The following is a 72089-nucleotide window of genomic DNA, read 5'->3' as shown; positions in this document are numbered from 1 at the left end:
TGACACAGTGCTATGTTGCACTGGAGCACCACAGGGGACCGATAGGCCCCAATATGTGTGACTGCAGGGCTAAATATCTGACACAGTGCTATGTTGCACTGGAGCACCGCAGGGGACCGATAGGCCCCAATATGTGTGACTGCAGGGCTGCATTTCTGACACAGTGCTATGTTGCACTGGAGCACCGCAGAGGACAGTTTTATTGCCTTTCCTTTTCACTCTGTATACCACAGACTTCAGCTATAACACTGAGTGCTGCCACCTGCAGAAATTCTCGGATGACTCGGTGATAGTAGGATGTATCAGGCATGGAGATGAGAAAGATTACAGGAGGGTGGCGGATAGATTTGTGAGCTGATGTGAGATTAATCAGTTGCAGCTGAACATCAGTAAAATGAAGAAGCTGGTAGTAGATCCAGGGAAATCATGATCTCATCCCCCAGTGACCCCGCTGTCAATTATGGGGGTAGAAGTAGAGATTGTTCAGACTACATGTATTTGGAGGTGCACTCAGACAGTAAGCTGGACTGGTCCAAAAACTCACAGGTGGCATATAAAAAGGGTTAAAGTAGGCTGCGCTTACTACAAAGAGTCAGATTTTTTGTAGTCGGCAACACTATGCTGCGCATGTTCTATGAGACTGTAGTGGCCAGTGCTATCTTCTTCACAGTGATGTACTGGGGTAGTAGCACAAACACTATACTGTGGTTGTTCTATGAGACTGTAGTGGCCAGTGCTATCTTCTTCACAGTGATGTGTTGGGGTAGTAGCACAACTCTATGCTGTGGTTGTTCTATGAGACTGTAGTGGTCAGCACTATCTTCTTCACAGTGATGTGCTGGGGTAGTAGCACAACACTATACTGCGGTTGTTCTATGAGACTGTAGTGGCCAGCGCTATCTTCTAAGCAGTGATGTGCTGGGGTAGTAGCACAACACTGTGCTGCGGATGTTCTATGAGACTGTAGTGGCCAGCGCTATCTTCATCACAGTGTCATGCTGGGGTAGTAGCACAACACTATGCTACGGTTGTCCTATGAGACTGTAGTGGCCAGTGCTATCTTCTTTGCAGTGACATGCTGGGGTAGTAGCACAAGTCTATGCTGCGGTTGTTCTATGAGACTATAGTGGCCAGCGTTATCTTCTTCACAGTGATGTGCTGGGGTAGTAGCACAACACTATGCTGTGGTTGTCCTATGAGACTGTAGTGGCCAGCGCTATCTTCTTCACAGTGACATGCTGGGGTAGTAGCACAACACTATGCTGCGGTTGTTCTATGAGACTGTAGTGGCCAGTGCTATCTTCTTCACAGTGATGTGCTGGGGTAGTAGCACAACACTATGCTGCGGTTGTTCTATGAAACTGTAGTGACCAGCGCTATATTCTTCACAGTGACATGCCGGGGTAGTAACACAACTCTATGGTGCGGTTGTTCTATGAGACTGTAGTGGCCAGGGCTATCTTCTTCACAGTGACGTGCTGAGGAAGTAGCACAACACTATGATGCAGTTGTTCTATGAGTCTGCAGTGGGCAGCACTATCTTCTTCACAGTGACTTGCTGGGGAAGTAACATAAAGAAGGGTGAGGCAAAAAGACTCAATAAAGCAGTAAGGAAGGCTAGCTCAGTAACTGGAGAAGAAATGGACACCTTTGAAACATTGCTAAGCGAACACTGTTAGCATGTCTAAAGTCCATCATGGAAAATATTGACCACTGGCATAACAGAGTGGTGCATGGACAGAGAAGTTCCTTTAGCAGAAGACTGAAGAGCATAAAGTGCTCCACTGAACGTCACAGGAAATCCTTCCTGCCCACAGCCATCAGACTCTATAATGCCTCCTACAGTCTTAGCACCACCCTCACTACTGAAGGAGAGCAGATAGTGCAATTTTAAGCTCTTACCCATGTTTTTCCCCCATCCTTTTTATCTCTCTTTTGTCTCTCTTTTTTCAGTGCAAAATTAATCAGCAATGCAATTATCCTTTGTGCAATATGCTCTGCCTTAGTTAAAGTATTGTAATGTGCAACACCCCATATCTTAGTGTGAGTGGTAATTAACATGAAAGGCTCCCCCTTTCATGTCATGTTGTGGTATCAAACTCATCTAATACATTGGTTATGGTCAACAGTGTACCTGTGTCAGGCATTGCTGTTATATATGTGGGGTAACATACGTGAGCATAGTATCTATCATATCTAATTATGTAACATATGTGTTTGGTCTACTTTGTGTCTATGTTTATCTAGGCAGTTGTAATATAAGCAATTTCCTGTGGAATCAATAAAGTATTTCTGATTCTGATTGTGTCTACCAGGGTAGTACACTGATCACAACAGACTATTTCCTGGCACAGCCTGGGTGAAATAATTCACAAAAAATATATATATAAATTCACAAAAGGTAGATAATCCCATAGACAATTGATATAATATGAATATACTGTTAACAGAGTAGGAAAACAAATATGAATTAATTTTAGTGGTAAATATAACAGGGAAGCAGCAGGTGAGAAGAGAGGGCCACAGTAGGAGTGATGCAGGTGAGGAAGGAGTTAAGGTTTGTGTTCAATGGGAAAGACCTTACAGTCAGATATTTGATGGAGGGGTCTTTTGAGCTGAGCTCTGAATGTAGGCAAAGAGGAGGACTTATTTTAGGTGAAGAAGAAGGGATTGCCAGAGCTTGAGTGCAAGAATGGAAAATAAATGCTTTTTACAGTGCAGTCTGGTTTGGGGTGTATTGACTGAGGGAGTTAATTGGGAGATGTTGTGGAAGTTGTAGGGGGTGTTTTCATTATGGAGTTCGATTGGAAGTGGTGAGAAGGTATCAGGTTGAAGTAGTTTGAAAAGAATAGACCCTAGGTGTAGCTCATCTCTGTAGGAGCCTGGCAGGTATTTGGCCTTGGAGAAGGTGATGCAGTGGCATTCCTGATGGGGGACCTGGAAATGAATCGGCAGATTTTGTTTTCAACAGACTGCAGAGTGGATGAGTTTTTTTAGAGAATGTGGATATGATAGGGAGCCCATATTCTACTTGAGCAAGATGACTCTTTTTCCTATTGCAGCTCAGGCTGATCTTGAGAGAAAGAGAGATATTTTCCAGGACCAGAATAAAACAGAACTGATCCTTCTCCTGATATTTTCAATATGGCTTTGGAAAGTTAAGTGACTGGTATAGTTTATAAAGCTAAATATTTAAAGGTTGTAGTTGTTTCTTTTGGAGAACCATCGAGATCTACAATGTTGTCATTGTTAGGATTTTTTGCATCTTTTTATGAAGTCCTAAATATCATACGTTTTGTTTTAGAGGGGTTTAGGAGTAGCTTATGGTTGTTTAGCTAGAAAGTAAGGAGTGGAGGTCAAACTGAAGCTAAGTTTGGATAGTTAAATAATAATCAATGCTTTTAATAACCAGATCAGCACTGATTCTGCAATTTCAATTTCATCAGCTTAGTCAGGCACATTTTGTAGTTTGGTTACTGGTATACAGAAGGTGCTATTCTATCCAGCAAGGTTTACCTCAGTATAAGAATACTTACCCTTTCCCAAAAATATAACCATGTCTTTTTAATATCTGTGGAATAATTCTCTAAGGTTGTCTCATAGACGGAATAGGGTAGCCTGTACGTTTTTACTTGGAATAGTCTAAGGAGGTCCTGCTTGTTGAGTATGCAACAAGGTATGATGGAATTGTCAAACATACAAGCAAGTGATCTGATATTTTCAGTCCCTTTTTCATCACTTCACTGTGCTGCCAAACTGTTGTGTATGTTGTATCTTAGTCTTGTGGTTTTAGACATTACTTAATGCATCTTACACAGGGAACTGCTTTTGGTGGTGTGGTGATTATGCATGTTTTTTTTTTTTTAAGATTTTGTTGCAGCCTTCTTGTAAAGCATTAGTCAAATCAAGACTAAAAATATGCATTTACCATACTATCCGAAGTGGTAAACCCAGCTGCTACTGTTAACAGGGGGAATTTAGCTTCCCTAGCCCCCACCAGAAAATCTACCCCTGTAAATGGAGTATATAGAGAGGAAAACCTGAGAAACCTACACAGAGAATGTGAGTGCAGGCAGACTTCACACAGTGGACATAAGTCAAGACTGAACCTTGACCCTGGGAGCTGTGAGACAGTTATCTTAGTACTGAACTGTCATCTCTTCCAAACAGTTTCAGGGTCTTGAGATTAACACTTACCTCTATTCACTGTCTCTGTGGAGTTGACATATTCCTTAGATATCTGTGTGTTTTCTCAAGCACTTTGATGTCTTCCCAGAAATATGCTGGTTAATTGGCTAAATAAAACTGTCCATATATATTACACTGACCATTGCTTTTGTGGCTCTGGTTGAGGCTGGAAAGTGTCTAGGAAGGACCAGCTCACTTACATAGCTAACACATAAATAAATAAATTAATTAAAATTACCCAGATACTTTACAAAGTGATGGAGCATTTTATCAGTGACTATGTTGAAAATATCCTTAATCCTTTTTTTAACCTTTTTGAGGTATCTCTAGAATTTTTATCCTCACTACATACTGACTACATACTGACCATCAACTCTTGTGCAATCATTCACTTCATTCAGTCTACCAGGGGATCAGATTCAGTCAAGGTAGTCCATCATTCAGGCAGACACCATGGTTTTCAAGCAATGGCTTGCATCCCCACCTTGAGGCAGCTGACATGTATTCTTGTGTGAGACCCTATTTTGCCTTCTTCTCCATGAAAATGTGTATGTCCCCTAGAAAGCTACTGCTGTTCTCAGTTTGGCAGAGATAAGTACACATTGCTATTCCACATGATGTACTTCTATTTTACCACAGGTCTGAGGAATTCAGCAGATCAAACCACCACCCTCCCTCAGGATGGGTGATTCAGCATCAGCCGCTCACTCTCACCTTCTGAGATTGGCTCCCCCAGCATCTGGGCCACTAATCAAACCAGGATTTTATGGTTCAAATCAGAGTCTCATCCTTTTCTGCAACAGAGGTAATCATGAGATGTCAGTAATTTTGTCCCTGAGCAGGCATGATTTGATCACAGGCTTCTTACAAGTTCCATTACATGTTGATAAGGTCAACAGACTCATCAATGACTAGGATATGTTCGACACTGCCACTTGTTGATAAGGTCAACAGACTCATCAATGACTAGGATATGTTTGACACTGCCACTTGTTGATAAGTTCAACAGACTCATCAATGACTAGGATATGTTCGACACTGCCACGTGTTGATAAGGTCAACACACTCATCAATGACTAGGATATGTTCGACACTGCCACTTGTTGATAAGGTCAACACACTCATCAATGACTAGGATATGTTTGACACTGCCACATGTTGATAAGGTCAACACACTCATCAGTGACTAGGATATGTTTGACACTGCCACATGTTGATAAGGTCAACAGACTCATCAATGACTGGGATATGTTCAACACTGCCACATGTTGATAAGGTCAACACACTCATCAATGACTAGGATATGTTCGACACTGCGACTTGTTGATAAGGTCAACAGACTCATCAATGACTAGGATATGTTTGACGCTGCCACGTGTTGATAAGGTCAACACACTCATCAATGACTAGGATATGTTTGTCACTGCCACTTGATAAGGTCAACAGACTCATCAATGACTAGGATATGTTCGACACTGCCACGTGTTGATAAGGTCAACAGACTCATCAATGACTAGGATATGTTTGACACTGCCACGTGTTGATAAGGTCAACACACTCATCAATGACTAGGATATGTTCGACACTGCCACTTGTTGATATGGTCAACAGACTCATCAATGACTAGGATATGTTTGACACTGCCACGTGCTGATAAGGTCAACACACTCATCAATGACTAGGATATGTTTGACACTGCCACGTGTTGATAAGGTCAACACACTCATCAATGACTAGGATATGTTTGACACTGCCACGTGTTGATAAGGTCAACACACTCATCAATGACTAGGATATGTTTGACACTGCCACGTGTTGATAAGGTCAACAGACTCATCAATGACGAGGATATTTTCGACACTGCCACTTGTTGATAAGGTCAACAGACTCATCAATGACTAGGATATGTTCGACACTGCCACTTGTTGATAAGGTCAACAGACTCATCAATGACTAGGATATGTTCGACACTGCCACGTGTTGATAAGGTCAACAGACTCATCAATGACTAGGATATGTTCGACACTGCCACTTGTTGATAAGGTCAGCAGACTCATCAATGACTAGGATATGTTCAACACTGCCACGTGTTGATAAGGTCAACAGACTCATCAATGACTAGGATATGCTTGACACTGCCACGTGTTGATAAGGTCAACAGTCTCATCAATGACTAGGATATGTTCGACACTGCCACGTGTTGATAAGGTCAACAGACTCATCAATGACTAGGATATGTTCGACACTGCCAGTTGACCTTCCTGCCTTATAGGTTTTTCAGTTTGTCTTGGTTCTGTTTTAATCTCAGCAATTTTGCTATTATGGACCCTCCCTGCTACCATGGTATGATGAGTATGTATGTGTGATTTACTGTGGTCTTTGAGTGGTCGTGTAAAGTGTCACATGAATGAGGTTGGCATAAAGTGTTACATGAATGAGGTCACTGTAAAGTGTTACATGAATGAGGTCAGTATAAAGCGTTACATGAATGAGGTCACTGTAAGTGTTACATGAATGAGGTCAGTATAAAGCGTTACATGAATGAGGTCACTGTAAAGTGTTACATGAATGAGGTCGGTATAAAGCGTTACATGAATGAGATCACTGTAAAGTGTTACATGAATGAGGTCGGTATAAAGCGTTACATGAATGAGGTCACTGTAAAGTGTTACATGAATGAGGTCGGTATAAAGCGTTACATGAATGAGGTCACTGTAAAGTGTTACATGAATGAGGTCGGTATAAATCTTTACATGAATGAGGTCACTGTAAAGTGTTACATGAATGAGATCAGTATAAAGTGTTACATGAATGAGGTCACTGTAAAGTGTTACATGAATGAGGTCGGTATAAAGCGTTACATGAATGAGGTCACTGTAAAGTGTTACATGAATGAGGTCGGTATAAAGCATTACATGAATGAGGTCGGTATAAAGCATTACATGAATGAGGTCGGTATAAAGCATTACATGAATGAGGTCGGCATAAAGTGTTACATGAATGAGGTCGGTGTAAAGTGTTACATGAATGAGGTCGGTATAAAGAGTTACATGAATGAGGTCGGTATAAAGCATTACATGAATGAGGTCATTGTAAAGTGTTAAATGAATGAGTTTATGTTTTTTCTGTGCATATGGCTTCTTCAGATACAGGAGAAACTTTTGTCACTATGCATTACATCTGCATATGCAATAGTAAGTTTGTATTTATATGCTCACAATTGAGGCTGCTACTGAGATTTTGGGGTCTATATTCTGTATATATTTACAGCCATCACAGATATTTAACATCTTATCAATAGGTCTTAACTATACTTCCGCGGTGGTGCAGAGGTAGCATTATTGCCTCACAGCAAGAGGTTCTCCCGTTCGATTCTCGGCTTGGGTTGGGAGTGCCTTCTGTGTGGAGTATGCATGTCCGCCCCATGGTGGAGTGGGCGTTTGGAAGACATGCGTTGAATGGGCATGCCTTCGTTGAAGGTTGGGAGTCGGGCTGGCAAGTCGACTCCATAAAAAAAAAAAAACAACTGCCAATCATTAGCGGACCGGAGTTCCGCTATGGCGACCCCTAACCAGGAAAAGCCGAAAGACAAACGACATCAATAGGTCTTAACTCATACGTGAGTTCAACAGTGATATGAACAATAAATCATGAGCTGCAGTAAATCATAGAGGTAAGTAACAAACTTTTGAAGTTTCTATCCAGTGGACTATTTAGTGCCCTTCTACTATTAAGGATTAGACTGTATTTTCATATCTGTGAAGAAGCAGGTTGCTGTACTTTTGTAACATACGATACAGAGTCCACCATAATTTGCTGTAGGTTACTCTTTTGAATGTCTGGCACTGGTTCATGGTGGGCATCCTGTTGTGGCTCCTGAGAGAGAAATTGATTGCAAATGAGTGGCTTTCAGGTTAGATACTGTGGTTGCATCATGCTCCAAGGATTCAAGATTTCCTGCTAACTTTAGTACTTCTCCATTCAGCAGGTGTTTTCCTTGCATCAGTGAACGATATTTCTATAATATACCATCTTTCAAAGGTAAAACGCCACCCCCATCAGAAGACATCACTTCACTTTCACTAGTACAGACCACAATCACTTCACTTTCACTAGTACAGACCACAATCACTTCACTTTCACTAGTACAGACCACAATCACTTCACTTTCACTAGTACAGATCACAATCACTTCACTTTCACTAGTACAGACCACAATCACTTCACTTTCACTAGTACAGATCACAATCACTTCACTTTCACTAGTACAGACCACAATCACTTCACTTTCACTAGTACAGACCACAATCACTTCACTTTCACTAGTACAGACCACAAACTCTGGCTCTACAATGATCCACACCTCCTCCACAGGAAACAGAAAGTTTATGGAGCATTTATTAAGAGATGCAATTGATAAAAAAATATGTTATTTTCTAGACTATAACTTTTGTTTAACAAAATTCAGATTTGTAACACAAATTATTTCACAGTCTCAGAATTTGTCATACAATAGAATAACACACGTATGGCCATATTATGTCTTCATGCAATATCTTTTTTCTGCAAATCTATTTTTGATCTCTCATATCCCACACAGTCTGGTAATTTAGTTCAGGGGTTTAAGACTATGACTAACTAATGAGCTTCTTACATCTGGGTTGGATTGCCTCAGTTGTTACTCGCTGATTGTACTTTGAATAAAACTCTTAATGAGAAAGTGCTCATGGGACTCTACTGAAAAGGGACCTCAACCCAGTTAGCAAAACATACATAAATTATATAATTTATGAACTCACTGTGTACAGGTTTGATTCTTTCTTCTTTAAATATACCATCCAGTATCACCCAAAATTAATTTACTCCACTACTTTAAAAAACAAGCTCCCAAGCTTTGATCATTTTCTGTTAAATCTAGCATGCAGTTTCACCCAAAATCCTTTTATTCTGTCACTATAAAAACTCTTTTTCATCTTATAAACTGACTACATGAGCATTGTCTTTCCCTCACACATTTCCATTGCGTTTGTTCTTCAGATGGAAATTTCCTGTGTGACAATCACCAGACAAGAGCTCTCATATTGATAATTTTTCACAGAGGTCACATGCTTCGGCATACTAGAACAAATATCGTTTTCTAAGGGACCTCATCAGGTTCCACAGATTGTTCTGTTAATACATGTTTTACCATAACATTTGCTGTAATTCATACCATCACTATGTAAATGACATCCCTTAATTCTTTGTTTTTCAACATCTAGGTCAGATATATTTCTCCTTAACTTTGTATTAATACATAAGGGACATCTATCACTATTCAGCTGTTACTTATAATCGATAAATAATAAATTATAACATAATACAGAGTACTCTAATACCTAGCACTTTATATTAAAATGGATGATACAAAATTCCATAGTTCATGTGATTTTAAAATACTATATTAAATACCATTAAAAGTGCATTATCTAAGCTTCTAAATGTTCAGATAAAGAACAGTTGTGTAAAATCTTACCATAATGGTAGACATCCTTGCCTTCACTGCTGCAGTATTCTTAACATATGGGATTCCCTGCCATGGAAGCCCAGTGTCTAGACAGTCTAAGACTCCTGCTGCTTTTAAGGTACGCTGAACATCACCCAAACACTCCTTGTACAGCGTAGGGCATAAAGGTGGCATTCAGGCCTACCATAGTCAGAACTGATTGCCCCAGTAGGAAGACCAGTCCAAGGAACCCAAGAAGTAATGTGTACATCCAGGAAGGCAAATGGCTAGGGGGATGGAGGGAGGGAGTGAATACTGCAGCAGTGAAGGCAAGGACATCTACTGTTATGGTAAGATTTTACACAACTGTACTATGTCCTTACATTCACTGCTACAGTATTCTTAACATATAGGAGAGTGCCAAAGCTCAAGGTAAAACTAGTGAGGGGGAAGGAGCAGACAAGTCTCCTAAAGAGCCATGAAGAACAGCACTAGCAAAACCAGCCCTAGCTCTAGAGATACCACCCAACTTGTAGTGCTTGGTAATGGTATGCACAGAAGTCCAGGTAGCTGCTTCAAGAATAGAATTAGTATCTAAGGCCTTGAAAAAAGCACCACAAGAAACCACAGCTCTAGTAAAATGAGCCTTGACTGAAAAGGGAAGGCGCTTGCCATGAAAAGTGCAACAAAAAGAAATAGCTTTAGAAATCCAAGAAGAAATAGTTTACTTGGATACAGCAAGTCCCAAAGATCTAGGATGAAAAGAAACAAATAACTGATCAGATTTTCTAGTAGCCTTAGTCTTATCAAAATAAAGCTTGAGTTGCCTATGCATGTCCAAAATATGCAGCACCCTCTTGCTGTCAGTTTGCAGAGACGGGAAAAAAACAGGCAGATTAATAAGTAATAGCTCATTGACCACCTTAGGCATAAAAGAAGGGTTAGTGTGCAAGGACACTCTTTCCTCATAAAAGATCAAAAAAGGAGGACAAGCCATAACGACCTGTAACTCAGACACCCATCTGGCAGAAGTAAGAGCTACAAAAGAACAATCTTCCAGGACAAGGAAGCTGAAGTAGCAGGCTCAAAAGGAGCCTGAGTCAACTTCTCCAAACAAAATTAAGATCACAGGAAGGAGGAACAGACTTACTGGGAGGTCTAATATTAATGACATCTTTAAGAAACTGTTTCACCTCAAATCTAGCAGCTAAAGGAGGAGAAAAAGGCAGACAAGCAGAGACAGCTGGTAAGTGGGCCTTGATAATAAAATAGGCCAAACCAGCATTGAGCAACTCACACAAATAAGAGAGAACCAAAGGAAAATCCACAGTAAGCGGGTCCAGGTTACAAGAGAGGTACCAAATAGAAAACCTCTTCCATTCAGATAAGTAAGATTTCCTAGTAGTAGATTTCCTGGCCTCCTGCAGACCTTGCAGCACGTCATCAGAAAAAAGGTGTCTATGTGGAATCAAAATCATATCACCCACAGTGTCCGTTGAAGAGTGGACAGGTGGGGATGGATGAGAAATCCCTTGTTTTGTGAGATTAGATCCACCCCGTGAGGTAACGTGATGATTGCCCCTGGCTAAATGCAGAAGAAGAGGAACCCGTGCTGTCACAGACAAAATGGAGTCATTTGGGAGCCTCCTGCTAAATTTTGAAGAGGGCTTTCGGAATTAGAAAAAGGGGAGGGAATGCATAAAGAAACATCCTCTTCCAAGAAAATGAGAGGGCATCGACCTATCACAACAGACAACCTGGGACTCTGGCACAAACCAGAAGAAGTTATCAGTTCAGAGCGGAGGCAAAAAGATTCACATGAGGTGTACCCCACTAGTGGATAATATCCAGAAACACGTCCCTGTGAAGCATCCAGTCAAGGGACTGAGTTAAGAACTTGTTCAGAGTGTCTGCCACAATGTTCTGACTGGAATGGATATAAACTACTTGAAGAGTCACTTGATACTTGACAGCAAGATCCCGTACCAGAAGTGCTAACTGACAAAGTAGATACGCTCTCGCTCATTCCTCCCTGTTTGTTGATATGCAACATCACTGTGTTGATGTGCTCCTTCTTCTGATGAGGAGACCACACCCCCTGTACTTTAGGGAGCCAAATGTCGCCCCCCCCCATCCCATGTCTGAAGAGTCTGTGAACAATTCCTGAGAGGGAAGAGGGGGATGAAAAGGAATCCCTGGATTCAGAGACAACAGCTGAACCCACCAGTGAATTTCTTGTCTGAGACAAGGAAGAACTTGAACTACAAAGTCAAGACGATGTGCATGTTGAAGCCACTCTAACTTCAGAAACCACTAAAACTTTCTGATGTGAAGTTTGGCCAGAGGGAGCATCGGAAGGGTGGGTGCCATGAAACCCAGAGCTCTCAGAAACCCCCTGGTGGTAATGGAAGTCAGTGGAAGAAGAGTGTGAAGGAAAGAAATGAGAGTTAAGGCATTCGGAGGGGGTAGAGAAGCCAGCATTGACACCGTCTGAATCCTGCAACCCAGAAAACCATGACTCTGGGAAGGAGTCAGAGAAGACTTTTTGAAATTTATAGTGAATCCCAGATTCTGAAGAAAGAAAATGGCAAAATGAAGATTTTGCAAAAGGGTCTCTGGAGAGGATGCCTGAATCAACAGGTTGTCCAAGTAAGGAAATATTTGGATCCCTTGAAGCCTGCAAAAAGCAATTATAGGAGCAAGGCATTTGGTGAACACCCTTAGGGCAGTAGAAAGGCCAAAGAGCAAAGCCGAGAACTAAAATCAACTTAAGCAACAAAGAAATGCAAAAACTCCCTGAAAAGAGGATGAATTAGAAAATGGAGATAAGCATCCTTGAGATCCAGGGACACCATATAGGTCTGGGGGAGCAAGAGAGGAAACAGAACCTGAAGGGAGAGTGTCCAAAAGGAAGGTACTTTTAGAAGAGTGTTTAGATGAGAGAGGTCTACAATAGGTCTCCAAATGCCCTCTTTCCTGGGCACAAACACCTCTTGAATAGTACCCTGAGTCAAGAGATTTTGAAGAACCTCTGGAAAAATGAGAAGTTGTTCCCGAGCAGGCAGAGGAATGCTCGTAAAAGAAGGAAAGGATTTCCACACCATGAAGTACCCCTGATGAATGATGACAGACCCAAGAACCCTGAGTGATCTGAAGCCAAACAGGAAGAGAAAAAGAAAGACAAAGAGAAAGAGGAATGTGGCTGGGAAGGGATGGATAGTCATACAGCACCTGGTTTGTCTGGAAAGGAAGGCTTCAGTGTCCCTGAAAACTGAGGATCCTTAGCAGGAGGAGCCCGTTTGCCACTCTGCTTACCTTTAGTAGAAGGGTGGGATTGCCTACAAACAAAGGCAGGGTTGGGGGGTAGCTTCTCTGAAATTAGGCACAGGAGAAACAAACACATATTTAAGCTCCTGTAAGCTCTTCCCCTTATCCTGAAGAGACTTAAACAAACCTGCAGCAACTTTCCCATACAAAAGCTTAGAATCCAGAGCAGCATCCATCAACACAGCCTTAATATCATCAGGTAGAGGCTGCAGCCTAAGCCAAGAACAGCTGCTCATCACTGAACCAAAAGCAGCAGCCCTACAAGAGGCACCTGCTGCATCATAACTACATTTAATAGAATGACGAATGACTTGAGAGGAAGCCCCTAGCAAGGAAAGAATAGAAGTTTAACCTCACAGTCTGGAAAATTGAAAATAAGTTGGCAGACCTGAGAAAGAAAAGCCAACACATAACTAGATATATTAGTCTGATAATTAATAGCCCTAAAAGCTAGGGTAGCAGGAGTGTAAACCTTCTTACCCAACCTTTCCTGTGTTACCTAGAGGACACATAGTGAAGCAAGAAATTTAGAGTTTTAAGGAAAGTGCATTTGAAATATCATTTTTCTAGGGATTTTAGAAAGGAGAATGCAGAATTTAACTATTCTTCATTCAATGAATCTGATGAATTTTTTTTCTCCTGTTATGAAGAAGCTGGAGAGGTGTATGTAAATGATGATGAAAGTATGTCTCCTAATGCTTACTGTGAGATTGATGTATCAAATATACCAACATTCAATACGTTTATGCCTCCTTTTCTTAATCAACGCATTGCACAGTTTGGCTCTATGATAGGGTTTGGAGGTGAAAATATTTGTGATAATGCACTAGTAAATAGACATGAGGTATCTTACAATTTAACTTTGAAAGAATGACAAGCTTTGAAGGTATTGGGAAATAGAAAAGACATAGTAATAAAACCTTCAGACAAAGGGAATAAAATAGTTATTATGAATACGCAATATTATGATATGTGCATGGAACATTTGGAAAATACTAATGTATATGAAAAGTGTAACAGGAATAAATATGAACAAGCAGTAGTTGAATTTGAAAAGATGCTAGATAGAAATGTAAGGTTAGGCTATTTTACTGAGAAAGGTGTTAGGGATAGGTTATTTAACCGTAACAGTGAAATAGCTGTTTTCTTTTCTCTACCTAAAGTACATAAAAGCATGGTTAAACCACCTGGTAGACCTATTATCTCTGCTTGTAAATATTTTTTACATAATATTGGTTTAGTGTTACATAAAATATTGCTACCTTACGTTCTGAAATTCCCAGTTTATATACAGGATAGTTTTGACTTTTTGTGTAAAATCTCCCCAATAGTTTGGAATAGGGACAAATATTGGTTGGTGGTTGATGTTAAAAGCTTGTATACCTCCATCCAACATAAAGACGGTTTAGAGGCAGTTGCGTCTTTCCTGGGAGATAGCCCCTTCTCTTGTTTTGTAACAAACATGGTAGATTTTTGTTTGAAAAATAATTATTTTTATTTTAATGATGTATTGTATAGACAGAAACAGGGCACTGCAATGGGGGCGGCATTTGCCCCTATGTATGCTAACCTTTTTATGTCTTTTTTTGAAACAAAGTTTTTATTTAATTTAAATTTTATGAAAAAATACGTTGATTTTTATTTTCGTTTCATTGACGATTTAATATTTGTATGTGAAGGGGGCAAGGATGAAGTAGATGAATTTATATTGGACATGCATAAAAATCCCTTTGGTCTATCATTTGACGGACTTCAGAAGCGGAATAAGGTGGTGTATTTAGATCTTGTTTTGGAAGGGAAAGAAAGTGGAATTATTTCATCTAATATACATAGGAAATTCGTTGATGGTAATCAATATCTACATGCCACAAGTTGTCATCCCCCCCATGTCTTGAAAGCTTTACCCGATGGGGAGTTGGTACGTGTTTCAAGACTATGTAGCGACAAGAGTTTGTTGGTAAAAGAGATGGTACAGACAAACCATATGTTTTTACAAAGGGGCTATGATCCGGTTATTTTGAAACAAGCCCAAACTAGAATATGGGATGAGATGGATAAAGGTAGAAATGTGAATAGATACAGGGAAAGGAGTACACATCAGATGAAAGGGTATAATACACGAGATAGGAAAGAAGACAATACAATTTATTATGTGTCTGTATACAACATTAAAAGTGAGGAGTATTATTGGAAATATCTATTGGAAGATAGGCTTTTGGCTAATATTCTAACTAGAAAACCTCTTTTTTCCTACAAGATGGGAAGAAATTTGAAAGATATGGTAGTACACGGCAAGTTTTGTATGCCAAAAATGGATATACCGAAGATACTTTCAAACAGAGGAACATTATGTTGTAACAGGTGTAGCGTATGTGCAAACATTATGACTACATTCAGTAGCATGAATGGGGTTAAGTTTGAACCTAGGGATACCCATTCGTGTAGAAGTAAAGGGGTGATATATGCATTAAGATGCCCATGTTCACTTTACTATATAGGGGAAACAAAACAGGAATTTCGCATCAGATTCAGGGAACATATGAGAGATATTAAAATATGAGGGAAGATAAAATAATTGCTTCACATTTTAGGATGTTACATAATAGTGACACTACTTCACTACAAGGCACAATTTTAGAAACTGTGGAGAGTTCAGGTAATGATGAAAATATATTGAAACAAAAGCTGTTATATAAAGAAAGTATTTATATTTTAAAATACAAAACTTTGATGCCTAATGGCTTAAATAATGAGATGAATTGGAAGTGTTTGCTTTAAGGGAAGGCCCATTGTATAATTAGTGGGTGTTTGCTATTAATTGAGTGTGATATATAAATGTATGTATTTTTTATTGTTTGATATTCCTTGAAGGTGGAAACACCGAAGTGCTAGAATAAAGACTACTACTTGCTTTGCTTTGTTGTCTGTTTTGTGGACCACAGTTGGTGGTTCTACTGGGTCAGAGTTGTTTCTTAATTTAGAGGAGTAAGGAGAGTGTTTATACCTCTTGAATAGTACTCTGAGTCAAGATTTTGAAGAGCCTCTGGAAAAATGGGAAGTTGTTCCTGAGCAGGCAGAGGAATGCTTATAAAAGAAGGATAGGATTTCCACACCATGAAGTACCCCTGATGAATGATGACAGACCCCAAGAACCCTGAGTGATCTGAAGCCAAACAGGAAGAGAAAAAGAAAGACAAAGAGAAAGAGGAATGTGGCTGGGAAGGGATGGATAGTCATACAGCACCTGGTTTGTCTGTTAAGGAAGGCTTCAGAGTCCCTGAAAACTGAGGATCCTTAGCAGGAGGAGCCCGTTTGCCACTCTGCTTACCTTTAGAAGAAGGGTGGGATTGCCTACAAACATAGGCAGAGTTGAGGGGTAGCTTCTCTGAAATTAGGCACAGGAGAAACAAACATATTTAAGCTCCTGTAAGGCCTTACCCTTATCCTGAAGAGACTTAAACAAACCAGCAGCAGCTTTCCCATACAAAAGCTTAGAATCCAGAGCAGCATCCATCAACACAGCCTTAATATCATCAAGCAGAGGCTGCAGCCTAAGCCAAGAACAGCTGCTCATCACTGAACCAAAAACAGCAGCCCTACAAGAGGCACCTGCTGCATCATAACTACATTTAATAGAATGACGAATGACTTGAGAGGAAGCCCCTAGCAAGGAAAGAATGGAAGTTTAACCTCACAGTCTGGAAAATTGAAAATAAGTTGGCAGACCTGAGAAAGAAGAGGCAACACATAACTAAACATATTAGTCTGATAATTAATAGCCCTAAAAGCTGGGGTAGCAGGAGTGTAAACCTTCTTACCCAACCTTTCCATGGCTCTGCTGTCCTTGTCAGAAGGCAATAACTTGGGTGAAGGAAGCAATCGAGATGGTTTATCTGAGGCTACAGACACTACATAGGGGTCAGCAGCAGAACATTTATATAAACAATAGCAATCCTCAGGCACCCTATAAATCCTGTCAGGCTTCTTGGGAGCAGGGGGCAGAGAGTCAGGTGCACGAGAGGCATTAGTAAAAGCATCCAGCAAAGCAGGCAAAACAGGAGGAATGGCCACAGGTTTAGGAGATTTCAACTGCAGTAACTCATAGTACCTCTTATGGATATCAGAGACCTGAGCACAATCCCACTTAAAAAATCCATCTAAAAGTGTGTCCCGAAAGGAAATTTCCTCAAAAGGAACATCAGGACTAAAAGATTCCTCCTCCTCTGACCTATAGTCCAAAGAAGGAATTTGAGTAGAATAAGTCAGGGATTCAACATCAGAATCCAACTCATCTTCAAAAGAATCCTGTTCTCTAGGCTTTTTAAGGGGAGCAGAGGACCAAGGAGGAGCAGGAAACAAAATCCCTTGAGGAGGCTTTAAGGGCATTAAAGCAGTAAATAATCCCCGAGTAAAAGCCTGCCAGTCACTTTGTGGATCCCTAGGAGCAGAAGAAACATGTTGAAGTTTTTGTTTCTTTTTTAAGGGACTGTCCCCTTCAAAAAACTAAGAAGGCTCAGACCCAGGACAACAGTCAAGATCTGTAGTAGGAACTTCTTCCCCAACTAAAAATGGAGGAACTCCCCTAGACCTCTCAGAAAATATCAACTGTGGTTACCCCTGAATGTCTGAGATGGATGCCTGCAAAGCCTCTTCAGACGTGCTGCCAGCTGGATCCTCACTGGCCTCCAACATGGTCAAGGCAGAGAAATCTAAAAAAAACAGCCAGAGACCCTCTGGGTTTGTAACGATCTCAGGAGAAACACCTGGCAGAAGCTGGACAGTGAAAGATTGCAGTCATACCGTTTTCACCTTCTTCCCTAATGGCTGACCCTCATAGCTCAAGATTCCTTCCGTTGTGTCTTTAGCAAGAAACTTAAGAAGCTGGTTCTTAAGATACAAGGAAAGGGAAGAGAGTCCACTGTGAAGGGTTTCTGGGACAAACTGAACAAGACGCGGTCATGACAAGCTCCTAGACAAAAAAATACACTTATCATTTGGTCTTTATGGGGAATCTGTCTCCCACACTGGCATTTACCCTTCCTGGATGACATTAACCTCAAGAAGCACAAAACAAGACAAGAAAAAACAAAAACCCAATAGCTCACTTATCTGCAACTGTAAAGAAGTCAGCAAACCGGCATATGTAGTCACTGGAGAATGAAAATGTATTCAAGTGGAGAAAATGGATACAGATAAACGGACTGATGGTGAAAAGATACGTTTGGACTGGCGGCAAAGAAGTCCTGACTGTGGTGGGTCTGAATGTCACCTTTATACCCTACACTACAGAAGAAGCATTTGGGTGATGTTCGGCATACCTTATAGCAACAGTAGTCTTTGGTAGACTGGTCGGACATCAGACTTCCATGCCAGGGAATCCCATATGTTAAAAATACTACAGCAGTGAAGATAAAGACATCAATTAAATACTAGCAAAACATTTTCCTAAGCTCAACAAGCATGTTTTTAGAATATGTCCTTTCTTTAAATAAGCCATTGCATGTGACCTTTAAAACTTTTATCATACCTTCCATTCATTGTGACTTCTTTCCCAAGCTTCTTCCACTACCTTCATTGTACCTAACTTTATTTCTAAAGTTCTAAACAGTCTTAAGAGAACTGAATGTCACCTGCAATACTTATTTTAACATATCATTTGTTGGGTCTTACTGATTTCAAATCTGATTAAGTTGCTACCCTAACAGAAATCACAATGAATATTAAGACCTTAGCATACCTCATAACTGTCCAGAATTTTGTGGAATATGCAGAATTGTGCCTCATATTTTGATGTGTTCCTTGTAAAATTTGTGGTTTTCTGGCAAATCATTGAGGACTGAAGTTGTTAAATAATGTAAGACATTTGGGGTTTAGGCTTTGTAGTTTTCAGACAATGCATGCTAATGCAAAACATGTTATTGTAGCAACTTTCTAAGTTTATAATAGCATTATTTAAAATGTAGGGTCATAGGAGTTTACTAGGTGAACAGCTTAAGAGCCCTTTCAAGCCTAGCCAATATAACCCAATTTTACCAAATTTGTGTCTGTTAGGGACAACAGGATGGCATGGATTTGTGCCTGCGCATTGAGTATCTTACAGATCGCCCCTGTTTATAAGGGACACAGGCACTACGCCAGGTGTGACTTTGTGATTTCCCATCCATTGATCCAAACTGCATTTGAAGAGGGCCAGGGACGGGCTCTGCTTTGTGTGAATAGGAAGCCTGCTCCAAAGAAGGGGCAATCTCTGAGACCCATATCTGTCTCTCCAGCATGTTTTGTTTGAGTCACTGACTAAGTTTATATCCCCAGATCAGGTGACCTTCATGCTGTTTGATGTGTAGCAGCTCCATCTGGGCTGGATTTGTGAGTGCCTTGTTGTCAGGCATAGGTCACCCATGAATAGTCAGTGGGAAACAGAGTAAAGAGACAGGGCTTTTAGTCTACCTGCATAGGACTTGTTGTTTACACCTAGTATTTTCTTTGTGAGAAACTATGAGGGTGCTTCAGCTGCTGCCAGTGCCTAGTCAAGTACATGGCAAATATCGCACTGCACTCGATTATTGGTCTAATGAGAGCTGATTACAGTGGGACTATAATTACCTTTACTTGTAAGTTGTGCTATATAAAAGGACTTCCTCAGGACTCATGGTAGTTAAAGTTCAGGTTGCTATCTATCTGTGTACCTAGATCTCTTACCACTGAGTCTACTCTTAGGGGTGTGCTACTGATGTTGAAATTTGCAGGGGTAACTGACTTCTCAAAGGGTATGATAATGCATTTTTTGCATTTAGTTTTTAGGCCATGGTTCTGGCATCAATCATTTGTGTGATCTAGACCCTCCTGAAGGACATCTTCATCACTGGAGGATTCAGTGATTGCCCCCAGCTTGCAGTCATTGACAAACATTGTCATCCAGAGGCCTTCCACATTAGCCTTGACTTCTGAGATGTATATTCCAAACAGGAGTGGTCCCAGCACTCAGTCCTGTGGCACACAAATATTAACTGGCAACTTGCTAGATCTGGTTTCACCCACTTTAACCATGTGTCCTGTCCATGTGCCAATTGGCTATCCATCTGGAGAGACCGGGATTTATGCACAGTTATGTGAGTTTATTTATAATACCCGAGTGGGGAATTGTGTGAAATGCCTTGGCCAGGTTGAGGTAGGCTGTGTATATGGTTTTACTCTCTTCCATGGCCTTAGTGACTTTCTCAGAGAAATCCACCAGATTCAGTAGGCATGACCTGTTCTTGACAAAGTTGAATTATGTAGTTCCAGTGTTTTGGAGGTTTCCTATGTCATTATATATCATATCCATAATTATTCTTTCCATGGCCTTGCATATAAGACTAGTCAAACTTCTGGGTCTGTAATTTCCTGGGTCAATAGATGGTTCCCATTTATGCAGAGGGATGACTATTGCTGTCCTCCATACTATTGAGAGAAAGCCAATCTGGAGGCTGTGGCTAAATAGAGATCCTACTGGGCCTGATAAGTCCTTATTTAAGCTATTTAAGAGGCATCCTGGTATATTGCCAGACCAATTGAAACCATGTTTTTAACTTTACAGAGCACTGTAGCAATCTGTTCTTTGGTGATAATTAGCAGCAGAATGGTGGAGGGCATTTCTTGGGAGACAACAGGGGGTGATGGGGAGGTAAAATATGAGCTGAATTTATTGGCCAGCAGATTTGCTATATCTTCCAGCTAAGTATAAGTGATGCCATCTGCAACTAATTTCGCACATTGTTGGGTGCTGTATTTGGTTATCCTTAGCTTTGGAGGCTATTTTACCTCAAAGTCTGCTTTCAGAGACTTGACTAATTTCCTGATTCACTTGTTTAGACTAAAGAGGGACTTTTTTGCTCAGTTGTGTATATTCCCTCTTACTTCTCAACAGGATTTTCTTCTTTTGTTGTACAACCTATTAATACCAGGGGTCAAACAGGGTGTCTTGTTTATGTGGTTTGATGTGGGTTTATTTCAGTCTGGTACAGCTATTTCTATGCAGTGGTTTATATGGTCATATGGGGCTTTTGTGTATGCCTCTGCATAAGTTTCTGTGTTTTCTGGATTTGGGAAGCTTGGAAATTAACTATGCCACCCCTTAATTGGGGGTAATTTACCTTATAGAAGTTCTTAAAGTTTTTGGGGTTAGGTTGAGGGACTAGTTTTACCTTTATTTCAAGGGTGACCACTTTGTGATCTGGTCTTACCAGTGAGGACATCACAGTAAGGGGTACAGCACTCTCCCATATTTGTGAGTGCCAGATCTAGGGTATTTGTTCCCTTAGTGGGAGTGTAGACTAGCTGCTCCTGCATGTTAGTGGTTATGTATGCCTCAAAATAAAGGAAGGCTAGTTAAAATCACTCATGAGTATGGTATTGGGCTAGCTGATGAGTGATTCTAGTAATTTCAGGTATGATGTATGGGTTTCCTGGTTCATGGCGGGGGACCTTTAGCTAGCAGAAACATGTTAATGGATTTTTCACATGATTAGTTGGACATGGAGTAGCTCAAGCATGTCATGTTTTTTGACCAGCCTTGAGGCCTGCTTATTCTTTATGTAGATAGATACCCCTTTGCCTTTTGCTCTTTCATGTTCAGTGGGTGGTTGGAACATATAAAAGGCATTATAACTATGCACTGCCAGAGTGATTTCTGTGGCTTTGCGCCATGTTTCAGTAACTGCACAGATGTCAGCATTTTCCATGGTGAGGAGAACTTCCAGGGAGTGCAGTTTCTTGTTGAGACTCCTAGCACTGAGCAGTAAAACCTTTAGCTTGTCCTAAGTATCTTTTGTTATGTTGGAAGGTTTATCTGTTTGGCAATGCCTAAAAAAGGCACTATAGGTATGGATAATATCCAAATGTCTAGAGGTGACAGGTAAAGACCAGCCCAGGCGAAGCAACATGGCCTGTCAACCATGTCCTCCCAGGCTGACGAGTATTGGACCTCTTTGAAATGACACCAGTAGATACGTCAACTGCTAAAGTTGATCATTATCTGCTGGCATTGTGACATCATCCTTGAAGACAGTAGAATGCTGCTCAATGACAGGCTAATACCTGACTGTGACACATATTTCGAGGGCTCAATCATGTCTCTCTTCATATAGTCCAAGGAGGTACATCTCAGGTTATTTACACCTGCATGTACTATGATAGAGTCATACTGGTACTTAGAGGTAAATGACCTGAGTGCTTGCATGATCTGGCACATCTTGGCCCCTGTCAGGCAATTAACTGTAACCTTCTCCCTATCCATTCTGATATGAGAGACATCAGTGTGTCTCACAATGGAATCTCCTATGACCAGAATATTGGGTTGTGGAGTGTTTCTCCTTATGGGCTTGGTAGCTGAGACACAATGAGATGTGGCTTCATGTATTGTGATGGGAATTGTCTTCTCTGTGTGCATGCAGAGTTTCTGAAAACTGCCTCTGACAGGCCTTTGAGCTTTGTGTAAGTACATGTTAGCACCTCCGCATATGTGAGTCTATGTGTGTGGCCCTTTGTGGGTGCTTTGAGTGATGTGTGTTAGTTGCTGACAACCTTTTTGTTATGTTTTGTGTCAGTATGTGAGAACCAAGTCTCCAGTGTCAAAGTCTAGCTACATCTCTCACATACTGTGTCTATTCGAGAATTAAGTGGTTGTCAGTGTACATAAGACAATTGCTACATTACCTTGGGATGCCCACGTCCACCAGGCTGGATGCAGAGGGAGCAGGAAAATGCCCATCCATGGTTGCAGGTCCTAATGTGTACTTCCAAGGGATAGGAATGGAGGGTGTTTGCAATTTGATGAGGAAAGGGTGCTTACTTTGTATAATCTGCAGTTAACCTATCCAGCGATGTTGCCCAGTGCCCAAACCAGATGCTGTCTGAGCAACACTAGTTCTGGTTGCTAAAATAAGGTAAGGTAGACCTAAATAGTCCAAACTAAATGCATAAATGCTGTTCACCATGCAAACTGGTTGCCATGTGAGTAATGCAGGACTAAGGTAAAGTTCCTATGTGGTTTTTATATGGAAATTTCAACTTCTGGTGATTATGTGTATACAAGCCACCAGTAACCATCGCTGCCCAAAGAGCAGCTTCTCACAAGTACAAGGCTTATATAAGATATGAAAAATACAAGTTTTATACTAGCTGTGGCCTTAGGCAATCAATTAAGAACACAATGAGCTTTCTACCAACAATTCCTAGCTCATATAGGTGAAATTAGCCCTCTCCTGCCACAAGAATGTCGGCTTTGACCCTCTTAATGTAAACTGACTGGTTTGGACCCAAGTGTTAACGGAACCTCAAACAGATGCATGATACTAACTAAGAAACACTAGATGCAATGTATTTCGGTGCAGAACAGCAGCCCTTACAGCAGTTTGAAAATGCAACAGAAACTTTAAAGAAGTGCAAAAAAAGTCCCTAAATTTGTGTGTTTGTCCCACCGTTATTTTTGCCTCTGTTCAGAATTCTTGTGCTAAGAGGTTGAGATATATAGGCCGTAGTAATGAAGCACATGAGATAGACATGCTGCTAGTGAGTTCAACAGTACTCTCAAGTGTGTGCAAATACCATTAGTCACATGATTCACATCTTTACGTTACACTGCTCTTAAAGGTATACTACAAAACTGTTTATTATTAAAAAGGTTGTATACTCCTTAGACTTAATCTTTGTAGTATAATTAACTTTATACATTTGATTTATAGCTAGCTTTATACTATGGTAGTGAAGCATAGGGCAATACACACACACACACACACACACACACACACACACACACACACACACACACACACACACACACACACACACACACACACACATACACAATAAAACCCACTGGATGAAAATCACATTAACTATAAACATTATGTATGCTCATTCAGTCTGAATGTTTTTTACAAGTCTACCATAGCTAATATAATAGTTTTTATAGGTAGCTAAGGAATCCCCATGCATTGCAGCTGAACTGGAAGGTAACAGGTCTTTGACTGCATTTCTTATAGATGGTGGTTCTTAAAGTTGATTTCAGTTCTCTGATTTAATAATGATACTTTCACAGGAATTCTCAAGAATCCCAGGCATCTCAGGCATTACACTTTTTATTTTCTGCAAATATTTGTAATTTCTTCTGTTAAAATCTTTTTCTTCTCATCCAGTATATGATTTTGGATTCTGGTGCTAACCTAATGCAGTTTAATAGTTAACTACTAGGCTAGTTGCCCCTTTGGGCTATTTTAAGTCTTGCCAATATCCCAAAGGTGAGAATCAAACCCTTGTAATTTGTGTCTGTGATAGAAAAGCCTTAACCATTATGCCAACCACCTCCAGATGATTGCATTTATTTATTTGCAGTTCATAAACTGGTGAATGAACTAGTCTACTGACCCATTTCAGTCATAACCTGGGTACTTATTGAAGGAAGATACAACACTGAAATGAATAACAGCTGAGTTAATATACATATGAGCCGCAAATGCACACTTATTGCAAGCAACACAAAAGAACCAACCTAATTTATTCCCACCCTTTTCCAACCTTACCTCACATCTCTCAACTCACTCTCTCTCTCCACTCCCCAACTAGACTCGGTTGTAAATAGATATTGTACACAGTCAAAGATGCCACTTTGTTTGTGTACTCTATCCTTTATTTGTTTTGTATTTTCCTATTTGCATCATTTCACTATAACTACTATGTATAACTCAGATTATATCATTTGATTTTACTGTGATTTTTATGTATGTAATTTCCACTATAACTACTATTTATAACTCAGATTATAGCTGCTATATTACTGCCATTTTATGTATGTAATTTCCATGGAGCTTTTCTCCTCAGGTCTCCACTGAAAACAGGCTTCTAGTTCAGTTGGACTAACCCAGTTAACAGATGTCAAATAAATAAATAAATGATTATACAGATCAAATCTCTTTGAACTATTGATAATTAGGTGGCACCTACACTCACTGCTGTCTGAGTGGGGTGAAATGCTTAGTTAAGACAGAGAATAAGAGGCCACAGACTTATTTTGCAACTCAGATAAGGGTAAAATCGGGAAATAGAACATACCCAGCATCATGAAAGCAGATGCATCTGTCCTCCTTATGTAGGTCTTCATTCTGTAATTTTCATTTTGTAATTTATGACCATTGTCTGGGGAGCTCAGTTATAGTAGTAGCAGGCCATATTCAAGTTTAGGGATTAAGTCATTTTTGGTTATAGCTCTACATGCAGTCAACACTTAGAAAGGCCTTTAAGCTTTCAAAGAGTTTGCCTGCAGTCAATTCAGGATCTAAAGGTCTAGTACCCACCCAGCAGTCAAAATTATACTTAAAAGAAGTAACCAAGTCTACTTTCCTTATACTCTGCTTATGTGTGAGGTTTCTGCCAAAAAATCTCATTTACTGCACTTTTTCCCTTTTTTTATACATGAGATAAATTTGTGGCACTTTTATCATAGCACTGTTTCTGTTTTATTTGTCATTTCTTCAGTAATTCTGAAGATTACATTTTGCTTTCTGATATAAATAAACCAAAAAATGCTGGCAACTTCTATGCTGGTGGTCTTCCCATCGACAGCTGTGAAGGTGAGAGATGCATAACATGTAAAGGTATATTTCTGTAGTCCAGAAATACATGATGAATGCCGGTCTCTATCTGACATATCACATTTCTTTACTATGGTTTAATGGTTTGAGTAATGTGATCTGTTTTTCTGATTGCAGTTAGCAATCAGTGTCAGTAGTACAAGTACTACACTCACCTTTGGTGTAGTGTCAGTGGAGCAACAGGTAGCACACTTGCCTTTGGTGTAGAAGGCTGTGGGTTCCAGACCAGTCTCACACTGGCTACAGCAAAAAGGGACTGTTTTCATGATGTGGAAGTTTACAATTCAGAGACATGTTCGCTATAATGAAAAAATATCTCATTATCAGTTAATTTAAATGTCTCTGAATCACCTTTAACTACCTCTAGTGCTAATCAGCAGTTTCTTGTGGTCGTCAACACTGACAGCTCATGCATCACATTGGCAAAGGCAGCTTTCCTCTTATTCATACACACACACACACACACACACGCACACGCACACACGCACACACACTAACCTGTCCAGAGCTGACAGAATTTCTCCAATGTCTCTTTTTATGTTTTTCCTGCCCTCAACAATCACAGATGATTATAGTCTGCGATAATGTCAGACATTAGAACTTCATATGTCTTATTGTGGAGAAACTGTATTGTGATGCTAGACCTGTTCTTCTATTAACTTTTTAAGTGACTCTGAGTAACATTTCAAACATTTTTCCAGGTATCATCTAGTGTTCCTCCTGACTTTGTCCATGTCCCACCACATGGACATACCCCCAACTGTCTCAAAATGACCCCATGAAAAAATATTTAAAATGATGCTGCCACCGGCTGAAACCAAAGTCTGATTAATGCACTGAGCCTTGCAGGGTATTAACTTTTTAGCACTGTATTAACTTATGTGCAGTTACTAATAAAATAACTTATCTATGTAACAGACGGCATGTACTATACTGTTACAGTTTGCAGCTTTAATGTCTCATGTTTAGTTTTTTTGTTGCAAGTACAGATGATAACTTTCCATTCTCCATTTACCTCAGAACAAACGTGTTTCTACATGTACCAGATCTAACAAAAATTAGATCTACCCCATCACTCAGTCACTGTTCTTTTTTTATACTCTTTTTTATTGAAAGCAGTCTTTTAATGTTAATATTGGTGGAATTTGCTTGATGTGATGCAGTCTGTTGACAGGCTAATTTGTGTTCTGTTTCAAAGTGAATTATGTGACAATCTTCTCTGGCTGGTAGGGAGTTGTTCCTGTTTCTGATCATCCTTGCACTTGGGTTTCTTAGGAAGCAAAGAGGCATTCTTATCTGTAGTTCTCCTTGAAGCTTGTACCAAACACAAAACATTTTGTATCACACACAGTAGGATGCCAAAGCATACATTTATTTTTCAAACTAAGAAAAACGTAACCCTTTAATGTATATATGCGAGCAAACAGAAATGTACATGCATCTAAATGTATATATTTTATTACATATATTCTAACACAAGTATATATGCACTATTGTAAGCGTCTAAATGTATATATCTAACAATTCTCCCTTTTGCTTTTAAAACACTCAGAACAGTTTACATTGATGTATATTCTTTGGTGAGATCATAATTTATGTCATGGTTTATGGAGAACACATTAGGAAGCAAACCTTTAGTTTCCTTTTGATACAACAAGTCAAAACACAATTTTACACAGTCAACACAATGATAACAAACATTACTACTAGAACTGGGTATATAATTTAGTTTAACAACCTTTTTTTGCAGACCATCCTGTAAAATATTTCATTAATTATGTGCTGTGTCTGCTTCAGTCTTTTCTGCTAACTTGATTAACTTATTTTTTAACTGTTGAATTAACTGTTTATTTTTGTTAATTACCTCATACAAAGAATTTAAAAACAGACAACTTGAGGATTTTATTTAAAAGACACAGCCATTTTACATATTGGAGTAAACATGTAAGTTTTGTTATGCCACACTAAATGAATGATATTGCTAAGACATTTTACAAACGGTGTTTGCTTAGAAAAAACTCATACAATACAAATAAATTGAGGAGCAATCTCTGCGAACATTTTAAAACTTGACAGCAAAATTATCTGTTTACACAGACTTACAGAGTGTTGTAGAAAACATAGTTTATACACTTGAGAATGCATTCTACATATTAAACAATTTGCTGTACCAGCATACACCAAGCATATTTATTATTTGCTATTAGTTTTGCTTGCCCAGAATATTTTTGCATCTGTACATACATGGCTGTAATGTACTCTTAGTCCAGTTTACAAACTTAGTGACATTAATATTAAACTGAAGCCTGTTAATTAAACATTTACTGAGACATTAAAATGTATTACTGCTTCCTGGTATTTTTGTCTCACTACCATACATGTTGATGGTACCCTAATCATTTGATATCAATAAAAAGGCAAGGTTGTCTTTTATTAATTATTGAATCATTGATTCAGGCTAATATATTTTTCTTCTGTAGTTCTATTTTAGACCCTTCTGCAGTACTGTTTACACAATTAGTGTAAACTTGAAAGAATGCCCTTTCCCCCTGTAGTATGCAGCATTTTTTTTTAATATACATTTTTAATTGAATTGATTAATTGTTTAATTGTTGTCTTTTTATTTGTATGCAGCATTTTATTGCAGTATTGTTTTGTAAAGATATATTTGCTTTACGCTGTGAGAGTTGAACATATGCTTAACCTCTAGCTGTTTTCCAGACCGTGACACTCTAGTCTAAGGAAAAGTTTCCAACATGGCACTTTTGTCCATCTGGACAAAAGAAATTACCTTGAGTTCTATTTGTAGTATCACTTACCCAGTATAACTTTATATTAATAACATTAGACTTGTATGCTTTTTTGCTGGAATCTCTGATATTTCTGGTGCTATTATACAATTACAAAAAAATGTAAAAAACAAAATAGATATTGGTCTAGCTAGCACATGCTTAAAATCAGATATCTTTACATTATTTACATTTGCTGCTGTCTGCCTTTTGCTCTTGTGCATTTTAAACAGGTGCACTTTAGGCAGCTTTTATTTTTATTTTCTGAAAAAAAATATATGCATGTCGCTCTTGTGGCTTCATGTCTAAAGTTTTCAACTACTCTCATTTGATTTTTATGCACTAGAACTGTTTTGCTTTTCTTTTTATTTTTAACCTTTTGACAGATTATCTGGAACACTAATTTAAAATGGTCAGCTTGCTTTATTAATTTATCTGAAATGTTGATTTTGAAATTATCTAAGAGCTTAGCTATGAGAGGCTGTCCCTGTGCATATGCCATGAGAATGGCAGTCATACACCCTATTTTACTGTCTAATTTATAAGCATTTTGATTTAACTGGATGAAAGTTTTAAAACATTTGGGAATAAAAATCTAAAAGCATTTAAGTAAGGCATCTGTCCATACATCAGATTGTGCTGCGTATGCTATCCATTTTTTTTAAATGCAAAGTGGTATGCTGTAAATTATATTTTGTCAGCGTAGCTAACTGCTGTTTAAGGTCTGGAATTTCTTTCTTTAACTCTTTGCTAACCAGATTTTTCTTGTCTTGTGACTGCTGTTTAAAAGTTTCAATTTCTTCCTGCAATTTTACACAGGCTGTCTGATATTTTTTAGTAACCTGCTGACTCTAAAGCTCCTATGCATTTCTGAAATAATGTTTGTATATCTTGTCTAAAATTTCTGAACTCATTTTGTCTGTCTTTTAGAAGTTTATTAAATTCTTTTGTCAGTTCACCATGAAGCTCATCCCTGTCCTTATGTGTTTTGTGCTGTGCAGTGGCTTTCATAGGTTCATAGGTAGGTACTAGGCTATTGGCCCTAGGGCCTATACAAGCCTAGCAAAAAATGTACCCTGGCTTTCGCCACCCAAGAAAATTATTTTCCTGTGCCCCTGTCAAGCAGAACCACAGAAGTGATCCCCGGGGTGAATTTCCTATTACCCATCCAATCATCAAGATTTTTCTTGAAGAGTGCTAATAAGGAGCTCTGTTTGACATAGATAGGTAGTCTGTTCCAGAGTATGGGAAGTCTCTGGGACAGGAATCTATCCCTCCAGCATGTTCTGTTTATTGTGGTGACAAGGTTTAGGTCCCTAGAGCGTGTAGCTCAGAAGGATTGGGATTTCTTTAAGTGGAGCATGTCCAACAGCTCTGGGTTTGACATAGCTTTATATGTTAGGCAGAGATCACCTCTGAGTAGGCGATATGCGACGGAGTAAAGCTGGAGTTTTTTGAGACGGTCTGCGTAAGGCATCTGTTTGAGGCCAGTAATCCTCTTTGTGAGGTATTTTTGCAGCCTTTCCAGTTGTTGTAGATGTCTTGTGAGGTACATACCAAAAGGTGCATTGTACTCTATAATGGGTCTAATGAGTGATGAGTAGAGGGAACAATGACCTCTTTTTCTGGATGAGAAACCTTTTGTGATGAGGTGTGCCATGTAGAAGGATTTCCTGACCACTTTGGCGATGTGATTATCAAAGGAGAGACTACTGTCCACCTGTGTCCCAAGGTCTCTTATCACACTTTCGGTGTTAAGTAGACTACCGCCTATGTGGTAGTTCATGGGTACAGAATTTTTACAAAAAGAGGATGACAATGCACTTTTTGGCATTGAGCTTGAGACCATGTCTTTGACACCAGGCATCTGTCTCAGTGAGGCTCTTTTGTAGGATGTCCACATTGTTAGGAGTTTCAATTATGGCTCCTAGTTTGCAGTCATCTGCAAATTTAGTTAACCAAAGACCTTCTGTGTTAGCCTGTACTTCAGAGAAGTAGATACCAAACAGGAGAGGACCCAGGACTGAACCCTGTGGTACTCCACTTGTCACTGGTCTGAAGTCTGATTTGGAGTCTGCTACTTTCACAGTGTAGGTTCTTTCAGTAAGCCAGTTGGCAACCCATCTTGTGACATAGGGATTTATACCTAGTTTAGTGAGTTTATCTATAATTCCAGAGTGAGGGATGGTGTCGAACACCTTGGCTAGATCTAGATAGGCTGTGTGAACCACCTTACCCTCATCCATGGCCTTGGTGACTACTTTAAAGAAGTCTATCAGGTTTAGGAGACATGATCTGCCTTTTGCAAACCCAAACTGTGTGAGGTCCAGGGTTTGGAGATCTCCAATGTCTTTGTTTATGAGTTACATGATGATACGTTCCATGGCCTTGTAGACGAGGCTCATCAGGCTAATGGGGTGGTAGTTCCCGGGGTCTGTTGTGGCCCCCCCCCTTTGTAGAGTGGGATAACTGTCATGGTGCGCCATTCAATGGGCACAAAGCCTGAGGTGAGGCTATGATTGAACATGGTACTTAGGTGTGGTGCCAGTTCATTCTGTAGTTCATGTAGAAGGCAGCCTGGGATGTTGTCAGGTCCCATGGATGCTGTGTTCTTGGCTTTGGAGAGTGAAGTTTTTACCTATGCAGCCATGATTACAGGAACTTTACATTCTTCCGGTATAAAGATGGGCCCTTTAGAGGGTGAGAGGGGGCAAAGTTAGCACTGAACCTATCTGCCAGGATGTTGGCAATATCAGTTGGTTCTGTATATTTAGTGTCATTGTGCTGTAACTCAGAGCAGATCTGAGTGTTGCCATTGAGATTTTTAACATAGCTATAGAATGCTTTGTGGTTGTCTTTAGAATCAGTGGCAATTTTGTTTTCATAACTAGCTTTGGAGGATTTTATGAGGGATCTCAGCTTCTTACTGAGGCTGACCAGGGAGTTCCTCCAATTGTGGGATTTTACTCTTTTTTGCAGCAGTTTCTTTCTTCTGTTGTAGAGTTTGTTTATGGCAGAAGACCACCAGATTGGCTTCCTTTTTTTAGAGGATAGCATCTTGGTTCTGTTAGGGATAGCACGATCCATGCACTCGTGTAAGTGCTTATAAAGTGCATTTGTGTAGGATTCAGCAGTTATACTTCTATTGTCCATCTGCATAGGTGTCATGAAGTTTGCCACTTCTGTCTTAAGAAGTGTGAAGTTGGCTTTGGAGAAATTTTTTACGGGTGTTTTCCTAATGGGGGGTGGGAGCGGGATGTGGATGTCTAGGGCGATTAGCTTGTGGTTGGATCTGACCAACGAGGAGCTGACCTATAGTGTGGAACACCGGTCACCCATGTTGGTGATGACTAGGTCTAGGATATTGCTGCCTCTGGTGGGGGTGTGGATAAGTTGATACAAATCGTTGGAATTGATGATTTCCAGAAAACGTTGAGCAAAAGAGTTGGTACATGAGTAGTTTTCCCAGTTAATGGTAGGATAGTTGAAATCACCCATTATTAGAGTGTTGGTTTGTACCTTAATATTTTCCAGTGTATCAAGAAAAGAGGAGTGGGAATCCTGGGGCATGATAGGGGGTCTGTAGCAAGCTACAATCTGGATTGCTGTTTTGCCCAGAGTTAGTTAAACTTAGATAATCTCGGATGCATTATGCTGAGCAACTAGCTTGGAGGTGTGGATATCTTTAATGAATATGGACACGCCTCCACCTTTAGTGTTTCAGTCCGGGTTTGGTGGCCGAAAGGAGTGGTATGAATTATAGCCTGTTAATGCAGTGGTGCTCTCTGGAGCTTTGAACCAGGTCTCTGTCACTGCACAGATGTCAATGTTATCCATTTTAAGGAGTGCCTCAAGTGAGTGCATTTTGAGGTTTAGACTTCTAGCATTGAGTAGCATTACCCTCAGATTTTGCTTGCTTGTACCTGTTACAGTGGTGAATTTGTCATTTGAACCTTGCCTAAAAAAGGCACTATGGGGGTGGCAAGAGCCTTTGCCAGTATCCAGAATTCCAAGGGTGAGAGGTGCATGCCATCTCTGGCAAAGCAGCGTGGTCTGTCGATCATGTCATCCCAGGCAGACAGATACTGGATTCCCTTAGAATGACACCAGAAGCTTAACCAATTGTTAAAGTCAATCATTTTGTCCTTGTACTGTGGTGTCATTCTGGGTGATGGCAGGATGCTACTCAGGGCTAGGGTCATACCGGCCTGGGCTACAAGATCAGAGAGCTCCTCCATGTCTCTTTTCATGTAGTCCAGGGAGGTGCATCTCAGGTCATTCACACCAACATGGACAATGACAGAGTCATATTTGCACTTGTTGTGGAGTGACCTGAGTGTGTGCATTATGTGGCGGATCCTGGCACCTGACAGTAACTTTTTCCTTGTTTAGCCTGGTGAGTGGAACATCAGTGTGCCTGACTATAGATTCACCTATGACTAGAGTGTTGGGTACGTTATGCCTTATGGGCTGTAGTTGAGTGGCACACTGAGTATGTGGACTATGTGTCATTTGGGTTGTGTTGGGGGGTGGAGGTTGCTTGCATTTCCGCTTTGGAGGTCTCTTTTGTTTGGGCAGATTAGTACAGAGAGCCTCCGCGAATGTAGGTGTGTGTTTTGTGGTTCTGTGTGTGTGTTTTGGTGGTGTAGGTTTTGAGGGACTATGTGATGAGTGTGGTGCGGTGCAAGTGTTTACCTTCTCCTCTTGACTGTCTAGGCCTGTCTTTGGTAAAGAGAGCTTTGCTTCCAGTTTGGCTATATAAGTGCATCTCTCACAGGTTGTAGTGTTGGGTGGTAGGAGGAGAGGGTTGTCTGTGTACATGAGGCAATTGCTGCATTGTCTCAAGATGCCCAGATTCATCAGGTAGACAGGAGAAACCACCGGGAGCTGACCTTTAGACATGCCTGAATAGGTGCTTATTTATTAAGTACTAAAAACTGTATTCCTCTAGACAAGTGAGGAAAGTTGAGTGCTGTAGTAATTTGTAATTTATTTAGTGCTTACAATGAGTTCTGAACAAGTGCTGAGATCAAAGAAACAGATGAGTGCTAAAACTAAAAAGCTGGCTAGTTGCAAGGGAAATTTTGAAAAACAGACTTTATGGCACCAGGAATAGTTTAACCTCAGTTAAGTGGGGGTAGGGGGGTGGGCTTAGGAGCTCACAAACAGTCCTGGACACAGCAAATCCGTACCTGACCTGCCACAGGAAAGGGGGGAAGCAAGCTTAGAATTTTTTTTCCAGTAAAGTGGAAATGGAGAAATCTGGAACAGAAGTTAATTCAACTTTAAGAATCTGAGTGGGTTGGCCTTCACAAATGTTCTCTATTAGATTGAGTGAACTAATGACACTAGACTGGGAGGAGTGTCACAGATCAAATATACAGTATGGGTGGGCAACTGCAAAGCCACCAAGTATAAAAACACACAACACTAGGGTGGGTGGGAAAAAATTACAGTTCCTAGCTGTAGCCACTAAATGAAAGTTTTAAGCAGATCAAGGAGCAGACTAGAGAATGCTTTTAACAGACAAAAATGCACATAAAGGTTCGGATAGAGCAATCACAAACAGAAAATACAACTCTCAGTATGAAAAAGCAGTTTACAGTTAAGTAGTTTAAAAACAGTTTAAAACAGTACATAAATGCAGTGAAACAATAAAAAAAAAGCTTTATAACAGTGCAAAAATATAGTAGATCAACTGTTTAGCACAATTATAAGCATTTCAGAAGTGCAATTCAGTGAAATAAATGTAAGAAATAACTTAGCCTGCTCTTGGAATCTTAAGGAATTTCCACTTATGCAATGCAATCCAGAGCCTGACAATACAAGCAGAGCCTTTATAAGACAACAGGGTTTATATACAGTAAGAATGGAAGAGTTGGGAAGATCAGATTACTCCTCAGCCCCTGCTATTACCCAATCACTCGTACTACAGAAGGTCAGGAGGCCTTGTTCCACTTTTGTACATACTCTCCAAAGTGTGTAATAAGATCTGCAGGAGATTCTGTCAGTAATTGATTTGACTGCTGTTTTAACTCTGATATTAACATTTTACATGTGGTGACAGGACATAACTGTTCAACATCTGGATATAATGTAAGCGTATTACTCTCTTCTGGTTCTTTACCATCAAAAGATCTTTTTTTACAGTTTACACAAAAATCAGTCTCATATAATTTTCACAATAAACTTTTACTGTCATACCACAATTATTTTGTTTTAAATATCTGTCAAACATAATCCATTTGCATAATTCTTGACTATCAACTTGCCCTAATAAGGTTTTACATTTACCAACATGTTGCTTATACCAATTCTGTGGTCTTTCCCAAATTTTGTCTGGTCTTTCTAACACATTAAGAGCAAAGCTTTATTTACACTTTTTACTAGCCTTTCTAACAGCATCCATACTGCATGTAATAAAGAAATATTTCTTACCAGTTCCACAGGGACACAGCTGGCCAAGCTGCTTACTGTAGATAGTTGGAAAATGTCTGTAGTTACTTGAAAATCTGGTGGAATGAAGCTGCCGTTGCAGATTTGAAACCAGGGAATTCAACTTGGAGAATTTATGGCATTGTGACCTAGTCTCACTTCTGATTCAGACATCTGGGAACTGTACTAATGTTCTGTAGAAAACTGAAGGGCTCCTATTTAGGACTCAATCATATACATAAATGTTAGTTACTGTATCTTTACTGGAGTGACCTTATACAAGGCACCACTCCCACTGTGTTCGAATACAGGCTAGGATCGCCACTGAAAAATTATTTAAAATGATGAATGCTGCTGAAACCAAAGTCTGATTAATGCACTGAACCTTCCAGTCTGTTAATTTTTTCAGCACTGTATTAACTTATGCGCAGTTACTAATAAAATAACTTATCTATGTAACAGACGACACGTACTATACTGTTGCAGTTTACAGCTTTAATGTCTCAGGTTTTGTTTTTTCATGGCTAGTACAGATGATAACTTTCCATTCTCCATTTACTGCAGAATAAATGTGTCCCTACATGTACCAGATCTAACAAAAATCAGATCTACCCCGCCATTCAGTCAGATTCCTTTTTTATACTCTTTTTTTTTTTTTTATGAAAGAAGTCTTTTTATGTTAATAGTGTTGAAATTTGCTTGATATAATGCAGTCTGTTGACAAACTAATTTGTGTTCTATTTCAAGGTGAATTATGTGACAATCTTCTCTGATTGGTAGGGAGTTGTTCCTGTCTCTGATCATTCTTGCACCTGTGTTTCTTAGGAAGCAGAGAGGCATTCTTATCTGTAGTTCTCATTGAAGATTGTACCAAGCACAAAACATTTTATATTGTACACAGTAGGATGCCAAAGCATGCATTTATTTTTCAAACTAAGGAAAGCTTAACCCTTTGCTGTATATATGCTAGCACATAGAAATGTACATGGACCTAAATGTATATATTTTACTACATTTATTCTAACAAGCAGAAGTGTACAACACTATTATAAGTGTCTTAATATATATATATATATATATATATATATATATATATATATATATATATATATATATATATATTTATATATATCTAACACACTGATTTTACAAGATGTTCCTGCTGTTACCTCTTATATGAATACCTCTTAACTGTCCAGATTATACAGAATTTCTAGAGCTTAATCTCATATTTTTGTTTTATTTCTTATAAAAGTTGTGGTTTTCTGGCAAACCAATTAGGATTGAAGTTTGAGTCATTCCAGGGGGTATGCATATGCTAATTAGCCATATGCTCTCACACTGAAATGCCTGGTGTAAGGCATTTATGTAGTTGCTTGTGGATGCTCATGTTAATGAACATGACCAAAAGCTTGTGTTCACCCATCACATTGAAGAAAGAAAATCATTTGACTTGCAGATGTCATACTCTTCAGAAAATGCATAGCAATGCAAAAGTTATTTTAGCAATTTTCTAAGTTTAAAAGAGAAATAATTAAACTCCATCCCTGATTGTCATGTCCACCCCATTATATTTTTGCTTTGTCTGGATTTCTTGGGGTACTAGGTTGAGACGTATACTTATAGGCACTGTGTCCCTCTCTCTTTAACTCATAAACTTTTGCTGTCCTTGAATCATGCCAAAGATTAGAGTGTCATGCTTCTTATTATATGAAAACAAACCCCCTCATTATACTAACTTGCCAGTTAGCATAATGGGTTAATGTTGTTGTTTCCTGTGTCAGGAGTAAATAGTTAAAAGCCTTTTCTACTTTATATTTTTGTTTTCCATTTTAGATAGCATTTTCTATTCTCTCAGATGTTTAGTCGTAGTACAGAGGAGTAATATCCTGTGTGGGTGGTGGGAGGGTGCAGGGTCTGAATCTTTTTAGTGCCTTTATGGCACTGTATTTAGAGCATCCCTGATGTCTAATGTTCTCCACTGACCCATATTGTCCTTCTTTATTTCTAAGAGCACTTTAAGTCACAATATTTAGAGTATCCCTGATGTGTAGTGTTCCCCACCCCCCCAATATTGCATGGTATACTTGTTAGTCTAAGGGGAGAGTGGAGGTGTGACAGCCCTCCCTATACACACCTTTACACACACACACACACACACACACACACACACACACACACACACACACACACACACACACACACACACACACACACACACACACACACACACACACATATACAGCTCCACATTCAATTGCCCTCACTTGCACAGTCATCCATCTACCAGTACACAAACACATGCACACACACAGGCACACCGACACACACACACAGCTCCACATCCAAATGCACTCACACAGACACCCATTTACCCCCCCCCACACACACACACACACACAGACATAGACATACATACACTGCTCGATGTTCACTTTAATTTGGGGGTCATTTGTTTTGCTGTATAGGTTTGGAATTTTTTCCTCATACTTATTAAAAAAACAGACACCTGCTCATCCATACACATACACACACACACACACACACACACACACACACACACACACACACACACACACACACACACACACACACAGCCCAGCAATCCAATTGAACTCACATGCACACTCACCCATTCACCAACACACACACGCACACACGCACACACACACACACACACACACACACACACACACACACACACACACACACACACACACACCCCTGAACACTACCTGTCCATTAAACTCTCTGACACTTACCTCTAATGTGATGGGTGAACACAAGCTTTTGGTCATATTCATTAACATGAGCATCCACAAGCAACTACATAAATGCCTTACACCAGGCATTTCAGTGTGAAAGCATATGGCTAATTAGCATATGTATACCCCCTGGAATGACTCATTAGCATTTAACCAGGCAGCAGACAGACCACTGTGGTACTGAAGGCTTTTGTGCTACATCATTGTGGTAGAGCTACTTCTGAATCAGAAATGGTTACCAAGAGATGTACACCTGATGTAGACCTCATGGCCATCTTTCTGAATTGGTCATTTGGTTTGGGTGCCCAGAGGGCACTCCCGCAATACTCAGGCTTTGGGTGTACCATTTTCTTAGACCTTATGGAAAGTGTTGTGATGTATCTATATATTTTACAGACCATATTACCTCCAGAAAGATACTTAGAGACCCTCAAGAAGAGATTATAGAGACTGAAATCATGCTAATTAAGATCACCTATCAGATCATAGTGTGTTACAGGGCCACTTCCATGTCTCCAGAAAATCTCAAAACATTCATTCTGGAGTATTTTTGGTGAACTCCCCATAAGTATGAATGCTATTATACCTGGTAATTTTGACTATCAATAGTTAACTGAGGGACCTGCACCACCAACACTGGATATGTTCAAAAATTCTTAGATTTTATAAACAGGAACTCCTTGAACCAGATTGCAAATGAACCTATAAGAGAATAGATTATATGTGACCTGGTCATAACTAATTTAACATCTGAGTGTATGATTCACAAGGTATCCCCCTCATTCTTCAAATCATACCATAAATTAGTAACCTTCTCCTTCAAAATCTAAAAACTGACAAAAACATATATTACAGAATTCATTGACTTTAAAAGTACAAATCAGCAGTATTACCCATAATGATACTGCAAAGATTATGAAGACAGTTTCTACTTGCACCTGGATAAATGTATTAAATTGAAAGGGCCAACAAAGTCCAATTGAATAGGAGGGCTTCAAAGCAAACCAGCATGGTGGTCATCAAGCATTAATAAACTATGTAATAAGAGGAATAAACTCCTAAACCTATATAGCAGAACAAATTATCCCCAATGTAAAGTGAACATCGAGCAGTCAGATAAAAAACTAAAAACAGAGACATAAGAAAAACAAAGGCATCCCATCAACTCAGACAACCCAAAGAAGCCAAAGCAAATCCTTATTTAGTTATGTCAGAAAAATAAGGAATAACACCCAACACTACTTTGAGCCATTCATAATGGTACTAGCTATTCATTTCCAGTGGATATTGTTGACCTACTAGCAAATAAATTTAGAGCCATCTTCATCCCAGAGACATCTATCTCAAACCTACAGATCCTTGATGGAATCAAGTCACTGATCATCACAAAAGAGCATATACTGAAGGTGCTGTCCAAAATAATGAATATCTCATCCATAGGCCCTGACAACAAATCCAGTTGTATAATTAATAGCATTAAGCATGTACTGGTGGACCCACTCCTCAACCTCTTCAAACTGAGTCCAGCAACTGGTTTTGTCCTATAGGAGTGGTACATAGCTGTTGTAATGCCACTCCACAAGGGTGACCCCAGCTCAGACCACAGGAATTACAGACCCTTCAGCCTAACAAGTCTTATATGCAAAGCCATAGAATGCATCATAACTGACCTAATTAACTATGTTATCAAAAATCTTATCAAACTATACCCCTGACAGTTAAGCTTTATTAAAGATATATCCTGCCAAATGAATCTTGTGAACTTCGTTGAGAAAATTACTCAGGTTATAGACTATGGACAAACCATTCACACAATGTACCTTAAAGCTGACATGGCATTCGGTACCATACCACATGCAAATATAATAAAAAAGTTGAAGGTGCTCCAAACTGACTTGCATGTGGTTATGTGGATAGTCAAATGGTTTAGGGACAGGACTCACATAGTAAGAGTAGGAGGAGCATCCCCTGCAACCATGATGGAGACCAGTGGAGTTCTGCAGGTATTTGTGCTGGAACCTCTGCTGCTCAGTATCTACTTCGCAGGTCTCCACTTATCAAATGAGGATCTCTGGTTAACAAAGCTTGAGGATGATTGAAAGCTGGCAGTTGTCAAGTCTCCCTCTTACATATGCACTCCAACAGGAACTAATACTTGTCTTTAGCTGGTGTACTGAAAATGGGCTCAAGCTAAACATCAAAAAATGCAACATTATAGCATTTGGTAAACACCCCATAGTTCCAGCTTATAGCATATAGTACACTACTTGAAATGAATATGGCTTGAGAGACTTGGGTACTTGGGTGGACAATTTCCGTACATTTGATTATCACATTGTAACAGTTGTCAGGAAATCATTTTACCTTGAAGAGCACATAGCTAAAGGTGTTTCATCTGCATCAAAAGACGTCCTCACCTTGTACTTTGCACTGATGCATCCATCATTGAGAACAACACCCCATTTGGGATGTACCTTACTAAGCTTGCCAAGCAGTTGTCAAGATCCCAGAGGTTTATAACTAAAAAGGTCAGGAGTTTCATGTAGAGTCCTTAGAGGTGATCTATATTTTGCTTATAGGGCTATAAATGATCCAGGAGTCCAAGAACTCTAATAACTCTAATGACTCAATAACTGTAACAGTTGAGCTAACAATGGGGTCAAAGATCTGCACCTACTCAAGCAAATAAATAAGACAGGGTGGAGGGATGAATTTGTCATGCAGAGCCTACTCCTTCTCTAGAATAAACTCACTCTATAAGTTAAACTGTGTGACAAATGTGTGGTCTTTAAAATAGAGCTTGAAAACTGGATGGGCATTCATAAATTTAACCCTGGTATGACAGTCAACTGAAGGCACATGGGATGAAACTAAACACAGATAAGACAGTGGTAATGGCAGCACATTGGGGAAATTAGAAGAAGCTGAGAACTGAGATAGAAGTGAAGATAGTAGAACAGGTAAACAGCGTCAACTATCTGGGAGGGGTGGTTAAGGAGAAAGGAAGTCTGAATGAAGAGGTCAAAGCTAGAATCAGAGGGGCTGCAGCCAACTGGCATAGAGTCTCAGGTGTATTCTATGACAGAGGAATGCCAAAAAAGCTGAAAAGTAAGGTGTACAAGACAGTGGTGCGACCAGTACTACTGAATGGTACAGAAACATGGGCAGTAAAGGAAGAGCAGATGAAGAAGCTAGAGGTGATGGAAATGAAGTGCCTGACATGGATGGTAGGATGCACACTGTAAGGACATAAGAACAGAAGCCAAAGTAGCTCCAATTGCAGAAAAGACCAAAGATAACAGATTACAGTGATTCAGACGTGCAGAAAAGCAGAAGATAGTCTGGTGAAGAATATTTAGGACAGACAGGAAGAAGGTAAAAAGAAACGAGGATATCCAGCAAAGAGGTGGATATAGTATGTGAAAGAAGATCTGTGACAGTCAGGCATGAGTGTTGAAGAAGGCAGGAGTGTGCCATTGAATCAAGAGAGATGGCGACAATTAACCCAATACCCTGACCCCGTGTAGAAAAATGGGAAAAAGACGGCTGCTGCTGCTGATGATGATAGTATGACCGTCCTCACTCTCCTTAAGAAGATGGGCAAGGCCTAAGGGCGGGAACTGACAAGGTGGAAATGGCCTTGCGGCTCAATTGCCTTGTAACCCCTATGATCCTACGATCCCACAAACAATTAGCGCATTTTATCTGTCACTTCTGTATTGGTTTGGGTAATGGAGCCATTCTAAACTGTACCTGACAGGCAGTTACAGTTTAGCATTGAATATATCCAAGTGTTATTGTTTTCAGAGTGAACCATCCCCCCAAGTGATACACTGCATTAGGAGAATTATTATCTTCACCTAATAGCATCATATCTGATTGTGGTGGAGGACTGATATTTCTTCATGGGAGAGGGGTGCTGGGGGATTACTTGACCTTCCACATGTCCAGTGTAAGTACGATGCTCTCATGCATGTTTTGTATTACTTATCCTTTTAAATATAAACATTTGTGAAGCACTCCTCTTTGTATAAAAGCATTTACAAATCGAACTGCAACTTGTCCAATACTAGAATACAAGATGCAAAAAAAAAAAAAGAAAAAAAAGAGAACAGAGATGGGACTGGAAAACAGTTGTTTAACTTGGCCAAACTAGTAACAAATAATCCTTTGGCAAATAAGTAAATGTGTGGGACACACACACCTGATTACCATTATAGCTGCTTGTACCACAGTTAAACAGCTTTCTCACAACATATAACAACAAAAATATTGCTAAATGCAAATGAAATTGACTTTGCCCCATTACCCCACTAATCCTGCCACTCTAACATGACTGATGATGCAAAAGCATTTCTTTGTGTAATGTAAGGTGCAAAACCACTTGATAAAATATCCATTTAAATAGCCACCACGAGGCTGTACAGAAAATAAAAGATGGCAGAAAAGCGAATAAATTTAAATAAGATGTGAAATTAAAATCTAAGCCAAACAAGATAGTCAGTCATTCAGCTACACTGATTCTCTAAGTCAGGGGAATAGGAATTCATATATACAAATCAAAACTGTGGAAACACACTAGCACTGAGGAGTCAGACAAATAGCTACATTGCTTCCTATGACAAAAAAAAAACAACCTAAGAACAATTCAGCCAGGTCTGTGTCAAAAGAACCTTTTTTGACAGTGTGACTTACAGAAAGCAATTAGGTATGTTGGAAAAGCCTACCTGTTCTAGAGTGATAAAATTATAAACTACCCCAGTGGTAGATAGTGCATATGCTGGTAAATTAACTTATAAACAATATATGTAACCATAGCTATGTGACTTGCAAGAGTTAGCTTTAATTTGTTCTGGAATATTATATGTTTATTTATTTATTTCAAAATACAAAGATTGATATATTCCACTTATTGTCTATCTGAATTAGAGTCTACTGTGGATAATCAAAGGGAAAAGAGTCACTAAACCTGGTCTGCCAAGCCATATCTGAAAAAAAAACACAATTGTGGTAGATTGCCTGACTCTCTCCTATGAATTGGGTGGCTTCTCTCCATCACACCAACTATGTGTAAAATACCCTGGGGTCATAGCACCTTGACACAGATTATATTTCTTGAGAGGAAAGATTTTGTCAACGGGCCAACCTGGGGAAATATATTTTGTAAGCTATTGTGATATTATGAGGTAGTGCCTTCTGTGTCAGGAAGAGTAGGGTAGTACATGTGTACATATGCCAGCACAGCTAGCTGGAGTTTTGTAAAAAAAAAAGTTTATATAATTTGATTATCTCTCTGATTTGTACAGATGCTGGTGTGAAAATATGTTTGTAAAGTTACCTGTGTTAAAAAGTATATATCAGGCTGTATTGGTGTAGCTGATCAAATGTGAATGTTTTATCAGAGAACATTAGAAGGGTGGAAAGTGAAATTGTGTTATAGCTTTCAGATGCTGCCACAGATCTTAGCAGAGCTCCGTGTGTGTATTGCAAAATAGTCAGGTGACCAGAGGTGATGTCATCCTCTTACCAGCATCAAGTTTCTTTGGAACCCTCACAGCAGCTGAACTCTTTGGAACCCTTGCAGCAGTATAGAATCTGACAGAAAAGATCTCTGACAGGAGACATATATATCACACATCCACACAGTCATTTATTAGAAATAATGAGACAGACATCATCTAGCTTTTGCTGTGGTAAGACACTCAGCACATATCAGCTTGCCTTGCTTTAGTGAGTAGTCAGAGAACAGTAATTCTTTAGTTAGACAGGGACATCTAGTGAGAATAATTTAGTATTGTTTTCTGTAACTGTGAGAAACTATCCAATTGTATTATTTTTTATATCTCTGTGGTTGAAACTCTGTTGTTTATTGCATTCAGTATTCTCTTGTTTTCTGTTTTATTATTTATTATGAAATATTTTAATACCTTTTATTGTGTCTGGTCCTTTGGAGAATGCTTTTAACACCTTGGGAGTACTTATGCTTATTTTGGTGACACTATGGCCACTCCTGAAAAATTTGCTGCTTTGGTCACACTCCACTATTATTATTAATATAAATTTTTCACAGTACAATTGGGTACCATTTGTAAGAGCCTTAGGGTAGCCAAATGGTGGCAACTTAATTACCTCAGAGCTTGGGCAGAATGGGCACAGCTGGTAAATATGTGTCAGTCTTTTCCGTGTATGTGTGTGTGTGTGTGTGTGTGTGTGTGTGTGTGTGTGTATGTGTGTGTGTCTGTGTTTGTGTATATGTGTGTGAAAACTCAAATATTCAAGTGTGTGTGTGTGTGTGTGTGTGTGTGTGTGTGTGTGTGTGTGTGTGTGTGTGTGTGTGTGTGTGTGTGTCAGCTACTGGGAACAGGGACAGAGAGCTCCAAGATTGTCAGTGTAGAGTTTTGATGGGGGCCTGGAGACAGTAAGGATGTCCAACCTCAAATCTGGAGAGTGCTGCCTGTGTGCTCTTAATAGAAATTGTGCTTGGTGCAGGGAACTGCATCTGAAAATACTGTGTGAATCCATCTTTACTCTTAGTCATTGTCCCTCACCGGAGTCAGTGGTAAGAATTGAGTCTCCTTGATTGCAAGCCTGGAGTAGGAACTACATCTCAGCTATGATACAAGCTATGATACAGTGAGTCACCCTTTGGTGTTTGTTGTGCTCAAATATTTAACTGGAAAATATACCAGAAGAAGGGCAGCAAGTTTATTTCAATGGCATCATTTCAGAAGACTACTGATTTTGTTTAAAGGATAAAAAAGTCCACAAACTACTTTATAAACCTCACAAAAAAGCAGATTTCAAACTCTGAAAATTAAGCCTAGCATTCTTCTAAACAGCAGATCCTCTGATTTTAGACCCTCTGGCATACACCCTCTGGCATACAATTCTAACCTGTCCCTCACAACAGGAATAGTGCCATCATATTGGAAACATATATTCATCATGCCTTTGCCTGAAATATCATATACACCCCATCAGACTATAGCTCTATTGCCAAGTTATGCTCCCTGAGAAATTAATCTGTACTTAAATTATGGACCAGATCACCAAATATGGTTTTATAAGAAATGTTCAGCATGCTTTTTCAAATGGTTTTAGCACATCAGCCATCCATACTGTCACAGACTATATTTATAATAATATGAATAGTAGATCACTAATATGTTAGGTGAAGTAGGTGGCAGCTTAAGGAGCTATTCAGGATAGGGATGGTTTTCCATATGTTCATAGGTTCATAGGACAATACTATGCTATTGCCCTGGAGGCCCTTATAAACCTAGCCAAGAATTTTACCCATGTTCCCACAAAGTCAGCACCTGTTTTCCCTGTCCAGCAGGGACACAGGTGGAATCCCAGGGGTATATTTTCTGTTTCTCATCCAGTCATCCAAGTTCCTCTTAAAGAGGGCTAGTGAGGTACTCTGCTTGACATGGAGAGGAAGTCTATTCCACAGATGGGGGAGTTGCTGGACATTAATCTATTCTGCCAACAAGTTCTATTAATGTCTAAGACCAGGTTGAGACCTTGCATGTGGGTTGCACAAGTGGAGTTTGACTTACGGATATACAGCAACTCCATCAAGGCTGAGTCTCAGATGGCCTTGTATGCCAGACATAGGTCACCTCTGAGTAGTCTGTATGAGACTGAGTAGGGGGACAGGGCTTTTAGCCTATCTGTACAGGATAGGTGTTTGAGATCCTGGATTTTCCTGGTCAGGAACCTCTGTGGTCTGTCCAACTGTTGCATGTAATTGGCAAGGTACAGGCATTGTACTCGGTAATGGGTCTGATAAGGGAGAAGTACAGGGATGTTATGACCTCCTTGTTCCTGGATGAAATACCCTTACTTATGAGTTGGGCCATGCAGAAAGCCTTCCATACAATGGATGCAACTTGGTGGTCAAAGGTCAGGTTGCTATCAACCTGGGTGCCCAAGCCCTCACAAGTGATTGTGATCCCCCAAAGGGGATACTGATGCATTTCTTGGCATTCAGTTTGAGGCCATGCTTCTGGCACTAGGCATTAGTTTGTTTAAGGCCCTCTTGGAGGATGTTCACATCACTAGAGGAATTTATGACAGTGCCCAGCTTGCAGTAATCTGCAAACTTGGTCAGCCACAGACCACTGGTTTTGGTTTGCACCTCATAAATGTATATCCCAAACAGTAGAGGCCCCAAGACCAATTCTTGGGGTACGTCACTTGTTACGGGTCTACTACTAGAGGTGGCTTCCCCTACTTTGACTGAGTGGGTTCTATCAGTGTGCCAGTTAGCTACTCATCTGATAACATATGGGTTGATGCCTAGCTGAGAGAGTTTATCTATTATGCCCGAGTGAGGAATAGTGTCAAAGGCTTTAGCTAGGTCAAGATAGGCAGTGTGCACTGTCTTGCCCTCGTCAATAGCTTTGGTGACTGTTTCAAAGAAGGTGACCAAGTTTAACAGACATGATCTCCCTTTGACAAAACCAAATTGTGTGGGATCAAGCATTTGGAGGTTGCCAATGTCCTTGTTTATAAGGTCCATGATAATGCGTTCCATGGCCTTGCAGATCTGGCTAGTTAGGCTGATTGGCTTATAACTGCCTGGGTTGGTGGATGCTCCACCTTTGTGCAGAGGGATGACAGTGACTGTCCTCCATTCTGCTGGGACAAAGCTGGTGCACAGGCTTTGGTTGAATAGGGTGCCTAGTGGTGCTGAGAGCTCTTTCCTGAGTTCATGTAGGACACAGCCAGGGATGATGTCAGGTCCCATGGAGGCTGTATTTTTTGTCTTTGAGAGGGCATTGATAACCTGCTCCCTGGTGATGAGGGGAGGGAGGCAGGTGCTGGGGATGTCATGGTTTACTAATGGGGGGCAGGGCGGGGTGAAGTTTTCACTGAACTTGTCTGCCAGCAGGTTGGCATTTTTCTGTGTGGTATTCTTGACCACCAGTTCAGAGCAGATTTGGGAGTTACCTTTGAGATTGTGGATGTATGAGAAGAAGGCCTTGTGATTGTCCTTAGTGGAGGTGGCCAATTTGGACTCAAAGTTAGCCTTAGAGGATATCACCAGTGACTTTATTTGCTTGTTAAGACAAATGAGAGATTGCTTCCAACTTGGCACCTGCTCCTTCTTGGTCCTGGACAGCAATACTTTTATTTATGCATTTATTTTAATGGAGGAAATAATGCTGCTATCAGAGTTGCAGTGTCCCTGCTTAAAATAATCACTGTTTCAGTACCCTACAGAGGAGTTAGCTTTCTGCTTTGTTTTCCATCATCTAAACAGCAAATCAATAGCTCCTTTAAGGCTCTTGACTGTCTGTCATTGTCATAGGTGGGACAGCAAGAAGCAGAAACCCAGTAAATCTGAAGAAGGAAGTAAATGTGACAGCAGAGGTGGAAGTATCAGTTGTAGCGCATAATCAGCAATATCATGAGGATCTGTAAGATAATGCTTTGGTTGGATTACATCTCATTCTGACAATGTGGATTGCAGTAGGTAATTATTTCTTATTCTGGAAGGCAACCAGATATTATAAGCAGTGCAAAAGTTTTTCACAACTAATGTCTGTGTGAAGCATGTTAGAATGCTGCCTCATTACTGGCTTGTGTGAAACAGAGTTGAAATAGATTACAGGGCCCATTATTTTTCTACAATCAGACCCCTGATAGGTACAAAGTAATCAAAGAGGCTATAATTGCTTGGAATGGGGGGTGCTTATGGAATTGGCAATGATTGACTTTGACATAATTTTCGAGAGTTTAATGCAGGACTAATGTAAACTTCTGTGAAGCAGGTTTGAACATTTTTTTGGTTATATTTGTGTGAAACAAAGTTGCAATACATTATTGTGGTCACTAGTGCTATGTCAGACTGTTTACATACTTTTAGGTCATATGCTATGATGTTCATTATTTTGTTGCTTCTACGTATTATCCAGCTATTGTGTAGTTCTTTCTTGTGTTTCTATTTGCAAGATTCATTACCTTGAATTCTTTGCATTGAATTATTGATGCAATATTTTAGATTCATGCAGTCTTACTTGTTAAGTGTGCTATTATTTGCACACCTTCTTTTGTTTCAGCCTAACTTTGCGTTATTTTCTAAAAGATGAACATTTCCATTTAGGCCCTCTGGAAGGTCACTTGTGAAGACAGACTAAAAAGATTGGCATCATTACTAATTTTCTATGGTACTTTTTTGGTTAACAACATTTCATAGGAGTGAATTACATTTGTTATTACCCTTTGTTTTCTATTGTCTGATTTTGCCCCTTACACTGACACAACTAGAAATATTCTGACATACCTAGTATAATTAGTAGGTATATATGTAGGACAGTACTTAGATAGATGGATAGATAAATGGATGCACAGATAGATAGATTATTATTTTTGTATGTAAGTGAGTTGCCACGCCTCTTAACCCTCCTTCACCATTTTATAAAGATGAAAAGGAGGAGGGGTGCCCCATTTATAAATGAAATCAACAAAATATCAATATGCATTATGATAATGATTGATCAGATATATAATTTGTATGTTCTGCTATTTAGTAACCAATGGACAAATTATAAGCATCTGCTAAAATGTGGTAGCTCTGAAATTGCACTTCTGCCATATCATATCATTTTGACAGTTGTGGAGAATGTGTAAACAAGGTCTAAGTTTTCCATGTTTTCCATTATTTAGTCATGGAGCTGTATTAGATTTATTTGGCACAGTGGTCATGTTGTGACTCCATTTTTCCTTCGACTGTGTACCACACTGGCTTTCACATATTTCAAAATTATTTTTTAACCTTGGTTTCATTATTTGCCCTACTACTAATATGAGGCTAGCATGTCTATAATTTTCAGCTTCTGTCTTGCTTCCAGTCTTGCAAACAGGAATCACACCTTTCTCTCCCAATCATTTGGAATATTATCTTATTATCTTCCTCATTTTGTTAGCAAAACCATCTTTTATTTTATTTATTTATTTTATTTTACAGTTGTTAACCAGGATAGTCCAACTGTCCATTTTCAGTGGAGGCCCGGGGAGAAAAGCTCCAAACAGTAACAAAAATATCATTACATATCACATGTCACAGATAGCATAATAGAACATTTACAGTGAACAGAGAGACAAACCATACAGAAATTACATATATAATTTTTTTTTACATTAAATCAATGAACTACCATTTTTAATAGTTTCATTAAGAACAGTTGTTAAGTTCAGAGTACATAAATTTGAAAGTTTCAGTACAAGACAGGTTACATAGCAGCTGTACACAATCTAGAGAAAAGATTAGCCAGGCTTGATGCAATAGCATGTCCATTTTGATCCCAGGTATTGTCTGAGCTTAGTTTTGAACTGACCTAGAGAAGAGAGTGAGGTAATCTCAGGAGGTAGAAAGTTCCATGGTCTGCCTACAGAGTTTGTAAAGAGAGAGTCACCGGCTAGGTTACTAGTTTTACATGTCTGGATAAGGATTCTGTTGGAAGAATGCAATGGTCTAGCGTTGTTATACAAGGTGACCAGATTTTTGATTTTTGTATCATTTGTTAACGATTTCTTCAGAACTCTTTCATTTTCAACGGGGCAGAATAAACCATTTTGTAGTGCATGGAATGCTGCAATTACCCTCCAAAATTGTGAAAAGACATGCTGTTAAGCACATTTCTGATGTCATAAAACTGCCTAACAAGCTTTTGTTAAGCACCTCTAAGGTCTGTTATGCTCTAGTTCATGCTTGATTGTAACAGTGCCAGGTATGGACAAACGTATAGCTAGGGTGAAGTAAAGGGGACAACCATCCCCAGCTCAAGGTGTTCATGGATGCGATCTGCAGGTGCAGATCAGTTGATAGTGCAGTACAGCCATTCATTTCCTTAATGATAATTCTGTATACTGGTATAGAATGATTTTTGATACTGCTTTGCTTCAGCTGTTAGGACTAAAAAAATTGCTTCAGTGTTTTGTGTGTGGTATAAGTTGTAGCAAGCTTGCTGCAATTTGTAAAAATGCAGAAGAACATTCTGTGAGCAAGATGAGCCTGCTACTGTTCAGGTGCTGGTCACCATAAAACAGTGGCAAGAAGGTAGAACAGCTTAAAAAATCTATTAGACACCACTCTGCCCTATTTTATATAAAAAGCATGGCAGATTGAAGTGTCTAACAGCTTTTAAAACCATTCATTCCTCAGAGGGACACCACTTCTGCCAGTTGTCTGTGTAGCACCTGTAAGTGTTTTACAGCTTTTGAAAGCTGTAAAGCACTTTGCACTGCAAACTTCTTTTTTCTGTAATTGGTAGTACATGGGGCAGATAAAGCTCTGTACACTACAAAAATTATGATTCATTCTCTGATCATAATCAAATGTTTCAGTGTTTGAGACATGGATGTCAAGATTCACCTCTAAAGCTTCTCTTTGGTTCACTCTTGAAGTGAATTTCTTGATATGCATGTCTGTAACACATAACAACTTGGTTATGATCAGAATTCCAGGCATAATCCTCAATGTCCTGTGGACTACTACTAGTCAGCTTTAGACAATATGTTTTCTCTTAATTTGTAAGTGCTAATTGAAAGTATTTATTTAACAGCCCTGCTTTTTTCTAACATAGTTAATCTTTCTTTCTTTATTCCTTTCTTTCCAAAAGGCTCCCGCTTCCTTCCTATTGCCTGTCTTTCCCCCTGCTTCCATGTCTGCACTTTGGCAATCCTATCAGCTTTAATTGCTTCTGATTGTCCTCCTGTTGTCTTTTCATACAACTTTAAAATATTACAATCTTCCCTCGCATTTAAATCTACCTTTTGTTGAGAAACATAGCAGATGTTTCTTTTAGATTTGCACATCTGGTCTGCAAATTAAATAATTGTTTTTGTAAATACCAGTTTTTATATATCCTTAATGATGTTTCAAACCCTATTCATGCCTATTAATTAGAAATTTTCTGAAGCACTGCCCATCTTCTCAAAGTCTATCCTCCTTGTTGCCAGAGCTGCTAACTTATGATTTGCTCAAAACTGCTTAAATTGATTGTAGTACAAGGAACACCATGATTACCCCCCCCAAAAAAAAAATGGTTAGATTACATGCTGGTTCAGCACAATAATGCAAGACCTGACCTTAACAATGCTTAGAGGGGTGCTTAACAATTGTTAAGCATGCCCTTTGTGCTGTTAACATCAACTCTGGTACAAAACACTGACAGCGCCAGCTAGAAAACAGCAGTAGCAGGACATGAAATGACTTTATTTCAACTCCCATTTCTGCCTGCTTCTTCTTCTTCTTCTTTCGGCTGCTCCTGTTAGGGATCACCGCAGCAAATCATCTGTTTCTATTTCTTCCTGTCCTCTGCATCTTGCTATGTCACACCAACCACCTGCATATCCTCTCTCACCACATCCATAAACCTTATCTTAGGCCTTCCTCTTTTCCTGTTACCTGGCAGCTTCATCCTTAGCATATTTTTCCCAATATACTCTGCATTCCTCCTCAGCACATGTCCAAACCAACGTAATTGTGCCTCTCTGGCTTTGTCTCCAAACCTTCGAACCTGGGCTGACCCTCTAATATACTTATTCTTAATCCTGTCCATCCTCGTCACACCCAGTGCAAATCTTAACATCTTTAACTCTGCCACATCCAGCTGTGACTCCTGCCTTTTTGTCAATGCCACTGTCTCCAACCCATATAACATAGCTGGTCTCACTACCCTCTTGCAGACCTTCCCTTTCACTCTTGCTGGTACTTGTCATTTCTGCCTGCTATCTGCTACATTACGGGAACTATTTTGATTCAAACTGCTTCCCTTACACGGGGAATATTTAAGGACATTAACCACTTCTTCTTTACTGGCAGAATTCACTGTTTTTTTTATTTTAGTTTTGAGTAAGTAGTGGTACATGCACTGTAAAGAATTATGATCAGATCTCAGATCATAGTGGGCTATTATGTGTTCTCAACATGGATGCAAAGACTTATCCCTTGAGTTTTACTCACATGGTGAATTTCTTGGCATCCATATCTCAAATGCATAATAAGCTAGTTATGATCAGACTCCTGATCATAATTCTCTGTGTACAACTCACACTGTATATGATCTCTCTTTTGTCATATCCTGCATTCGAGAGTAAATATGCTAAGTGTTTGGTGTTGGTGCATAGACTGCAGATCCACATAGCTTTGTGGCTGTCCACATTCGCAAAGGTGTCTACAGGTTGGACACTATCTTATCATGCGTTATTCTGTTATTGGACTGTTTTACTCCTTCTACTCTGGGATATTGTATTGTGAATTATTTAATCTTGTAAATCATTTGCTGTATCATGTTGCTTAATATTTGCTTGTTTTTGTCATTGTTTCTTCTGCTTTGGGATTGCTGCATATGTGTTGTGCTGCCGATATGACCAGGGTCATAGCTGGAAGGTGCCTTTGGACCAGCCCACCCACCCACTTAAAGCAAAATAAATAACTAGGCTTGCTGAACCTGATGATGTGATGTGCCCTGTCCTTACCAATTCTGCGAGGAAGCTGCATGTTGAACACTACTGACCCTGTCTTTACCCATGCCATAGAGAGATATCATTTCTTAGAATGCCATGGTATACGCTACTGACCCTGTCATTACCCATGCCATAGACAGACATCTTTTATTAGAATATTATGATATATGCTACTGACCCTTTCATTATGCATGCTATGAAGACAGTGTGACTGAGTATGTCATGGCATGAGGAACTGATGTTGTCATTACCCATGCCATGATACCATGTCTTAGACCAGCATGGTATGGGCTACTGATGTGCTACCATGTTAATACCCATGTGAGGGATAGGCAACAAGTTCTGAGAAAATCATGATGTATTCTACTGAGCTTGTCATTACCTACTGCAGACATGCACCATGTCTTAGAATGTCATAGTGTCTGCTACTGTTCTAGCCATTACCCATGCCATGGACAAGCAGCATTTCAGAAAATATCATAGTGTGTTTTACTGACCACGTCATTACCCACTATGGACAAGCAGCATTTCTGAGACTATCATGGTGTAAACTACTGACCACGCCACTGTCCATGCCATGAGCAAATAGCATGTCTGAGAATGTTATGGTGTGACCTACTGATCCTGTCATTACTCATGCAATAGAGAGGCAGTATGTCTGAGGATATATTGATGTGTGCTGGTGACCTTGTCATTACCCACCATATCTCTCAGTTGTCCAGTATTTGCTGGAAAATACAGAATTTTGTTCTGTAATAATGGGGTACCAAAAAAGTTGGAGAATTCCCTTTAAATTATGATTTTTGACCCATACTAGCTCGCCTTGTTGTCTATCTGAATTAGAGTCTACTGCGGATAATCAAAGGGAAAAGAGTCACTAAACCTGGTCTGCCAAACCATATCTGAAAAAAAACACACAATTGTGGTAGATTGCCTGACTCTCTCCTATGAATTGGGTGGCTTCTCTCCATCACACCAACTATGTGTAAAATACCCTGGGGTCATAGCACCTTGACACATATTATATTTCTTGAGAGGAAAGATTTTGTCAACAGGCCAACCTGGAATAATATATTTTGTACGCTATTGTGATATTATGAGGTAGTGCCTTCTGTGTCAGGAAGAGTAGGGTAGTACATGTGTATATATGCCAGCACAGCTAGCTGGAGGTTTGTAAAAAAAAAAAGTTTATATAATTTGACTATCTCTCTGATTTGTACAGATGCTGGTGTTAAAATATGTTTGTAAAGTTACCTGTGTTAAAAAGTATATATCAGGCTGTATTGGTGTAGCTGATCAAATGTGAATGTTTTATCAGAGAACATTAGAAGGGTGGAAAGTGAAATTGTGTTATAGCTTTCAGATGCTGCCACAGATCTTAGCAGAGCTCTGTGTGTGTATTGTAAAATAGTCAGGTGACCAGAGGTGATGTCATCCTCTTACCAGCATCAAGTTTCTTTGGAACCCTCACAACAGCTGAACTCTTTGGAACCCTCGCAGCAGTATAGAATCTGACAGAAAAGATCTCTGACAGGACACATATATATCACACATCCACACAGTCATTTATTAGAAATAATGAGACAGACATCATCTAGCTTTTGCTGTGGTAAGACACTCAGCACATATCAGCTTGCCTTGCTTTAGTGAGTAGTCAGAGAACAGTAATTCTTTAGTAAGACAGGGACATCTAGTGAGAATAATTTAGTATTGTTTTCTGTAACTTTGAGAAACTATCCAATTGTATTATTTTTTATATCTCTGTGGTTGAAACTCTGTTGTTTATTGCATTCAGTATTCTCTTGTTTTCTGTTTTATTATTTATTATTAAATAGTTTAATACCTTTTATTGTGGCTGGTCCTTTGGAGAATGCTTTTAACACCTTGAGAGTACTTATGCTTATTTTGGTGACACTATGGCCACTCCTGAAAAATTTGCTGCTTTGGTCACACTCCACTATTAGTATTAATATTAATTTTTCACAGTACAATTGGGTACCCTTTGTAAGAGCCTTAGGGTAGCCGAATGGTGGCAACTTAATTACCTCAGAGCCTGGGCAGAATGGGCACAGCTGGTAAATATGTGTCAGTCTTTTCTGTGTATGTGTGTGTGTGTGTGTGTGTGTGTATATGTGTGTGTGTGTGTGTTTGTGTATGTGTGTGTGAAAACTCAAATATTCAAGGGTGTGTGTGTGTGTGTGTGTGTGTGTGTGTGTGTGTGTGTGTGTGTGTGTGTGTGTGTGTCCGCTACTGGGAACAGGGACAGAGAGCTCCAAGATTGTCAGTGTAGAGTTTTGATGGGGGCCTGGAGACAGTAAGGGAGCCCAACCTCAAATCTGGAGAGTGCTGCCTGTGTGCTCTTAATAGAAATTGTGCTTGGTGCAGGGAACTGCATCTGAAAATACTGTGTGAATCCATCTTTATTCTTAGTGATTGTCTCTCACCAGAGTCAGTGGTAAGAATTGAGTCTCCTTGATTGCAAGCCTGGAGTAGGAACTACATCACAGCTATGATACAAGCTATGATACAGTGAGTCACCCTTTGGTGTTTGTTGTGCTCAAATATTTAACTGGAAAATATACCAGAAGAAGGGCAGCAAGTTTATTTCAATGGCATCATTTCAGAAGACTACTGATTTTGTTTAAAGGATAAAAAAGTCCACAAACTACTTTATAAACCTCACAAAAAAGCAGATTTCAAACTCTGAAAATTAAGCCTAGCATTCTTCTAAACAGCAGATCCTCTGATTTTAGACCCTCTGGCATAAAATTCTAACCTGTCCCTCACAACAGGAATAGTGCCATCATATTGGAAACATATATTCATCATGCCTTTGCCTGAAATATCATATACACCCCATCAGACTATAGCTCTATTGCCAAGTTATGCTCCCTGAGAAATTAATATGTTCTTAAATTATGGACCAGATCACCAAATATGGTCTTATAACAAATGTTCAGCATGCTTTTTCAAATGGTTTTAGCACATCAGCCATCCATACTGTCACAGACTATATTTATAATAATATGAATAGTAGATTACTAATATGTTAGGTGAAGTAGGTGGCAGCTTAAGGAGCTATTCAGGATAGGGATGGTTTTCCATATGTTCATAGGTTCATAGGACGATACTATGCTATTGCCCTGGAGGCCCTTATAAACCTAGCCAAGAATTTTACCCATGTTCCCACAAAGTCAGCACCTGTTTTTCCTGTCCAGCAGGGACACAGGTGAAATCCCAGGGGTATATTTTCTGTTTCTCATCCAGTCATCCAAGTTCCTCTTAAACAGGGCTAGTGAGGTACTCTGCTTGACATGGAGAGGAAGTCTATTCCACAGATGGGGGAGTTGCTGGACATAAATCTATTCCGTCAACAAGTTCTATTAATGTCTAAGACCAGGTTGAGACCTTGCATGTGGGTTGCAGAAGTGGAGTTTGACTTACGGATATGCAGCAACTCCATCAAGGCTGAGTCTCAGATGGCCTTGTATGCCAGACATAGGTCACCTCTGAGTAGTCTGTATGAGACTGAGTAGGGGGACAGGGCTTTTAGCCTATCTGTACAGGATAGGTGTTTGAGACCCTGGATTTTCCTGGTCAGGAACCTCTGTGGTCTGTCCAACTGCTGCATGTAATTGGCAAGGTACAGGCATTGTACTCGGTAATGGGTCTGATAAGGGAGAAGTACAGGGATGTTATGACCTCCTTGTTCCTGGATGAAATACCCTTACTTATGAGTTGGGCCATGTAGAAAGCCTTCCGTACAACGGATGCACCTTGGTGGTCAAAGGTCAGGTTGCTATCAACCTGGGTGCCCAAGCCCTCACAAGTGATTGTGATCCCCCAAAGGGGATACTGATGCATTTCTTGGCATTCAGTTTGAGGCCATGCTTCTGGCACTAGGCATTAGTTTGTTTAAGGCCTTCTTGGAGGATGTTCACATCACTAGAGGAATTTATGACAGTGCCCAGCTTGCAGTAATCTGCAAACTTGGTCAGCCACAGACCATTGGTTTTGGTTTGCACCTCATAAATGCATATCCCAAACAGTAGAGGCCCCAAGACCGATTCTTGGGGTACGCCACTTGTTACGGGTCTACTACTAGAGGTGGCTTCCCCTATTTTGACTGAGTGGGTTCTATCAGTGTGCCAGTTAGCTACTCATCTGATAACATATGGGTTGATGCCTAGCTGGGAGAGTTTATCTATTATGCCCGAGTGAGGAATAGTGTCAAAGGCTTTAGCTAGGTCAAGATAGGCAGTGTGCACTGTCTTGCCCTCGTCCATAGCTTTGGTGACTGTTTCGAAGAAGGTGACCAAGTTTAACAGACATGATCTCCCTTTGACAAAACCAAATTGTGTGGGATCAAGCATTTGGAGGTTGCCAATGTCCTTGTTTATAAGGTCCATGATAATGCATTCCATGGCCTTGCAGATCTGGCTAGTTAGGCTGATTGGCCTATAACTGCCAGGGTCGGTGGATGCTCCACCTTTGTGCAGAGGGATAACAGTGACTGTCCTCCATTCTGCTGGGATGAAGCTGGTGCACAGACTTTGGTTGAATAGGGTGCCTACTGGTGCTGAGAGCTCTTTCCTGAGTTCATGTAGGACACAGCCAGGGATGATGTCAGGTTCCATGGAGGCTGTATTTTTTGTCTTTGAGAGGGCATTGATAACCTCCTCCCTGGTGATGAGGGGAGGGAGGCAGATGCTGGGGATGTCATGGTTTACTAATAGGGGGGGCAGGGCGGGGTGAAGTTTTCACTGAACTTGTCTGTCAGCAGGTTGGCATTTGTCTGTGTGGTATTCTTGACCACCAGTTCAGAGCAGATTTGGGAGTTACCTTTGAGATTGTGGACGTATGAGAAGAAGGCCTTGTGATTGTCCTTAGTGGAGGTGGCCAATTTGGACTCAAAGTTAGCCTTAGAGGATATCACCAGTGACTTTATTTGCTTGTTAAGACAAATGAGAGATTGCTTCCAACTTGGCACCTGCTCCTTCTTGGTCCTGGACAGCAATACTTCTATCTATGCATTTATTTTAATGGAGGAAATAATGCTGCTATCAGAGTTGCAGTGTCCCTGCTTAAAATAATCACTGTTTCAGTACCCTACAGAGTAGTTAGCTTTCTGCTTGGTTTTCCATCATCTAAACAGCAAATCGCCAGTTAGCTACTCATCTGATAACATATGGGTTGATGCCTAGCTGGGAGAGTTTATCTATTATGCCCGAGTGAGGAATAGTGTCAAAGGCTTTAGCTAGGTCAAGATAGGCAGTGTGCACTGTCTTGCCCTCGTCCATAGCTTTGGTGACTGTTTCGAAGAAGGTGACCAAGTTTGACAGACATGATCTCCTTTTGACAAAACCAAATTGTGTGGGATCAAGCATTTGCAGGTTGCCAATGTCCTTGTTTATAAGGTCCATGATAATGCATTCCATGGCCTTGCAGATCTGGCTAGTTGGGCTGATTGGCCTATAACTGCCAGGGTCGGTGGATGCTCCACCTTTGTGCAGAGGGATGACAGTGACTGTCCTCCATTCTGCTGGGACGAAGCTGGTGCACAGACTTTGGTTGAATTGGGTGCCTAGTGGTGCTGAGAGCTCTTTCCTGAGTTCATGTAGGACACAGCCAGGGATGATGTCAGGTTCCATGGAGGCTGTATTTTTTGTCTTTGAGAGGGCATTGATAACCTCCTCCCTGGTGATGAGGGGAGGGAGGCTGGTGCTGGGGATGTCATGGTTTACTAATGGGGGGGCAGGGCGGGGTGAAGTTTTCACTGAACTTGTCTGCCAGCAGGTTGGCATTTGTCTGTGTGGTATTCTTGACCACCAGTTCAGAGCAGATTTGGGAGTTACCTTTGAGATTGTGGATGTATGAGAAGAAGGCCTTGTGATTGTCCTTAGTGGAGGTGGCCAATTTGGACTCAAAGTTAGCCTTAGAGGATATCACCAGTGACTTTATTTGCTTGTTAAGACAAATGAGAGATTGCTTCCAACTTGGCACCTGCTCCTTCTTGGTCCTGGACAGCAATACTTTTATTTATGCATTTATTTTAATGGAGGAAATAATGCTGCTATCAGAGATGCAGTGTCCCTGCTTAAAATAATCACTGTTTCAGTACCCTACAGAGGAGTTAGCTTTCTGCTTTGTTTTCCATCATCTAAACAGCAAATCAATAGATCCTTTAAGGCTCTTGACTGTCTGTCATTGTCATAGGTGGGACAGCAAGAAGCAGAAACCCAGTAAATCTGAAGAGGTAAGTAAATGTGACAGCAGAGGTGGAAGTATCAGTTGTAGCGCATAATCAGCAATATCATGAGGATCTGCAAGATAATGCTTTGGTTGGATTACATCTCATTCTGACAATGTGGATTGCAGTAGGTAATTATTTCTTATTCTGGAAGGCAACCAGATATTATAAGCAGTGCAAAAGTTTTTCACAACTAATGTCTGTGTGAAGCATGTTAGAATGCTGCCTCATTACTGGCTTGTGTGAAACAGAGTTGAAATAGATTACAGGGCCCATTATTTTTCTACAATCAGACCCCTGATAGGTACAAAGTAATCAAAGAGGCTATAATTGCTTGGAATGGGGGGTGCTTATGGAATTGGCAATGATTGACTTTGACATAATTTTTGAGAGTTTAATGCAGGACTAATGTAAACTTCTGTGAAGCAGGTTTGAACATTTTTTTGGTTATATTTGTGTGAAACAAAGTTGCAATACATTATTGTGGTCACTAGTGCTATGTCAGACTGTTTACATACTTTTAGGTCATATGCTATGATGTTCATTATTTTGTTGCTTCTACGTATTATCCAGCTATTGTGTAGTTCTTTCTTGTGTTTCTATTTGCAAGATTCATTACCTTGAATTCTTTGCATTAAATTATTGATGCAATATTTTAGATTCATGCAGTCTTACTTGTTAAGTGTGCTATTATTTGCACACCTTTTTTTGTTTCAGCCTAACTTTGCGTTATTTTCTAAAAGATAAACATTTCCATTTAGACCCTCTGGAAGGTCACTTGTGAAGACAGACGAAAAAGATTGGCATCATTACTAATTTTCTATGGTACTTTTTTGGTTATCAACATTTCATAGGAGTGAATTGAATTTGTTATTACCCTTTGTTTTCTATTGTCTGATTTTGCCCCTTACACTGACACAACTAGAAATATTCTGACATATCTAGTATAATTAGTAGGTATATATGTAGGACAGTACTTAGATAGATGGATAGATAAATGGATGCACAGAGAGATAGATTATTATTTTTGTATGTAAGTGAGTTGCCACGCCTCTTAACCCTCCTTCACCATTTTTTAAAGATGAAAAGGAGGAGGGGTGCCCCATTTATAAATGAAATCAACAAAATATCAATATGCATTATGATAATGATTGATCAGATATATAATTTGTATGTTCTGCTATTTAGTAACCAATGGACAAATTATAAGCATCTGCTAAAATGTGGTAGCTCTCAAATTGCACTTCTGCCATATCATATCATTTTGACAGTTGTGGAGAATGTGTAAACAAGGTCTAAGTTTTCCATGTTTTCCATTATTTAGTCATGGAACTGTATTAGATTTATTTGGCACAGTGGTCATGTTGTGACTCCATTTTGCCTTTGACTGTGTACCACACTGGCTTTCACATATTTGAAATTATTTTTTAACCTTGGTTTCATTATTTGCCCTACTACTAATATGAGGCTAGCATGTCTATAATTTTCAGCTTCTGTCTTGCTTCCAGTCTTGCAAACAGGAATCACACCTTTCTCTCCCAACCATTTGGAATATTATCTTATTATCTTCCTCATTTTGTTAGCAAAACCATTTTATTTTTATTTTATTTATTTATTTTATTTTACACTTGTTAACCAGGATAGTCCAACTGTCCATTTTCAGTGGAGGCCCGGGGAGAAAAGCTCCAAACAGTAACAAAAATATCATTACATATCACATGTCACAGATAGCATAATAGAACATTTACAGTGAACATAGAGACAAACCATACAGAAATTACATATATGATTTTCTTTTACATTAAATCAATGAACTACCATTTTTAATAGTTTCATTAAGAACAGTTGTTAAGTTCAGAGTACATAAATCTGAAAGTTTCAGTACAAGACAGGTTACATAGCAGCTGTACACAATCTGGAGAAAAGATTAGCCAGGCTTGATACAATAGCATGTCCATTTTGATCCCAGGTATTGTCTGAGCTTAGTTTTGAACTGACCTAGAGAAGAGAGTGAGATAATCTCAGGAGGTAGAAAGTTCCATGGTCTGCCTACAGAGTTTGTAAAGAGAGAGTCACCGGCTAGCTTACTAGTTTTACATGTCTGGATAAGGATTCTTTTGGAAGAACGCAATGGTCTAGCGTTGTTATACAAGGTGACCAGATTTTTGATTTTTGTATCATTTGTTAAAGATTTCTTCAGAACTCTTTCATTTTCAATGGGGCAGAATAAACCATTTTGTAGTGCATGGAATGCTGCAATTACTCTCCAAAATTGTGAAAAGACATGCTGTTAAGCACATTTCTGATGTCATAAAACTGCCTGACAAGCTTTTGTTAAGCACCTCTAAGGTCTGTTATGCTCTAGTTCATGCTTGATTGTAACAGTGCCAGGTATGGACAAACGTATAGCTAGGGTGAAGTAAAGGGGACAACCATCCCCAGCTCAAGGTGTTCATGGATGCGATCTGCAGGTGCAGATCAGTTGATAGTGCAGTACAGCTATTCATTTCCTTAATGATAATTCTGTATACTGGTATAGAATGATTTTTGATACTGCTTTGCTTCAGCTGTTAGGACTAAAAAAATTGCTTCAGTGTTTTGTGTGTGGTATAAGTTGTAGCAAGCTTGCTGCAATTTGTAAAAATGCAGAAGAACATTCTGTGAGCAAGATGAGCCTGCTACTGCTCAGGTGCTGGTCACCATAAAACAGTGGTAAGAAGGTAAAACAGCTTAAAAAATCTATTAGACACCACCCTGCCCTATTTTATATAAAAAGCAAGCAGATTGAAGTGTCTAACAGCTTTTAAAACCATTCATTCCTCAGAGGGACACCACTTCTGCCAGTTGTCTGTGTAGCACCTGTAAGTGTTTTACAGCTTTTGAAACCTGTAAAGCACTTTGCACTGCAAACTTCTTTTTTCTGTAATTGGTAGTACATTGGGCAGATAAAGCTCTGTACACTACAAAAATTATGATTCATTCTCTGATCATAATCAAATGTTTCAGTGTTTGAGACATGGATGTCAAGATTCACCTCTAAAGCTTCTCTTTGGTTCACTCTTGAAGTGAATTTCTTGATATGCATGTCTGTAACACATAACAACTTGGTTATGATCAGAATTCCAGGCATAATCCTCAATGTCCTGTTGACTACTACTAGTCAGCTTTAGACAATATGTTTTCTCTTAATTTGTAAGTGCTAATTGAAAGTATTTATTTAACAGCCCTGCTTTTTTCTAACATAGTTAATCTTTCTTTCTTTATTCCTTTCTTTCCAAAAGGCTCCCGCTTCCTTCCTATTGCCTGTCTTTCCCCCTGCTTCCATGTCTGCACTTTGGCAGTCCTATCAGCTTTAATTGCTTCTGATTGTCCTCCTGTTGTCTTTTCATACAACTTTAAAATATTACAATCTTCCCTCGCATTTAAATCTACCTTTTGTTGAGAACCATAGCAGATGTTTCTTTTAGATTTGCACATCTGGTCTGCAAATTAAATAATTGTTTTTGTAAATACCAGTTTTTACATATCCTTAATGATGTTTCAAACCCTATTCATGCCTATTAATTAGAAATTTTCTGAGGCACTGCCCATCTTCTCAAAGTCTATCCTCCTTGTTGCCAGAACTGCTAAGTTATGATTTGCTCAAAACTGCTTAAATTGATTGTAGTACAAGGAACACCATGATTACCCCCCCCCCCCAAAAAAAAAAATGGTTAGATTACATGCTGGTTCAGCACAATAATACAAGACCTGACCTTAACAATGCTTAGAGGGGTGCTTAACAATTGTTAAGCATGCCCTTTGTGCTGTTAACATCAACTCCGGTACAAAACGCTGACAGCGGCCAGCTAGAAAACAGCAGTAGCAGGGCATGAAATGACTTTATTTCAACTCCCATTTCTGCCTGCTTCTTCTTCTTTCGGCTGCTCCTGTTAGGGGTCACCGCAGCGAATCATCTGTTTCCATTTCTTCCTGTCCTCTGCATCTTGCTATGTCACACCAACCACCTGCATGTCCTCTCTCACCACATCCATAAACCTTATCTTAGGCCTTCCTCTTTTCCTGTTACCTGGCAGCTTCATCCTTAGCATATTTTTCCCAATATACTCTGCATTCCTCCTCAGCACATGTCCAAACCAACGTAATTGTGCCTCTCTGGCTTTGTCTCCAAACCTTCGAACCTGGGCTGACCCTCTAATATACTTATTCTTAATCCTGTCCATCCTCGTCACACCCAGTGCAAATCTTAACATCTTCACCTCTGCCACATCCAGCTGTGACTCCTGCCTTTTTGTCAATGCCACTGTCTCCAACCCATACAACATAGCTGGTCTCACTACCCTCTTGCAGACCTTCCCTTTCACTCTTGCTGGTACTTGTCATTTCTGCCTGCTATCTGCTATATTACAGGAACTATTTTGATTCAAACTGCTTCCCTTACACGGGGAATATTTAAGGACATTAACCACTTCTTCTTTACTGGCAGAATTCACTGTGTTTTTTTATTTTAGTTTTGAGTAAGTAGTGGTACATGCACTGTAAAGAATTATGATCAGATCTCGGATCATAGTGGGTTATTATGTGTTCTCAACATGGATGCAAAGACTTATCCCTTGAGTTTTACTCACATGGTGAATTTCATGGCATCCATATCTCAAATGCATAATAAGCTAGTTATGACCAGACTCCTGATCATAATTCTCTGTGTACAACACACACTGTATATGATCTCTCTTTTGTCATATCCTGCATTCGAGAGTAAATATGCTAAGTGTTTGGTGTTGGTGCATAGACTGCAGATCCACATAGCTTTGTGGCTGTCCACATTCGCAAAGGTGTCTACAGGTTGGACACTATCGTATCATGCGTTATTCTGTTATTGGACTGTTTTACTCCTTCTACTCTGGGATATTGTATTGTGAATGATTTAATCTTGTAAATCATTTGCTGCATCATGTTGCTTAATATTTGCTTGCTTTTGTCATGTTTTCTTCTGCTTTGGGATTGCTGCATATGTGTTGTGCTGCCAATATGACCAGGGTCATAGCTGGAAGGTGCCTTTGGACCAGCCCACCCACCCACTTAAAGCAAAATAAATAACTAGGCTTGCTGAATCTGATGATGTGATGTGCCCTGTCCTTACCAATGCTGTGAGGAAGCTGCATGTTGAACACTACTGACCCTGTCTTTACCCATGCCATAGACAGATATCATTTCTTAGAATGCCATGGTATACGCTACTGACACTGTCATTACCCATGCCATAGACAGACATCTTTTATTAGAATATTATGATATATGCTACTGACCCTTTCATTATGCATGCTATGAAGACAGTGTGACTGCGTATGTCATGGCATGAGGAACTGATGTTGTCATTACCCATGCCATAATACCATGTCTTAGACCAGCATGGTATGGGCTACTGATGTGCTACCATGTTAATACCCATGTGAGGGATAGGCAACAAGTTCTGAGAAAATCATGATGTTTTCTACTGGGCTTGTCATTACCTACTGGAGACATGCACCATGTCTTAGAATGTCATAGTGTCTGCTACTGTTCTAGCCATTACCCATGCCATGGACAAGCAGCATGTCAGAAAATATCATAGTGTGTTTTACTGACCATGTCATTACCCACTATGGACAGGCAGCATTTCTGAGACTATCATGGTGTAAACTACTGACCACACCACTGTCCATGCCATGAGCAAATAGCATGTCTGAGAATGTTATGGTGTGACCTACTGATCCGGTCATTACTCATGCAACAGAGAGGCAGTATGTCTGAGGATATATTGATGTGTGCTGGTGACCTTGTCATTACCCACCATATCTCTCAGTTGTCCAGTATTTGCTGGAAAATACAGAATTTTGTTCTGTAATAATGCGGTACCAAAAAAGTTGGAGAATTCCCTTTAAATTATGATTTTTGACCCATGCTAGCTCGCCTTGGCCTGTTGCATCATCAGCTGACTGCCACAACATCAGCAGAGCTAAAACTGAGACTGCAGACAATGAGTGAACTATGAAGTTTTTTCTGCAAAGTTTCTAAAACTTTATTTTTGAACAGTATAAACAGCTGATCTGTTGGCTCTATAAAGAGCTGATCTATTGGCTCTGAGAGGTTATTTGCTTTAAACAATGAATACCGAAATATATTTTCCAAAGTTTTAAGTGAAATGAATCTGGCACAGTTGTAAACCCTGGCACACAACAAGCCAGTTCCATGACACAGAAGGATAAAACCCTGGTGTCAGTGCAGTCACTCCATGATCAAGTAGGGGCTAAGGCAGCTGTAGGACCTGATGATGATGGAAGTAAATGACGATTGCCAGCTCACCCATCCTTGAAGAGGGGAAGTCACTGTGTCTCAACCACTTGAGTCACATGGAGTAGGAACACCAGGTGTTGCACCTGGAGCTCACAGCCCTAGAAGGACACATTAGAGTTGTAGCTGGCTGATCTAGCTCCTGGTGTCGATACCATTCTGGCACCACACTGTCTCACAACCCCCCCCAAAAAATAACAACCAGCCAAACAAAAAAAAGATCCACTCCCCTAGAATAGAGCACTGCACTTCCTTATTACATCTTGGAAGGCTGCCCCCTTTGCCCCACCCTTACAATGCCTCTGGCATATGGTGCCGTTGAGTACATGCAATGACAGGAAGATTTGGTGTCTGGAGACATGCTTCCCGTGGTTGGCAGTATACACTGGAGTTTGGAGAGCTACCAAGTGGGGGGGGCACACTCCATAGGGGAGGGCAGCTTGGCTTGGCAGCTGGTTCTCACCTTTCTACTTGACTGTCAACAATGGGGGGAATGGATGGGCTGATAAGATTTCCTAGACAAAAAATAATGGGCAATAATGCTCTGGCCTAGCCTGAGAATGTTTGGCTACAGCCTCCATGGAATGAATGGGTCAATTAGGTAGAGGAGCTATTGGGCGAGGTCATATGGTAAGCAAAAAAAAAAAATCATAACATCATGCAGTTACATGTGTAATTTTATCATATGTCTCAAAATCTTTAGAATATTGCAGACTTTGTTCTCTCAGGGCATGATTGCAAACTCTGTAATATTGTAAAGAGTAATAATTTGATATAAAAAAGTGTTACTACTTCTGAATTAGACTTTACAGTATTACACCCACTTAACTTATGGGACCCTCCCAATAACTTATGGGACCAATACCTTTCTAATATTTCTGAGAAGCATAGCTATGCTTAACAAGGCGCATTGCAGTCATTAGGCTTGTATTCTCTATGATTTTATAATCCTATGAAATGGCTGCCATTGATTAGACTCTTGATAAGATGACCAGTTGCACTTCATACACTTCTCTGGCAATTCAGTTCAGAAGTGAAACTTTGCTTACACATTGACTATGACAACTTAATTCTCCAGAATGCCATCAGTTTTCTAGACTTGGGGGGGGGGGGGTGTTCAGTTTGAGACCATAACTTCCATGAATGGAGCATTTCTGAAAAGAGCGCTCCAAATGCTGTCTTTAGCTGATATTGAAGAACTTACTGCTGGCAGATATGTCATTCAGGTTTAATTTTAAATATGGGGTTATTCTCAGCTTTAAAACTGTTTCAATACTGCAACCTTTGTCAGGTGCTTGAAATTCACAGATATTGACACAAATCAAGAGTCTTACCTAGCATCTGGTTTCCAAGAATGAGGCTTTCAATATGAATGCTGACCACATAAGATTGTTTTGAAGATTTATTTATAACAGTACAAAGAGTTTGTTGCCTTGGTTACCACTAAGGCTTTGAACACATCTGTTGCTGATATTCATGGGGTTGAAGTGACATTGTAAAATGCTAATCAGTTGCACATACTCTATAAGAGACACACTCCGCCACTGAATGTGTTAATGCTGTTTCACAACATTACACCAACTATTGCTGAATTTTGCAGATTGTCTTAAACATTATTTCCCCTTCACACTGTGATGTGCTTACCCTTCAAGATATGTGGTTTTCCTACACTTATTTCACTGCTGCCCTCACTTCCCCTCTGTTTAGAGGACCTTTCTACACTCTTACTATGTGTATTATTAACAATAAATATTACATTATACACTATTGTTCCACCACAGGCAAGTACCTAAAATATGTAACTAATGTTACCCAACTTGAACTCTCTATTTTAGCTTTGCACTCTGTATTATAATTCAGTACAATAAACTTACCTACTAAACTTTTCACTGAACCTCTCAAATGGAGTTTTACTGCCAGATTTCCACTGTAAAAGGGCTTTTGGTTCAGTGGAACTGCCTTTGAACAAATTAATTAAATAAATAATGCATGGTGGATAAATAATTAGAATTTTTGTTCTTGTTGAGCAGGTTTTGGCGATAGGTTATACATTTTGTTTTAAGCTGACACTTCCTTCCTGATGCTATAGTAACACATGACTGCATAGTAAATATTATGATTTGTGTAGCCTAGCATAACCACAGATGTGAAAGCACTGAATCTCATTAATTTAAGTTCAGCAGTAGACTGCTATGTCCCAGAAGGACTTGCTCAAGTTTTAGATGATCAGCAGACCTGTTGCCTAACTTGTGATTTCTATCTTGGCACGCACACACAGTGACGTGAACACTAAGCCCTGCATCAGATTTAGGTCTCTAAAGAGGGGGAGGGGAGATTAGTGCAAGACATCTCAGCAAATCATTAGTTTTCGGTCTGTAAGATTCTGCTTATAAAAATTCCTTCTGCTGCACAGACTGTATTCAGTTCTGTGTGTATGTGGCAAAACCATAAAAATATGTGACTTTTTTACACTGCATACAACACAGAGGTAAAAATCAGATAGATATAGTAATCTGTGTTTTGTTGACTGGGTATGCGATAGGCAAGTAGTCAGATAATATCAAAACTTATCTAAGTTACAATTAATAGCACATACTGTGCATATAAAGATAAATACATAAAAGAAAAATAAATGATTAAACTCATACATCATATATAGTGCAAACCAGGTATGTCTTAAAAATCTCACAATATTCAAAGAATGATTATACTAAATACGATCAAAGGTTTTCTAAAATATCAACACACACACACACACACACACACACACACACACACACACACACACACACACACACACACACACACACACACACACACACAAAGAAAGCTTTAAAGGTAAAGTCTCATCTGACAAGCCATCATCAAATACACTCTCATGTTGAACTTCCTACGCTCATGAACTGTATTTTCTGGAGAAAACAAAACATTGATTATGAAAACCTCAGCTTTTGCTTTGATGCAGAAAGCACATCTGAAGCGCCTTCTGTCATTCTCTTTTTCATCTCTCTGTCCTTCTACCTCCCCTGACGTACCTCTCTATCTCTTTGCACAAGAAATCTGGGTAAAAACTAAAATAATGGGGAAAAGGCCAAAAAATAGGGACAGGTTTTTCATGTTGTTCTTATAAACATAGAAAGTTGATAGAATAACAAATTTGATGAGGAACAGCCCAAAAATATGAGGCAAAAATCTGGACATTCTGTGAAAGTCTGGACAGTTGAGAGGTATGCCCATCATTTTTTTTTTTGCATTGTATTTGTTTTTCTGCAAACACCACACTCGTTTTTATGCCTTCTGGACTGCTTTGGATATGTCTATGCCCTGTTCACATCCTATCTCAGTGCTACCACCAGGGTGGAATATATTTTCGTGTCCTTACCAGTCCTTCTTGAAATAGTTATGTAATATAGCAAAGGATATTAAGGCTATGATTCACTGTCAAATATGATTCAATATTTCAGGGTTTGATTCAGCTCCTACTCATCCATGACAAGATAATTACTTAACTGGGTGCTGCAAGTGGGTTGTCCCTATAGAAGACACTTGTACCTTTTAAGTTTTCTTATTTAACAAATGTGTATTAACAATGATGCAGGTAATGCACTGGATGGTGTCTTTGTTGTAAAATGCAATACTCTGCCTACAGAGAACATGTTGCTTGCTACTTGTGCACAATTAAAGATACATAGATTCATAAATAAATACTAGGCTAGCTGCCCAACTGGGCCATTTTAAGTCTAGCCAGTTTCCATCTTTGTGCTCAAAATAACCAATCCCATTTGGTTAAAGATGGGACTTACCCATCCCATGGTTCATAATTAGGATGTATATTATATTATTGAACTTTTAAAAGTTGGAACGTCATATGATCGAACTTTTAAAAGTTTGAAAAGTGAAAAAAAAAAAATAAATAAACAGAAAAAAAACTACCTGACCATTTTAAGCAGGGTGGCAAGCCCCCCTGCACCCCCCACTCCCCCGCTCTTTAAATATACCAACTCCAAGATTGCACTACAGTGCAGGAAAGGGAAATCTTCCCATTCCATGCTGTATGGAGATCTCCATTGAAACATTCAAACTTTTAAAAGTTTGATCATATGGTGTCGATTATATGACGTTCAAACTTTTAAAAGTTTGATAACATAATATGTACCCCATAATTACATATTACCACTAAAAAGAATAACTGAGATCATACCATAAATAATTTGAGGGGACCCATGCATGGGATAAAGCATTTAGGAGCTGTCTCTATTAGTAGTACAGGGGGCATTCGCAGGGTAAATTTTCTGTTTCACATCCATAGATCTAGCTTTTACATGAACATGGACAGGTATGAACTTTGTTTTATGTGGATTGTGAGTATGTTCCACAGCAGTGGTATCCCCCTGTGAAATATACCTGTCACTCTAAACTGTTCTGTTGATGTTACAGAAGAGGTTAAGATCCCTAGACTGAGTATTTCTGATGACATCTGACCTGTTGATGTGCAGTAAATCCATCAGTAATGGTTTGGAGGATGCCTTGAATGCCAGACACAGCTCATCTCTTAGCAATCTGTAGGATACTGAGAGTAGTGACAGGGCTTTGAGTCATTCGGACATGTTGTTTAGTCCTTGTATAATACCTGCATTTTGTTATGTCCTTGTATTATACATGTGTTTTGTTAATGTGTGGTGTATGTTTTTGTTTTTTTGTCAACTTTCTTGGTTTCCTTGTTCAGTGTAATTCCATTGTTAAATTATTATGAATCTGTCCAATTATGTTCCACCTACAAGAGAAAATAACATCTTAGACCTTGTCCCTTCTAATATGGGGCATCTTGTACCATCCCTTGTGTATCTTTGGCACTTGTTAGTTCTGACCATAAAGCTGTCTCCTTCAAAATAAAATTAAATCCAGGGGCCGATTCTGCCCCAGTATCTTTTTAACATTTTTTCAAGACAACCTACCCATTTCTAAGTGATACATAAGCAAGCTAGAAATCCCCAACAAATCCAGTTAACTGTATCGATTATGTGGAACCATGAGTCATTAAACTATAACAGCAGGTAAACAGCTACAAACCTGTGGCTGTACCCGGTAGAAAGAAGCAAAGGCTATACCAACCCCCACCCTGGTGGAAGCTTAATATCAACAAGCTTTGGGGAGACAAAGATGGCCGCCATTCTGTAGACACTGTATATCTACAGCTCCAGATACTCGAAATAAAAATCAACCCTGAGGTTATACTACAAGATTTTTTGTAATAATCGTTGGATATAACTATTGTACTACAACTAAACATTGCCTGAGAGGTAAAAGAACAGAAGGAAACTAATTAAATTCACAGGATTAGATCTGATTGTCTGCCTGACTCTGAACAGAGTATTAAACAAAGGAACTGTCTGACTTCTGTTTCACGATGTCAAAAGAGGAAAAAAGTATGGAAACAAGAACTAAAACCAAATTATCAGTGCTTCAGTCACCAGAGAAAGATTCAACAATCAAAAGGCAGAAAACTACAAAACAACAGGAACTTTTAAAAGCTGGAATGACAAATAAACCGGATCAACTGGCTAACATGGAAGACTTTAAAACTGCTTTGTTGCCCATACAAGAAGCTTTAAAAGAACTTTCAAACCAGGTACTTTCTTTTGGTGCCACATGCAGTCAAATTCTTGAAAGGATGGATAAATCGGAAGCTAGGATATCCGAAAATGAGGACAGAATAACATTGCTTACAAAACAAACAGATATTCATGACCTGGATATTCAATCTATGCAAAATAAGATTCTGGACTTGGAGGCAAGATCCAGAAGGAACAACATAATTATTAGAGGAATTCCTGAAACTATCCAATATAATGATTTAATGTCTACCATTATAAAAATACTGGAAATATTGTTCAAGGACTCTGATATGGCTAAGCAAATTGTTATAGAAAGAGCCCATAGAGCTCTCAGGGAAACACAAGCCTCAAATGTTCCTAGACCGGTTTACGTCAAAATTCTCAGTTACCAGGATGTAAATAAAATAATTCTAACTGTTAAAAAGAATGGAGGTTATGTTATGTGGCAAAATAATAGAGTTTCTATGGGACAGGATTTACCATTGCAAATAAGACAAGCCAGACAAGCATTAGCTCCATACTGCAAGTTCCTTATTGAAAAGAACATTAAATTTCAGATGAAATACCCTAACACATTAATTTTTACAGTTGATGGATTCAAATATTCTATCTCTACAAAAAAAGAAGCAAAACTTACCTTTTTGAAGATTTTCAAATCCCTCCCAACTTCGGAAGCTTAACTCGACCATCCAGTCTGTTTACAGCAACGTGGATACTGGGATTCCATGCCTACTATACCTCAAGGCTCCAAAATCCTTTGTTTGTTCTTTTTTCTTCACCAGGCCCCTTGGTAAATAATTAACTAGTTTTTTTTGTAGGTCCAGCTTGTTCACGAAGATTCCACGAACTTTTACAGCTTCTACGAACTGTGTCCCTTCGTGAGGCAACAGGAAGTCCTTTAGATGCTGCTGAGGGTCCGCTTTCGAGGTGGCACATCCGGAAGTCTGTCCGCATAATAGTTTCCCCTTCGCGAACTCGAAGACAAGATTTCATGACCAGGAAGTAGATAGAGCTCTGTGGAAGAAGGGGAACCTACTGGGATCGTAAAATGAGGCTCCGTGGACTTTTAATGTATGTTTCAACTTCTATTTCTGTAAAGGGGAATGTGAATTCATTCAGGTAGGATTTAAACTGAAATATTAATGTAGTGGTCAAAATGTGTTATTTAACTGATATGGTAGAAGTAGGATACATTTATCATAGTTATTCTATTTTCTTAGGTAGTTTGCCTGAATGTGGATGTGCTAATAATATTGTACTGTACTGCAATATTTATTCTCCTGTCTTTAGGATGTGTTTTAATACTGTAAATGTTTAGATACAAAGGGGTTTTAATGTTGGGATAGTTAGTAGATTAAAAGCACATAATATATCCTGGCATTTCTAGGAAAATGAAGGTTATTTTTCTGATGTGGTTCTGATTATTTTGGGAACTGTGCTATTTAGGTATCATTTTATATATTTAAGTATAGTACCCACTAAGCATAATTAATGCTACTTGTATTCACCAATGATGCTGTCATCACAATGTTAAATAAGTTAGATTAGATAAACAATGTCAGATTTAATGCTTTAAATATAGATTAAACATATAGTGAATTATCTTGAAGCCAATAACATTATTGTTTAATAGGAGTACTGTCATATATCTGTTTAGGTTAGATTTAAATAAGATAGTTAGATATTCTAGGGTAATATAACCAATTTATAGAACTAATAATATATGTTAACTATTAGAGAGGTAGAATAGTAATTTTGAATGTAAGGAATATCATTTGTGTCAACTAAATAATGG

The sequence above is a fragment of the Protopterus annectens genome, chromosome 10.part0 (assembly GCF_019279795.1).
Source record: "Protopterus annectens isolate FY-2018-M chromosome 10.part0, PAN1.0, whole genome shotgun sequence".
NCBI lineage: Eukaryota > Metazoa > Chordata > Ceratodontiformes > Protopteridae > Protopterus > Protopterus annectens.
Note: the sequence above shows the minus strand (reverse complement) of the source record.